The sequence below is a fragment of the Lolium perenne genome, chromosome 4, assembly GCF_019359855.2.
Source record: "Lolium perenne isolate Kyuss_39 chromosome 4, Kyuss_2.0, whole genome shotgun sequence".
Lineage (NCBI taxonomy): Eukaryota > Viridiplantae > Streptophyta > Magnoliopsida > Poales > Poaceae > Lolium > Lolium perenne.
The window spans coordinates 79,213,167-79,284,706 of NC_067247.2; the positions used below are offsets into that span (position 1 = coordinate 79,213,167).

At 45.4% G+C, this 71,540-nt stretch overlaps 3 protein-coding genes across 5 annotated transcripts; 1 reads left to right on the forward strand and 2 right to left on the reverse strand.

Annotated features, from left to right (window-relative positions):
• Positions 1-20,068: 20,068 nt before the first annotated feature.
• Positions 20,069-25,283, forward strand: LOC127293479 (CSC1-like protein RXW8). The gene is made up of 11 exons (XM_051323110.1): positions 20,069-20,253; positions 20,669-21,012; positions 21,121-21,267; positions 21,417-21,480; positions 21,595-21,804; positions 22,965-23,156; positions 23,249-23,547; positions 23,632-23,908; positions 23,987-24,262; positions 24,349-24,582; positions 24,693-25,283. Exons 2-11 carry the CDS (start codon positions 20,729-20,731, stop codon positions 24,927-24,929), a joined length of 2,220 nt encoding a protein of 739 aa, XP_051179070.1. The 5' UTR covers positions 20,069-20,253; positions 20,669-20,728; the 3' UTR covers positions 24,930-25,283.
• A 32,307-nt stretch (positions 25,284-57,590) lies between these two features.
• LOC127293068 (inositol-tetrakisphosphate 1-kinase 3) lies at positions 57,591-63,794 on the reverse strand. 2 transcript variants are annotated; one of them, XM_051322620.2, is made up of 10 exons: positions 63,444-63,794; positions 61,180-61,261; positions 61,019-61,051; positions 60,756-60,876; positions 60,192-60,284; positions 58,934-59,041; positions 58,666-58,842; positions 58,504-58,559; positions 58,338-58,422; positions 57,591-57,905 (listed from the first exon to the last, which is right to left on the reverse strand). In XM_051322620.2, exons 1-10 carry the CDS (start codon positions 63,614-63,616, stop codon positions 57,799-57,801), a joined length of 1,035 nt encoding a protein of 344 aa, XP_051178580.1. In that variant the 5' UTR covers positions 63,617-63,794; the 3' UTR covers positions 57,591-57,798. The 2 variants fall into 2 exon arrangements, with proteins under 2 accessions (XP_051178580.1, XP_051178581.1); XM_051322621.2 differs by lacking the exon at positions 63,444-63,794 and having other exon boundaries at positions 60,958-61,051; positions 61,180-61,200.
• A 3,985-nt stretch (positions 63,795-67,779) lies between these two features.
• On the reverse strand, positions 67,780-70,513 carry LOC127293069 (tubulin alpha-3 chain). 2 transcript variants are annotated; one of them, XM_051322624.1, is made up of 5 exons: positions 70,283-70,513; positions 69,208-69,442; positions 68,750-69,120; positions 68,154-68,635; positions 67,780-68,089 (listed from the first exon to the last, which is right to left on the reverse strand). In XM_051322624.1, exons 1-5 carry the CDS (start codon positions 70,373-70,375, stop codon positions 67,918-67,920), a joined length of 1,353 nt encoding a protein of 450 aa, XP_051178584.1. In that variant the 5' UTR covers positions 70,376-70,513; the 3' UTR covers positions 67,780-67,917. The 2 variants fall into 2 exon arrangements, with proteins under 2 accessions (XP_051178584.1, XP_051178583.1); XM_051322623.2 differs by having other exon boundaries at positions 67,780-68,635; positions 70,283-70,512.
• Positions 70,514-71,540: the final 1,027 nt, after the last annotated feature.

Below are 71,540 nucleotides of genomic sequence, written 5' to 3' on the forward strand. Positions count from 1 at the left end.
CTTGAAGAGGTCCAAGAGTTCTTGCGGCGATCCCCTTATCTTCTCACATGACCCCCATTGCGGTACTCTAATTGCTGCACAAAAAACACTAAATGGCAGGTTGACAGCTTTATTGTAAATTTTATACTGGACCGTGGGGTTAGATCGCGACCAATTGAACTTGAAGTCCTGCACAAAAGACATGGTTAATTTTACATATTGTCTTGGCTCTCCTTCAACAAATTCACTCAGCCCTGCACGAGAAATTAGACTTTGAACATCTTCAAGTATTCCCGCGCTTCTCATAAAATCCGCGCACGGGTAGTAAGAGGGGTATACTCCCTCTTCACGATTGACTCTCATAACTTGTTGGACTTCCAATTCTTGCTGGTTCAAGTGATATCTACTCCACTCCATTTTCTGAAATTTCAACAAATGATATAAAAATTTGATTTGGTGACATATAATTGAGGGAAACTACCATAGGAACTTGCTAGAGTACTAATCATGCATCAAAACTAGTTTCTACCACTTAGAACAAGCATGCAAGCTCACTAAACATGTTACCTACAGCAGCAAAATATTCAAGATATACTCAACCAAACAAAATTCTACTTGGATGGGTGGAGGAGTCACATACCAAGGAGCAAATGTGCCAAATTTCAGCAGGAAATCTGGGCTGAGCAAAGAGATCGAGAAATCTGGAGCTCTGGAGCAAAAACGCGAGAGAGAGGAACTTGGTACGAGTTTTTTCGGGAGAGAGAAGGTGCTGGGAGAAAGAGATGGCAAAGTGGGGCAAAGGGGGGCCCACACCACATGGTGGCGCGGCCACCTCCTTGGCCGCGCCGGCCTGTGGTTTGGCGCCCTCTGGTGCCCCACAGGTCATCCTCTGGTACTCCCAGGTGCCTCGTCGAAAAATAGGACCAACGGTATAATTTTTGTGAATTTTTGAAAACTTTGAAAAATGCACATTTCTGGGTATTTAGTTTATTATTACTGTCCAGGAAATTTTTTGAAATCTTCGAATAACTAAAGAACTTTGCAAATTAAAAATGCTACAGCAACTAGAGCAAGTGGAGGAAGAAAGAGATGTTGTTTACCGCCTCTATGCATATAAAAAGTATTTGTTAACAAGGTTGATCAAGTCTTGCCACCAAATAAATTTTACATAGCATAAGAAGAAATAAACCTCAAATCAATCATGTTACCTTGAATTGTATTGATATGGATCCAATCACGAGAGTTTGATATTCTTCTTTAGGCTCATATATAGGACAATCAATAGTTCCCACTTTGATAGTTCTCACATTAGAAATAGTATTAACTCCACACGCTTTCTCAATCCTCTTGGGAAAATAAACGGTATGCTCCCTATCATCAACATTGAAAGTAACCTTTCCTTTATTGCAATCAATAACAGCCCCTGCGGTGTTAAGAAAAGGTCTCCCAAGAATAATAGACATATTATCATCTTCAGGCATTTCCAACACAACAAAATCAGTTAATATCAAGCAGTTAGTAGTAACTTGAACAGGAACATTCTCACATATACCAACAGGAATAGCAGTAGATTTATCAGCCATTTGCAAAGATATATCAGTAGGTATCAACTTATCTAAGTAAAGTCTCTTATAAAGAGAAAAAGGCATAACACTAACACCGGCTCCCAAGTCACATAGAGCAGTTTTAACATAATTATTCTTGATAGAACAAGGAATAGTAGGTATACCTGGGTCGCCCAACTTCTTTGGAATTTTGCCATTGAAAGAGTAATTAGCAAGCATAGTGGAAATTTCCTCATTGGGGATTTTCCTTTTGTTAGTAACAATATCTTTCATATACTTTGAATAAGGAGGCAATTTAATAGCATCAGTCAAAGGGATTTGCAAGAATAAAGGTTTCATCCAATCGCAAAATTTATTATAGTGTTCTTCTTCCTTTGATTTTAGTTTCTTAGCAGGAAAAGGCATTTGCTTTTGCACCCAAGGTTCTCTTTCATTACCATGTTTCTCAGCAATAAAGTCTTCTTTAGTATACTTTTTATTTTTAGCATGCTTTTCAGGTTCTTCTTCAACCTCTTCTTTATCAGGAGTATCATTCTTATCAGTATCTTTATCATGTTCATTACCACTTTCGGTTTCGCATCGAAATGGAAATACTATTAGGATCATTAACAGGTTCAGAGGATTCTACAACATTTTTATGCTTCTTCTTCTTTTTCTTCCTAGAATGAGCACTAGGTTCAATGCGTTGAGAATCTTGTTCAATTCTTTTGGGATGCCCTTCAGGATATAGAAGATCCTGGGTAGAGACACCACCTCTAGTTGTTACTTCATAAGCATGTTTCTCTTTAGAATTATTCCCTAACAAGTCATTTTGCACTTTAGTGAGTTGATCAATTTGAGTTTGAATCATATGAAAATGTTTAACAAGCATCTTAACATCATTGGAGGTTCTCTCCACAATATCATGCAATTCACTAATAGCTCGAGAATTTTCCATTAAATGATTCTCTACTCTCATATTAAAATTTTCTTGCTTAACAATATAATTATCAAACTCATCTAAGCATTGTGCAGGAGGTTTCGAATACGGAATATCTTCCCTAGTAAAGCATTGAAGGGAGTTTACCTCAATCATGGATGAAGGGGGAATTATCTCACATATATCTTCTATAGGAGGTAGATTCTTCACATCCTCAGATTTAATACCTTTCTCCTTGAGAGACTTCTTGGCTTCCCTCATATCTTCATCATTCAATTTAATTAAACCCCTCTTCTTCAATATTGGCGTTGGAGTTGGTTCAGGCATAGTCCAATCATCATGATTCCGGCTTATTTTAGCCAATAATTCTTCAGTGTCGTCTGGAGTTCTTTTCCTGAAAACACAACCAGCACAACTATCTAGGTATGCCCTAGACTCAATGGTTAGTCCGCTATAAAATATATCAAGTAAATCATGCTTTTCCAGATCATGATCAGGCCGAGCTCTAATAAGAGAGCAAAATCTGTCCCAAGCCTCAGGCAATTTCTCTTCATCTCCCTGGTCAAAATTATAAATTCTCTGCAAAGCAATATGTTGAGCACTAGCAGGAAAGTATTTGCGGAAGAAAACATCAAGCAATTCTTTCGGACTTTTAATAGAATTAGGTGGCAAACTATTATACCAAGTTTTAGCGTCATCCTTTAATGAGAATGGAAATATTTTAGCAACAAAGTAAGTGCGCATCTTGACATCATCAGAAAACAAACTACTCAGAGTAGATAACTCAGTCATGTGTTCAACAGCACTTTCTTTTTCAGTACCACAAAAGGGTGTTTTCTCAACAATAGCTATATGAGATAGATCAAGAGAAAAATCATAATCTTTATCCCTAATGTTTATGGGAGATGTGGCAAACTTAGGATCAGGAGACAGTTTATATCTAACAGCATGTTCTGCAAGCAACTTTTTAATTTTTCTTGCATCAGTAGTAGCATTGCATTTTTCAATAAAATCATCATTAAGCTCCACATAATCTTCCTCAGGATCATCACTAAAATAATCAAGTTCAGGTGAACTAACAGGTGTAGTAGCATTAGGAGTTTCAGTATTTTCAATTTGTCTAGACCTAGCAATTGTAGCATCTAGAAAAGATCCCAAAGAACCACTATCATCAAGCACAGCAGAAACATTATCAATATTATGAGAGTTTTCAGATTCAGCAGAAGTACCCGCATGTGAAGCATGCGGCGGTGAAACAAGTTTATCAATCACAGATGGTGAATCAAGAGCAGCAGAGGTATTCAGAATTGTACCTTTTCTTATAGTGGATGGTAATATGGCGATCTTAGTATCGCGAGGTTTACCCATGATGGAGAATTTGCAGCGAACAATATTAATCCAAGTGAACTTCCAAATAAAGCTATGCTCCCCGGCAACGGCGCCAGAAAATAGTCTTGATGACCCACAAGTATAGGGGATCGCAACAGTCTTCGAGGGAAGTAAAACCCAATTTATTGATTCGACACAAGGGGAGACAAAGAACACTTGGAAGCCTTAACAGCGGAGTTGTCAATTCAGCTGCACCTGGAAACAGACTTGCTCGCAAGGGTTTATCAGTAGTAACAGTTTTATAGCAGTAGCGTAGTGAAATAACGCAGGGGGTAACAGAGACAGCAGTAGTGATTTTAGTAAACAGCAGGATTAAAATACTGTAGGCACGGGGACGGATGACGGGCGTTGCATGGATGAGAGAAACTCATGTAACAATCATAGCAGGGCATTTGCAGATAATAATAAAACGGTGTCCAAGTACAAAGCAATTAATAGGCATGTGTTCCATATATAGTCGTGCGTGCTCGCAATGAGAAACTTGCACAACATCTTTTGTCCTACCAGCCGGTGGCAGCCGGGCCTCAAGGGAAACTACTGGATATTAAGGTACTCCTTTTAATAGAGTACCGGAGCAAAGCATTAACACTCCGTGAACACATGTGATCCTCACATCGCTACCATCCCCTCCGGTTGTCCCAATTCTTGTCACTTCGGGGCCATTGGTTCCGGACAGCGACATGTGTATACAACTTATAGGTAAGACCATAAACAATGAATATCTTGATGAAACAATAACATGTTCAGATCTGAGATCATGGCACTCGGGCCCTAGTGACAAGCATTAAGCATAACAAGTTGCAACAATATCATCAAAGTACCAATTACAGACACTAGGCACTATGCCCTAACAATCTTATGCTATTACATGACCAATCTCATCCAATCCCTACCATCCCCTTCGGCCTACAGCGGGGGAATTACTCACACATGGATGGGGGAAACATGGCTGGTTGATGTAGAGGCGTTGGCGGTGATGGCGGTGATGATCTCCTCCAATTCCCCGTCCCGGCGGAGTGCCAGAACGGAGACTTCTGGCTCCCGCGACGGAGTTTCGCGATGTGGCGGCGTTCTGGAGGGTTTCTGGTGACTTCGACTTCTCCTCGTGCGTTTTTAGGTCGAGGCCGATAAATAGTCCGAAGGAGGGCGTCGGAGGCCGGCCGAGGGGGCCACACCACAGGGCCGCGCGGCCCCCCCTGGGCCGCGCCGCCCTATGGTGTGGGGCCCTCGGGCCTCCACCTCAATTGTCCTTCTGGCTCCGTTAGTTTCCTGGGAAAATAGGGCCTTCTGCATAAATTCCGAGGATTTTCCCGAAAGTTGGATTTCTGCACAAAAACGAGACACCAGAGCAGTTCTGCTGAAAACAGCGTTAGTCCGTGTTAGTTGCATCCAAAATACACAAATTAGAGGCAAAACAATAGCAAAAGTGTTCGGGAAAGTAGATACGTTTTGGACGTATCAACCTACTCGAGGGCGAGTAGGAACTAAGCTTGGCGATGCTGATACGTCTCCAACGTATCTATAATTTCTTATGTTCCATGCTTGTTTTATGACAATACCTACATGTTTTGCTCGCACTTTGTAATGTTTTGATGCATTTTCCGGAACTAACCTATTGACAAGATGCCGAAGTGCCAGTTCCTGTTTTCTGCTATTTTTGGTTTCAGAAATCCTAGTAAGGAAATATTCTCGGAATTGGACGAAATCAACGCCCAGTATCTTATATTTCAAGGAAGCTTCCAGAGCACCGAAGAGGAGCTAGAGGAGAGCCAGGTGGGCCCCACACGGGGTGGCGGCGCGGCCAGAGGGGGGGGGGCGCCCCCTGGTGTGTGGAGCCCCCATGGCCCCTCCGACTCCGACTCTTCGCCTATTTAAGCCTTCCTGACCTAAAACTTCAGGACGAATAAGCCACGGTACGAGAAAAGTTCCAGAGCCGCCGCCATCGCGAAGCCAAGATTCGGAGGACATAAGTCTCTGTTCCGGCACGCCGCCGGGACGGGGAAGTGCCCCCGGAAGGCATCTCCATCGACACTACCGCCATCTTCATCACCGCTGCTGTCTCCCATGAGGAGGGAGTAGTTCTCCATCGAGGCTAAGGGCTGTACCGGTAGCTATGTGGTTAATCTCTCTCCCATGTACTTCAATACAATGATCTCATGAGCTGCCTTACATGATTGAGATCCATATGATGAGCTTTGTAATCTAGATGTCGTTATGCTATTCAAAAGGATTTTACTTATGTGATCTCCGGAGACTCCTTGTCCCTCGTGTGTAAAGGTGACAGTGTGTGCACCGTGTGGGTCTCTTAGGCTATATTTCACAGAATACTTATTCACTGGGTTATGATTTGAGTTGGATGTCTCTATGAAATTGTGGTGTGTTAGTACCTCCTATGAATGCTCACAGTGACAGCGTGGGGTGTTTATTAGTACTTGGGAATACATCTTTAAGGTTTGCCTACATGATGAATTAGTGTTCGTTATCTTGCCAGAGAGTAATTCAAAATAGCATAGTGAAGTGCTTATTTATATTCCTTTATGATTGCAATGTTGAGAGTGTCCACTAGTGAAAGTATGATCCCTAGGCCTTGTTTCTAAGCATTGAAACACCGTTTCCAACAAGTTCTACTGCATGTTTACTTGCTGCCATATTTTATTCAGATTGCTATTACCACTCATATCCATCCATACCACTTGTATTTCACTATCTCTTCGCCGAACTAGTGCACCTATACATCTGACAAGTGTATTAGGTGTGTTGGGGACACAAGAGACTTCTTGTATCGTGATTGCAGGGTTGCTTGAGAGGGATATCTTTGACCTCTTCCTCCCTGAGTTCGATAAAATCTTGGGTGATTCACTTAAGGGAAACTTGCTGCTGTTCTACAAACGTCTGCTCTTGGAGGCCCAACACTGTCTAGAGGAATAGAAGCGTGCGTAGACATCACATGTGTCGATGGTGGCCAATCAAACTGGACAGACAATGGATTTAGGGCCGATTCCTCCCTTTCCGGGGCCGGCGCCAAACATGCCATCGAAGGAAAGTTTCGCTGCGACATACTATGGGAGAACAACGGTAAGTTCTTCGCCAAACCGAATACTACGGCTTTCCTTTGCCTCCCAAGTTGCTAACATCTAGGGAACATGTGTGTATTGATGGGATGTTCCGCAAACCAGGGTGGTGGGAGGGAGGTGACACCGGTTTATCATGGTGGTCGTTCTCTAGGCAATTCTACCGGTACTACTCCCGCTTCTTCTCCCGGTGGTTCTTCCGCAGCTTCTACTGGAGCGCATCGGCCCGGGCCGGTGTTTAGCGGCGACGAGCTCCTCTAGTTGTCCCATGTATCTTATCGACACTATGGCACCATGTATGCACACTATGGCACTATGTATGCACCCTATGGCACTATGACACTATGTATGCACCCTATGGCACTATGACACTATGTATGCACTTGATGTTATGTGTATTTGCACTTCATGCCTGTGAATTTTATGTGAATTATATGTGCTTTTATATCCTGCCAAATCTGGAAAACGTGCAAAACAGCAAAAAAAGAAAAAAAATGTACCAAATGGTCGCCGCTATGCGACGGCTTTCCCCTCGGGGTAGCTTCCGTCTCGCCAGATTTGCCCAGGACGCGCCACGTGTCCGCGTATGGACCAAATGGTCGCCCATATGCCGACGGCTTTCCCCTCGGGGTAGCATCGGTCGCCCAGGGCGCGCCACGCGTCCAAAAATGGACCAAATGGCCGCCGCTACGCTGACGGCTTTCCCCTCGGGGTAGCGTCCGTCGCCCAGGGTCGCCCAGGCCGTGCCACGCGTCCTCATACGCCGACGGTGCGGCGCTCGGCGTATCAGCGCGAGGGTCGCCCAGGCCGCGCCACGCGTCCTCGTACGCCGACGGTGCGGCCCTCGGCGTATCCAGCGCCAGGGTCGCCCAGGCCGCGCCACGCGTCCCCGTACGTCGACGGTGCGGCGCTCGGCGTAGCTGTAACGGACGTCAGCTTGACGGTGCCGGTTAGCGAGCTACGCCGAGGGCCAGTACGACGACGGGTGGGGCCAGCCGTCGGCCCTCTCCGTCTACGCCGACGGGCGGCGCTACGCCGAGGGCGAGTGCGCTTTGCCGAGGCCCACCTTCCCCGAGGAGCTACGCCGAGGGCTGGAGGCCGTCGGCATCTTGCCAGATTCCTGTAGTGCCTGCAGAATAGATGGAAATTTTGTTCTCCAAACCACGATGTAGAGTGTTTTCTTTCTTTGTTAAATTTTGAGATTCCCGTGGCTCCTAGAATTGCAAAAAGGAGACCGAGTGGTATTTGTCCCAAGGTCGGCAGTGTAGCACCCCACGGCTGATGTTGGGTGCAACTCCTCTTGACCTAGCTGCCAACACATGCTCTCACACTTGGTCCAAAGGAGCTACACCATACAACGAGTTTTTACACTTACAGATGATGTTAGGCGTACGGTAGGTCTGTGACAAAGAAGCTTTCCGGTTTATTCCACCTCGAGGCTTTAGGTACATCTCGGTGTGTATCCTTTTCGAGACATGGTGCAGGTGGTTCTGAAAAGCTTAAAGCTCTAAACAAAATTGTGACACATGTCGATCAAAGCTTTCAAAAGGTGTTCAGCTCAGAGCATAATTTCATTTCGTCACCGGATCCAACGCCAGCTGGCTCGATTCACATGTATTCATCCCTGGTTATATAGGCTTATAGAACGCTTCCATTTTACACTTCAATACAACAATGAAGGTACAAAGATACAACAACTAACATGGTAGATTGGTAGCAAAACAGAAAATAATTGTCTAGAAGAAATAACCATATGAGGTTATTTGAGCCATCACTTTCCTTCCATTGATACAATTTAACTCTAAAGGAACTGCATGATAGCATCTCCGATGTATCTTTGCAACGTATTTGACACTAGTAGAAAAATGGCCTATAATCCCGGTTTAGAACCGGGATCAACCATCCGGGACTAAAGGCCCTCCCCTTTAGTCCCGGTTGTAAAACAAACTGGGACTAAAGGTCCCGCCACGTGGGCTGCTGGCGCGCGTCGAGAAAATGACCTTTAGTCCCGGTTTTTAACACCCCGGGACTAAAGGTTATTTGTTAAATTTTTTAATCCATGTTGTTATGCCCAAATTTTTTTCGCTCCTCTTTTTTTTCTGTTTTTTCAGATTTCTAGTATTTCAGTTATTTAACTAGTTTAGTCTAACTACACTTAATCTTTAACTACGCTTATAATCTCTAGTCAAATTATTTACCCGTGGTCCAACTTCCCGCTCGGTCACCCATCCTCCCACTACTCCAAATAATTATTTTAATAAACAAAACTAATGACATAATAACATGTTGTGATAATTATATTATTATTTTATTTTAAAAAAATATTAATTTTTTAATTTGTATTATAATTGTTTTTTAATATTAAATTTTTTAATAATTTTTTTGCCAAACTTTGAAAATCTAAAACAATGGCTAACTCTATGGTAATGTTTATGCATGATGAAATTATTAATTTATGCATGATGAAATTATTAATTTATAAAATCTAAAAAATCTAAACTCCAGAATTTATAGCAAAAACTAAAATCTTCCTGCTTTCATATTTTCATTTGGAATTTTGAGAATCTAAAAATTGGTTAACCGGGTAAACCCCGGTGAATTCGGATGTAACTTTTTTCCCGATGATTTTGATATATTATACGTTTTTTTCGACGTCGTATGCAAAAGTTATAGCGGTTTTACCATTTTTCAAACCTTTTTTGCAAAAAAAGTGAAAATTCAAATTTTTTAATTTTCCCTAATAGTAGGTTGCATAACATACAAGAATCTGAAAATATTTTATTTTTTGAATTTTCTATCATTTTCTTTTCTATTTTACAGTGTTAAAATAGAAAAGAAAAACCGAAAAATCCTTTAGTCCCGGTTGGTAATATGAACCGGGACTAAAGGCTTTTGCCCCAGAGACCCCCCTTTAGTCCCGGTTGGTATTACGAACCGGGACTAAAGACCCCAAACGGACCGGGACCAAAGGGTTTCCACGATGACCCGGGAACAGTATCCCTCATTGGACCCGGTTTGGTTCAAAACCGGGACTGTTGCTCCCAGGGGCTTGGGACAAAAGGCTTGTTTTCCACTAGTGTGAAGAGTCACTGACGTCAAAGAAAAAAAAACTAATCCGAGCAATGGTGCTTATGTGTTGTGCATGGCACTGTAACATATGAAGCTTTTTTTTTTAGAATTTGTAACATATGAAGCTTAACTTAATAAGAAACCCCACATGTTTTTGCACGGATTACTGGCTACATGTTGGATTTTTTTCCTGCATATTACTACATGTTAGCTTGGTTTCACTATTTTTCTTCGCTCTGAATGACATGATCAGCAAACCTCCTAATTCGTGCTCTTGCAAAGACAACTTACGTGATATTTTGTCTCTATGCAAAGATTGTTTCTGAAGCGGGAGACTTGAACTCTAACTTACCTTGGATTTAGCAGTAATTACCCACGTCTGATTGCCAATATTCTATCAAGCGAATTAAGCCCGTATCTCGTGCTAGATTAAGATTATTGGAGCTAATGTTTCAATAAAAAAATGATGGACTGATACAGAGGCCGAGTATCTCTTTTTTTTTAAAAAAAAAAAGATAAGATAATTGATAGAGCCGTGTATGAGACTGTTCGTGCCGCCCTCATGGACACAATCAATAGATATGATGACCCAACCAACATTTCAATCATTCTATGGGCGTTGAAGAAGGCACAATAGTGTGATCAGGAGAACATGCTACGAAAAGGTATCTACATTGTGCATTCATGACTTGTTGTTGCTCATTGCTTCGAGTCTGTCAAACCACATTAAGCTGACATAGGCCGATAGAGTTGGACTACAACAACAAAATGTCATGTAAATATTGTGCGAGCGAATTTAAAGCCGGTCATTGAAACATGACCATGCATTATATTTATGACCTTTTTTTCCTTCAGAAAAGCCATCTTTGTATCCAAAATTTTGCATATCTAAAGTAATTACCCACATCGAAATTGACGGTGAAGGAGCAAAAATTATATGGTGGGACACACCTATCAAGCTTGTCTCTTGGGTTAGATTAGGCTTGAGGCCTTGGTTGTGGGCTCCCATGGACATGGGCTGGTTAGGCGTTGGCTCGTGCCTATACAGTCTAGGTCAACCATTGTGCACTCTAACAAGTGGTGTCAGAGCCGTGATTGTGCACTCTAACAAGTGGTGTCAGAGCCCACGGCTAAAAAATCTGTAACATGTATAGGGTCACATGGTGTCGGGGAGCCCATGAGCGTCATCCGGGGGTCACACGTGTTGCGTGCAATGGGAAGAGTTACGTCTAATGTGTGATTGTGACAAAAAAGGACGGGACTTCAAATGTAGTATAAAATCCCTACACTCAAATGTGAGAAGGTGTTTCCCAGGACAAAATCGCCGTCCTAATCGATGCAATGGATGGCATCGATCGCATCTTCATCGTCTAGAGCTCCGCGACAAACCTAGCAAGGCAAAAGAAAATTAATATTTTTCTTTAATTTCACGAATAATACATGACTTTGAACTTAGGAAGAAATAATACTAAACCAGGGTCGCCTAACCCGGAAAGGACCTATCGGGCTGTAGTAACGCGACTAAGCATTATTCCGTGGGCTCCCACCGCCTATCGCAGAGCAGGTCGTGTTTCTCGGACCCGATTGGGCCTTGTCGGGCTAGCCCAGCCCGACGGGTGGGGGGTGGGGGTGGTCAGGCTAGGTGTGCCCAATTTGGCCGCTCGGGCTACATGTACCCGACTGTCATCAACTTATCCCCGTTCCTTTCTCCCGCAAACCCTTTCCTATCACCATTTCCCGCCATCTCATCTCGTCGTCTCTCTTCATAAATGGAACCACCGAATTGTTTTGATGTACCAATGTTTTTCTACCGCAAACTCTTTCTTGCCATGAGTGTGCCTTGCTCGGGTCAGGACTTTATGTCATCGAAGATGAAGGATATGCAAGCTTGCCCTCAGGGATAAGAGTGAATCGTTGTTGGTGCGGCAATCTTACGAAGGTGAAGGAGGCGGGGGATTTTTCAGATAAGTTTGGCATTAAGTTTTTCATGCGTCCAACTATGATCACGATGCACAGAAGTTCAGTGTCCCAAAGCCTCTAGAATCTTATAAGCATGTTGAATAGACATATAATTTGTGGCATATGTTTTTTTAATATCCTTGATTTTGTTGCAATCTCCTCCGCCATGTGCATGTGGTACTATTGGATTGACATAGAGCATCGTGAGTAGGCGGCTTAAGAGATTTAGGAAATGAATCATCGTGCATGGGCCGACTTCAAGGTGGAGGAGCATGCAGAGGAGGTTGTTGCACAGGCGAAAACAACGCGAGAGATGGCTCAAAAAAATTAAGAGGAGCAACCAACATTGGCTTGATGAGTGGGGGAAGAAACTTGAGAAACAGGAGGCAAAGTTGAAGGAGTAGGAACGGGTGCGCAAGGAGCTCCGTGAGGCGGAGAGGCTAAGAAAGAGAGAGAGGGCTCTTCAGGCAAAGGCGGCAGAAAAACTGTGACAACAAGACTGGAAAATGACCACGCTAGACTCAGGACCACTATATTTTAGGGCAGATTAGCGATGTATCTTAATTTGCGCTGTAATGTAGCGTCGTATCTTAATTTTAGTTGTAGTGTAGCGGTGTATCTTAATTTTAGTTGTATCTTATTTTCAGCTCTATTGTATCATAAGTTAATACCATAATCAAGATTGTTGAGCTCCTGCCTGTTTTATCCAACCATAATTCGTCCTGCCAAATTCTTTCCTCCAAAATTTTCCGCCAAAATGTTCTCACCCATGAGTTCCCGCCATTTCTCCTGCGCTCCTTCTACAAAACCTCAAATCGTTTTCGTTCTAGCCCAGTGTATTCTCTCGAAGATGATTCCGTCTAATTATAGTTCCAACCAATGAATTGCTGGACCTATTTCTCTGCCTGCTTTAGTTATGAGTGAAAAATGTAGATTTTGAAGAACTCCCCAGTAGTGTCACGCACCTCACTGCGGTGGATAATACATTTTCTAGGTACATATGGGTCCACCCTCCTCAACTGATGCTTGATCGAACACCCGAGAAAATACGACAAGAACTTCTCAGGTTTCAAGCAAGACTTCACAAGCAAACACCCAAGAATGATAACGAAAGGGAGGAGCTTGAAAAGTGGCCTTTCTTGTGGGCCGAGTCGAGCAAGGATGAAGATGATCTATTCATGCCAAGCAGCAATGGCAGAAGTGTTGCTTCGTCAATGGCAAGAGCGCTGCCTCGTCGAAGGGCAAAAATGGTGCATCGTCGAAGGGCAAGAGTGCTACCTCGTCGAAGGGAAAGAGTGTTGCCTTTTCGAAGGGCAAGAGTGCTGCATCGAAAAAAATCAACGACGATGACGCCTTCACAGGGCCGGCCCTGACCCATGGCCACCATGGGCAACCGCCTGGGGCCCAGGCCAGAGGGGGGGCCCAAGATGGCATCTTCTTTTTTATTATGGGCAGAAAAAAAATGTGGCAAATGCTTAATGAACAGGCTTACTGAAAGAACTTCAACGATCAGGGCCTTTCCGGTCCATCGGGAGAAACGAGCGATTTACTGTAAGTCCATGACTTAATCCGTTGTCCATTCCTTCATCTAATCCATAGTTTAATCCATCAACTAGGGTTACAATTTCATGTGAATTCCTTCACCATTAGCCACGGCTCGGCTCGGGAGCCGAAAGGAAATTGTTGTGCTGGTGCTTGGGCCGGCCGTGCTGCTCCATTGTTTGCTGCTGCCCTCAAACAATACTCCAGTAGCGTTCTAGATTAAGGAGAGTTGTGGAAAGAATTTGGGTCAGAGAAGAGGACTTGAACTTGGATTGTTTCTCCCACATGGTTGTCTGACACATAGACGCTATGCATATCAGTTTTTTTAAGGGTGGCTGATGTGTATTAGTTCCTACAAGCCATATTTTGTCAATCAAATTTCTCAATTTCCACCTTTAAGGAATATATGCTAGAGTATATATTTGGCGAAGATTCCTAATAAAGGAAACAAGAGTGTGAATCTTGATAATTGATCGCATAATAGTAATTGTGTCGCCACGCCACCACATTTTCATATAACTAAAACATCATCGTTGACAATGTTACCTGGCACGAACGAGGTTGCACAGTAGGTCTCCATTGCACAGTAGGTCTCCATGACAATGGACTATTTGCACGAGATCACTATCAACCACACAATTGAAGTGTCACTCACTATTGCGCATGAGTTCATCGCCGATAATATTGTGTATGTTGCAATGTACGGGTATTATGATAGTGTTTATATACCTAGTTATACGAATATATATTTAGGTGTTAAGGGGCCCTTTTGTCGACGTCGCCCCAGGGCCCCGAAAAATATAGAGCCGGCCCTGCGCCTTCATGTACTCTTGCTAGCCATTAATTCAAGTTGTAATGTTGCTTGTACCAATATATCTTATGCATGCATCACCACTAATCGGGGCAGCCCTCCCCAACCGTGCACCTTAGGATGCTTTGGCCCAACTAGCCTGTCGACTGGCAGACCGACCCAGATTTCGCCTCTTTTCGAGAAAGCGTGGCCCGACTGACGCCTTCCGAGAAAAGCCGCGCCCTACCGTTGCTATCAACCGATGAAGGGTCCACGAGACCAGATTTTTGGGTTACTAGTTCCCGAGAAGTCCTTTTTGAGTTAGGCATCTCGACCGGATTTTTGGGTTACTAGTTCTCGAGAAGCCCTTTTCGGGTTAGGCGGCTCCGATACAGTACTATTTCTGCCAAAGGTCAAAATCAATTATTATTCGTGGAATTAAAGAAAGAATTATTTAAAAAAATTGACCTACCTAGTGCCATGCTAGAAGCATCGCACGAACAATGCGACACGACAGGTCCACAATCCCATTCTAGCGAGATTTGAAACTGACAAGTTCGATACGTGACCCGGCTCGCTCTGCTCCCGCCTCTTTCCCTGCATCGATCCGCAGTCGGCACTCGGCCCGTGTGTCCAGTGCGCTGCCGCAGCATTGGTGCAGCTGAGTGCCGAGTGGTCAGGTCAGGGCACCTTGGTCGACATCCATTGGCACCACCAAAAACTCACAAAGTGACCAACTTTTCCATGATTGTCTTATGCATCACGCGCGGTACGCAGGGGCGGACGCACGTTGTCCCTTCCGGTAGCACAGGACACCGGGTAAAATTTCACTTTGCCTTGTACCTGTATAATAGTATAGAGCGTGACACCCCATTTTGTAGAGGGACACCGGAAGAAGCAGCATCGTAGCTACCCAGCCCACAAACGAGGAGTGGCGGCCCAAATACGTCCAGGCGGCAAGCAAGCGAACCGCACCTCATCGATCCATCCATCCCCAAAACGTACGACCACACCTCTTCATCTACTAGCAGAACTTACGCCGCACTTCCGTCCGTCAGTTTGCCGCCGTCGCCGATCACCAGATTGCATCAAGTCAGCGATTCAGCCGACAGAAAAAAGGTACGATGTAGCAGTCCTTCAATACGCAGCCTCTATTGAAATTCTAAATTCGCTCCTTATATTGTGGCCTAGGGTTTGAAACTATTGGGAATTGGACTATTTTGGAATAATTATTCTTGCTATAAGATCGCACCATTTGTGAGAGATACACATTGATTTTCAATTGCTCATCTCATCTACGGCCGGACGCGCACGCACCAAGCAGTCAGATAGAAATACAATGTCAAGTAAGTTAATCTATCTACCGTACAAACCAAGTAGCCTGCTGTTGATGTCAGCGATCTTTTTCAGAACTTGGACTGCATATCTTTATTTGTGCAAATTTAGATTATCGAAATTAATTCTGGTATAAAAATTGACATGCAGGCGAAGCTCAATTTATGGCAAAGTTTGTCAAGAAAAGGAAGATCTCAGTACAAGATGAAATAGCTGGCCCGTCACAGGAACAGAATGATGCCCCAGTTCCGTTATCGCCACATGTACAAATCTCTTCTCGGGGTATAGGGAATTCATCTCAGGATCGAGAAGAAATCAATTGGAAAGAAGAAATTGAATTTGATCCAGGCAAAAGAAGATGCATAGATGAGTACCCTCCTAATCTGAAGGATTTGGTAAGAAGAAAGTATTTGGCCAATGGGCCTTGTCAACCTCGTACTTGTGATTTTCGAGCTACAGAAATTTGTGGTAAAGATAGGAGGTTTGTTTCATAATGGTTTGATGAGTTTGAGAGTTGGCTCGAGTACAGCGAGTCTAAAGATAAAGCATATTGTTTTTGTTGCTTCTTATTTAGACCGCGGAAGAAGAAAGAAGCTGGGTATGTTGAATTTGTTAAAGATGGTTGGTCAAGTTGGAACAAGAAATATAGATTGAAGGAGCATGTAGGAGATATCAACAGTGTTCACAACCAAGCAGCAACAGCATTCACACTATAAGACTCTAAAGAGTTTGATTGATTTGTTCCCTACAGTTGTCAAAGTGCTAGAATATGTGGAAGAAGAAGACAGAGATGGCACAAACAGAAGGCAAGCATGTGGTCTTCTTGTTTATTTCCAGTCATTTGATTTTGTCTTCTACTTACAGCTTATGTCCACCATACTGATAATTACAAACACATTATCATTGGCTCTGCAACGGAAGGATCAGGACAATGTAAATGCCATTGGTTGTGTTACTTCAACCAAAAACACCTAGACTGAGCTACGGATGAATGGGTGGGAATCTGTCCTAGCCTCCTAGGTGAAGCATATTCATTTTGTGACAAACATTCCCTTTCCAAGTTAGAAATGGAAGATCCATATGTGAATCCTAAGAAGCCACGTCAAAAAACAGGTATTACCAACAAGCATCATTATCAAGTGGATTGTTTCAATGCCGTGATTGATTGGTTGCTTCAAGAGCTTGATACTCGCTTCAGTGAGAAAAATTCGAAGATCATTATCTGCTCGGTCGCTTTGAGCCCAAAGAATCATTTCGTGATTTCAATTCGGAGAATTTGATGAGTCTCGCTAAACTATATCCAAAAGACTTTGATGATGCAGAACTAAGGGACCTTAGACACCACCTATTTCTTTATATAAATGATGTCCGAGCAGATGACCAATTCTCTGGTATAAAAAATATATGTGATCTCTCTCAAAAAATGGTGGAGACAAGGAAACATATTTGCTATCCTTTGGTATATCGACTATTAAAGCTAGCGCTAGTCTTGCCAGTTGCCACTGCTACAGTTGAGAGATGTTTTTCAACAATGAGAATTGTGAAAACTTATTTGCGCAACCGCCTTAGTGACGATGCCTTGAAATACAATCTCATTTGTTATGTGGAGAAGGAAGAAATGAGGAAGGTTACCAATGATGTGATAATTGAGCGCTTTGAGGCCATGGATGAACGTAGGAAACCATTTTAAAGGTAATGGTCTTAACTTACTAATTTAGTTTTAGTACACAATTTATTAAATATATTTCTAAGTATTTTTTCTCTTTGCTTTGTAGGCAATTGATATCTAGTGTGCATCTTTCCGCTTCCATTTGTAATCTTTTATAGTTTGTAATCTTTGGTACCTTATTACTCACTCTTCCTATGATCAACTATTATTTCAACTGGGCATCCCACATCCGATTTCATGTAAGCATTTTCACTTGCATCTCAGTCTATTTATATTAAATTGCTGTGTTAGTAGACTTCATAGTATTAATTGATATAATGTTGGAGATGGGATACCCGGTCACTTTTTTCCTGGGTCCGCCCCTGGCGGTACGATTCATCCACGGAGATATATGCAGCGAAGTGAAGTGACGCCTGACGCGTTAACTGTAAGCGCGGCAGTTGATTCCGACCAAGACATGGCCTGGTTGACTCCAGTGCGCGTCAGCCATATTGGCACTACGCCAGCGTCTACAATTCACGCGTACTCGTATAGTTGTACTGACCTGCTGGAGATTTTTTTACCTTCCAATAGAGAACCCCAGAAAAGTTGAACCCTTAAAACTCGTGGTAAATTTAGGCAAAACGTAGAACATGCAGCAAGTATTTAGGGCCGGAGAGAGTACTAGTTCTAACGTAAATCATACAACTGGTCAGTCATGTTACTCATGTACTTGTGTCATCTTTATTGACTCTCTTTTTTTCAATCGGGTTGACACAACATAATTTTTGTTTTCTTTAATTGCATGGTGTAAATGTAGCGACCCCATATAGGTTGTGTGTGGCGGATACGTGGTGCTACTACACAACATTTTCTGAAAAATAATATATTTTGACCCGTACGAGGGCGACAATGAAACGGCAACTAGATATATATAAGCATTTTCAAGAAAAGCTAAAACATCTTGTAATGGCGAACGCAGGGAGTACTACTGTTGTAAACATATAGCTCACTTGATTCTTTTTAGGTTGCTCACTACATATGCCACGTGGTAAACATACAACTCAGTAGTCATGTCACATTTGTGATGCGGAGTAAAAAAATGCCATTCGTGTCGACACAACATAATTTCCTCTTTTTCTGCATGGTGTAAACGTAGGGATCCCGCGTGGTGGATACGTGGTGCTATGTAATATTTCCTCGTATAATATACAACGGTGTGCTTGGTGTATGTATTTTGCGAAACTAATCTTTAATTGCCGACGTAAGGCCATGGAGGCTACCGTCGCCCATCCTGGATGCCACACGCAGATCCTCCCATAACGCAACCCTAGCCACACCATGAGACGATCGCCACGACCACCCACCTAGGCAGCCTTTTGGCGCCGGGCCTGCCGCCATCGTGGTCAGCGCCGACGGTAGCGGCGGAAGGAGAAGATGAGGAAGAGGAGTGTCGGTGGCGCGGTGGTTGGACCCCCTGGTGGTGCCCTTGGGGGTGCTTGGGGGGATGCGATGGATGCCTCTTGGGGTCTACTCTATCAGTGTTTTCTCCAAACATTCTAGATGGCCCAGATCCCATTCCACCATGCAAAACCACGCATCTAGTTTCTCCATAGTTCATGCCTTTTATTTTTATTTTTAACACGAGGCAAAAACTTTGCCCCATCCATTAATTAAGTAGAAGATGTTTTTTTAGAAAAAAATCGGACGAAAATCTACAACAAACAGCCAAGTCCACACCCACAAGTCCACAACCACCCACATGCCACCATGAGGGGCACATCCAGCCACCCTAGCTACCCTCGGAAGCAGAAAAGCGAAGCTCAAGCAGGCCTATGCTAAACAGATGGCTCCTCGGGAAGAGGCCAACAACTCCGAAACTGAAGACGAGCCCTAGAAAGGAGATGCGCCGAATAGGACCTTCACCGCCGGACGGCCCCTCGAGGTCATCACTCATCGTACACCGCCTAAGGCACCTTTCACTTCACACCAAGAGAAGACCAACACGCGATGCCTATCGCTTGTTACTCCACGTGTATTTGCTGAATGTAATAAAGAATAATACCATTTGTGTCAACACAGGAGAATTTCCTCCCTTTTCTGCATGGTGTAACGTATGCATCCCGTACAAGTGCTGCGTGGCGGGCACGTGGCGCTACACCACATTTTCTCGTGTAATACAGCGGCCGTGTCTGGTCTACATACTTTGCCAAACAAATCCTAAATTTGACACACATCAACGTACTCCAAAAAAACAATTAGTATTGAGGTAGCCTGCCTGCCGTCTAGCACGGTCAAAGTTTTGCTCTTCCATGAGACGGGAATATATGGGAATATGGGATAGGATGGATGGACGATGAATGCACGGAACCGCGTCACGTCCTGATCCTTTTGCGACTTCTTTCGGCGATGACACGCAGATAGATATGTGAGAGTGACCTCGGAGAATATATGATACTCCTGCTACGACTGAAAGGAAAAGGATAAGGATTTCCAGATGATGAAGATGAGAGGAAACTGAACTACAGCACGGTCAACTTCCCAACCGAGAGATGAAAAAAATGGTTTCTTTCGTCGCTGCCCAAACTCCAAACGTGGCAGCACTTGTTGACTGGGCCGTCAGATGGCGCAGCACGAGATGTAATACGGGTATGGCCCAGCCATTTAAATGGGCCTATGGATCGGAACCTTTGAGGCATTACAGTTACGGGCCGCCTAGGGGCCCAACCAGCCCTGCGTTACGCGCCACGTGTCAGCAGGTCCCACGCGGGCGGCTGCATGCAGAACGGGGACGAAGCGCGACGCGACGGGCCCCCACCACAACCGGGCGATCGGCCAGCGCACGTACGGTTGCCTCTCCGCCCTCGGCGACAACTCCGCCAACGCCTCCCGCGCTGCCGTCCCCAAGGGGCACCGGCCGGCCGGCGACTCACCGCCGTCGCCGTACGTCATCTCCTCCTCGTCCCCGCCATCGACGCGGCGCCAAGGTTCGTACGTACATGCACGACCCTGACCGATCGAATCCACCGATCCGGCTGTAACACCATTTCTTGGGGCTCGCCGGCTCCGGCGCATCCATGAAAGCCGATCGTCCCCTTAAGCGTCCGCTGTGAGCGTTCGATCTGGGGACATTTTGTATTCGATCGACTGCCTTGAATTTAGGAGTGGCTTTTCTGAATGGTGTCTAGCACGTATGATTTTCGTTTGTCAAGACATTCACATTTTGGTTTCAGAAGAAAAAGACATTCATATTTGGTAGGGATTGATCGGACAGAGATCAATGCGATTTTTTAAGTTGCCAAGAAAAGCGATGCCAACGTGCGAAATCGCGTGAAATGCAGTCGGTTAAGTTAGCGCATTATGGATCTTTTTACACGTCTCAATGTTAATTTTTGCGCGCAGCCCGTTCATGGGTAGATGGTCGTCAGGCAGAGATCGAACAAGATCGGGTAGCGGCGGGGGATGGAATTAGCTGCCCTTCTGACGTCGGCGGGGATAAACATCTCCCTCTGCATCCTCTTCCTCAGCCTCTACTCCATCCTCCGCAAGCAGCCGCACAACTTCGGCGTCTACTTCGGCCGGCGCCTCGCCGAGGCCAAGTTCCGGGACCAGGTCGACTACTTCTCCTTCGAGAGGCTCCTTCCCACTGCCGGCTGGATCGTCAAGGCCTACTGGTGCACCGAGGAGGAGATCCGACGCGTCGCGGGGCTCGACTCCGTCGTCTTCCTAAGGCTCTTCATCTTCAGGTTTTCACCAATTCTTCTTAATTTCATCGTCATATATTTTTACACATTTCGCTTGATTTCTGCGTGCTGACAACAACTCTTCTGCTGCTTGCGTGTATATATGTGCAGCATACGCATCTTCTCCATCACGACTTTTATCTGTGTGTTCATTGTGCTCCCTGTAAATTACCATGGCCAAGAAATGTCCCACACGCATATTCCAGAGGAGTCGCTCAATGTCTACACCATTGCAAACCTCAAGGAAGGATCACCAAAGTAAGCTCACCTTCGTGTTGCCATATCTACTGCAACTAACATGATAACATCCCGTTACTTTACTTCTCTCTTTTATTTCACTAGATTCAGGGTCTTCGGTTACTCAATTCTTACATTATCATCACTAACATATTGCTTCTTTCGTGCAGGCTCTGGGTGCATTGCGTTGCTTTATATATCATAACAATCGCGGCTTGTATTCTTCTTTATCAAGTATATATAAGACCCGTTCACAATGTTCATGCTACCAAAAAATTCTTGCCCACAAGTTCCACCAGGTTAAAACCAGCTACTTGTTGCAGCTGATTATGAATGTTTATGTTGCAGGAGTACAAGTATCTTTCAAGGAAAAGATTAGCCCATATTACAGGATCAACGCCAAACCCGGGTCATTTTGCGGTGCTTGTTCGTTCCATTCCCAAGTCAGGCAACGAGCTTCTTGATGACACCATCAGAAATTTCTTTGTTAACTATCATGGAGCTAGCTACTTGTCACATCAAATGATCTATCGGAAAGGGAAGTTGCAGAAGTTTGTGGTAAGAATTCTATGCGGCAGCGGTAGACATGCTTTTTCACATATTGCTGGGGAGTGAATAGCATAAAACCACCACTTTGATGGTGAAATTTACCGAACACCACTACTTTACGTTTGCGGGACAAAAAACCACCACATTTTGCTCAGTTTTTTGCGAAATGGGCTAAACCCGAATTGAACATGAATTGACAGGGATTATGACATGTGGGGTCTGCTGTAAATACCGGGTCCCACATGTCAGCTCAATTAAAAAAATCTTAAAATCCTAAAAAAACAAATGTGAGAGATGGAAGGCCCCTGCCGCCCATCTCCGGCGAGGCTCCGGCGACGCGCGAGCGGAGCAGGGCCGGCGGCGCGCGGAACAGGGCCGGCGGCGCGAGCGAAGCAGGGCTGGCGGCGCGCGGAGCAGGGCCGACGGCGCGAGCGGGGCAGGGGCTGGCGGCGCGCGAGCAGGGCCGACGGCGCGAGCGGGGCAGGGGCTGGCGGCGCGAGCGGAGCAGGGGCCGGCTGCGCGAGCGGAGCAGGGCCGGCGGCGCAAGCGGAGCAGGGGCCGGTGGCGCGCGGCTGCGGACGAGCCCTGGCCGTCCCCGTCCCCTCCCCAGCCCCGTCGGCGAGCACGGGCGCGCGGCAGCGGCGCTTGTGGATGCGGCGGCGGCGCACTGGGATGTGGCGCGGGCGCTGCAGGGGCGGCGGCGCGGGCTGGGCATGGCGGCGCGGGTGTTGCGGCCGGAGCTTGCGCCGGAGGCTGAGGGCGGCGGCGCCTGGTCACGGGAGAGCCTCCCCATTTTATGATTTTTGGGTTTTTTATTTATTTCTTAAACTGTCCATGTCATCACTTACAGCGGGCCCTAGTTGTCATATTTCCTGTCAATTCGTGTTCAATCCAGGTTTAGCGCATTCCGCAAAAAACTGAGCAAAATATGGTGGTTTTTGTCCCGCAAACGTAAAGTGGTGGTGTTCGGTAAATTTCACCATCAAAGTGGTGGTTTTATGCTATTCACTCATTGCTGGGACTCAAATTATGTACTGTCACTTGCCGTTGTATACACAACTTTTGTTCATGTACTTCATATTCAGATTGACATCAAATAGGTCCATGTATATGCCCATTGTGTATTTTCTACTGAGATAATTTTCTCAAGACTCGCTTAATTTTCGCAGGATAATGCAGAGAGAGCATACAGGAAATTTGTAAGAGTAAAACTTTCGGTATTTGACCAGAACGTGCGGTCAAGCTTGAACAGATGTGGTCTCTGCGGAGTACGTGCTTCCTCGTTTCAGCTTTACCGCAATAAGTTCGTCGATGCCAAGAAGTCAGACCTCACTGATCCAGAAGTAGTCGAAGCTCAAAAGGTGATCATTCCCATGATGCCATTGTCACTTGATCTCAAAACAACATATATATTGTCGCACCATATATGATAATTCTGATTTCTGCCGAACAGGACTGTCCAGGTGCTATAGTGTTCTTCAAGACTCGCTACGCGGCAATTGTCGCTTCACAAGTTCTCCAATCTTCGAATCCTATGCTATGGGTGACCAATGCGGCCCCGGAGCCACGAGACGTGTACTGGTCGAACCTCTGGATCCCCTATAGGCAGATCTGGCTCCGGAAAATAGCGACACTCTCAGGTAGTGTCTTTTTCATGTTTGTCTTCATCGTCCCCGTCGCATTTGTTCAGAGCATGATGCAGCTGGATCAGCTTAAGAGGATGTTCCCACACCTGAAAGGTACACTGAAGACGTAAGTTGAGAAGCTCTCTGTTAATTTAGGTTTCAGGTTTGCAGATGAGCTTCGTTTTCCTTCACTGATCACCTTCTTGTCCAGGTCTTTTTGCGTCAGAGTCATAACGGGATACCTCCCTAGCGTTGTTCTGTTGCTGTCCCTGTACACCGTTCCTCCCCTGATGATGCGCTTCTCGTCGATCGAGGGTTCGATTTCTCGCAGCGGAAGGAAAACCAGTGCGTGCACCAAGATCTTGTTCTTCAACATCTGGAATGTGTTCTTTGTGAATGTGCTGTCAGGATCTGTGCTCAATCAGCTAAATGTCTTAACAAGACCCAAGGACATGCCATCTATGCTAGCTGAGCTGGTGCCGAAACAGGTGACCATGTTGATTCCTTAGTGCAGGATCGTCTGATGATAAAAACATGATTAACTGATTGTGTTGTGCTTTCGGCAGGCAACATTTTTTATCACATACGTCCTCACATCAGGCTGGGCGAGTCTCTGCTCCGAGATACTGCAAGTGTACAACCTAGTGTACAACTTCTTCAGGAGATGCATATTTGGTTACCTGGACGAGCCGGGATACGTTTACTCTTTTCCTTACCATACCGAAGTCCCAAAAGTCCTCTTGTTCAACCTGCTTGGCTTCACGTTTTCGATCATGGCGCCTCTCATACTGCCTTTCTTGCTCGTCTACTTTTGCCTTGGCTACCTGGTTTACCGCAATCAGGTGAGCATGCAAATCGTCCTTAATTGGTTATGTTTAGCTTATGATCTACGAAGATAGCATCCAAACTTTTGAATATATTTCTGCAGATTCTGAACGTGTACTACCCAAAGTACGAGATGGGAGGGAAGCTGTGGCCTATCATGCACAACACCATGGTGTTCTCCCTGGTGCTGACGCAGATCATAGCGCTGGGCGTGTTCACCATCAAGAATTCCCCGGTGGCCACGGGGTTCACCATCCTCCTCCTCATCGGCACCATCCTCTTCAACGAGTACTGCAGGCAGCGCTTCGCCCGCATATTCAACTCCTTCTCCGCCCAGGTCATCTATCAGCATAGGATGTGTCATTCCGTCGCCCATCGGCGTCTTTTCCTTTTGGAATACTATAAAAACAAATCTGTCTCTGAAGCCTGAAAATGTTGGCTTTGCAGGACCTTATAGAGTTGGACAGAGAAGATGAGCAGTCCGGGAGGATGCGAGAGATCCACGAGCACCTCCTGGACGCCTACTGCCAGTCTCCCCCGGGCAGCGGAGGCGGCGACGACGAGGTCCCGATCGAGATGATCCTGGAGGACCCCGCTCAGGAGGCGTCCAACTCCAGCCAGGAGCTCTGCGACACGGTGCAGGAGGTGGCTGGGTCCATACAGGATCACATCGAGGAGAAGTGAAAGCCAAGCCACACGATAGAACCTCTGCTGATGCATCATGCATGTGTGCTATATCCTGCTAGTTTTGGGCGTGCGTCGCCTCCGAATATGTAGCTACGACCGATGATTTGACTTAATTTATACCTGTATAGGTGTGGGTTAGCCCGAGTAGATGATGATGATTAAGATGGGGACGGCCTGTTCGCCATGTTGTAGGTACATGATTTTTTCGGGTTCTGAGGGAGCCAACTGTGCAGATTAGAAATGGCTTAAGTTTTCACGTTTTACGTTGTTGGCATCATATCACAGATGATGGTAACCTGACACATTTGAAGCGCCATGTAACGGGCTAGTCGATCAAATGTTTACCCTTTAGTGAGAATTGCTTGCTTTTTTTTCCACGTAAAACGGATCTTTATTAAGAATGTTTACTTTCTTGATACTACTACAAGGAAAAGATTAATTCACGCACATCACTACTAATACTCAACTGTGTTTGGCTAATCCCTCCACACGTAGCCTTAGAGCATCTCCAATCGCATCTCTCAAATGAGGTCCGGTCCAAGCCCTCAATGGTGCTGCCTTTGAGGCTTGCCGTTCCCACTCGCGTCTTCCATATGCGTCATCAAACAGATTTTTTTATTATTTTTGCAATTTCTAGGTTTTAAACACACAAATACAAAAATAAATATGTTCTACGATATTGTTTGTAAATGAAAAATAACATACATAAAATAATTATTTGAAGTTCAACTTGATCAACCCGCTGACACAGTTGATGACTCTCGTTTGAGCCTCCACAAATGCTCTATCATATTATCTTGCAGTTGTTGATAAGTATTTATTTCACGGATTTCGACATGCATGACAAGACAATCAGCAAAATCCGTTGGCACATGGTGTTCAACATCTGCAAGATGACCCTGACACGCATAGGGACCAACATGGACATTCGCTCGAGTCTTACGGTCACACTCGATGATCATGGTGTGCACGATCACACAAGCATGTATCATCTCCCACATTTGATCATTAAGACCAGGTAAGAGCAGGATACCAAACAATATGAAATCGAGATTGGAGCACACCAAATGCCCGCACACCAAAAAGATGCATGCCCTTATAGATTGATGAGAAACCAGGAATGCCAATGGCGTTGTGCTTCAACACGAAGTACTTTTAGTACTCTCTGACGCCATGAATAATAAACATGAACACGGCAAGGCTCATACTATATCGCCTCCAGAAATTTTCGGCTTGTGTTGCATCAACGAAAAAGTAGCCGGTGTAGAACATGGTATGACCCTCCATCCTATGTCGGGGCTTCGATTTGTTTCTTCCAAGCTTTGAACCTCCACGTTGAGGCCCCTTATTCTGCTCAGTGGCATGCATCTTTTTGAAGAAAAGTGAAAATCGACAAGTTCTCCTGAACATCGGCGTCGAAGGTGTCCTCCTCCTCCACCAGTTGATGGATCATCATCTCGTCGTTGATGTCCATGTCTAGGATTTAAAATAAATTGTTAATGAAACCAACGGCGGTGAGAGAGAAAAGAACCACGAGCGGAGGCGCCTGCCAATCAAATGGTTGAACACCTTACGTGAGTGGTGGGTGCACGGAGTAGCCGCTGAGTTCGGGGCTGAGTCGGCGAGCAGCTGGCGGCGAAATGGACAGCTGGGTAAGAGGAACGCATTGTGGAAGCAGGCTCAGGCGAACTACCTCGTTGAAATGGCCGATGAAATGGACAACGATGATAGGGCGGGAGGGTAGGCGTGTCGTGAAAGAGAAGGGACCGGAGGCGCATCGCGAAAGAGAGGTGAGAGGGGAGGTACATGCGAATTATGTCGGCCGGGAGGCAGATGGTATCTTTTACCTACATGACAAGGGGTGTGTCTTCCATCTGGCACGCCCACAAGGAGCCATGTGTAGCGAGCCATGTGTAGCGGGAATGATCTCGGGGCGTCGGACACCGTATTGGGTCACGCGGACTGAAAAAACCTTTAGAACGCGCTGCTGGGTGCGGCTTTCTGCACTCCCCAAATCCCTTTGGAAACTGTTTAGCATATCGTATTTCTAAAAAAAGGCATCATTTGTAATGTATTTCTAAAAAAATCATCGAGTCTCTCTTCAAAACCTAGTGTATTTTTTCCTATAAACAAGTGCTATGTGGCTCTTTTGAGAGAGTAAGAGAGCAAAAACATCCACACACACACACACACACACACACACACAAGCAAGAGAGAACACGAGAATAATTGTTGATGTGGCCTTCACATCAGTGATTAGGCTTGTTGTTGTTTCTGAAGAGGCTTTTGACCTATGTCACATTGTTTGACGCTCATAATTTTGCAACGGTTGGTTATAAACAGCTGTTGCATATGTGTGACTGGTGGCCGAGGCCATTTTTGGCACGCACATGGGCGGGCGTACTTTTTTACCATGGGGTTTCTCGCTGCCATTGTTGGTGAATACATTTTACACTTAAAGGCGTGCACATAGATAAACACCAGATCTAAAATTCCTTGTTACCATGCTTATTTTAGATTAACACTGCCATACAGCTAAAAGGAATATTCTCATATTGAACAATAGTCCAATATAAGATGATGGATGGCTAGATGGCCAAAAACTTGTGAGTTAATGAGTTTCTCGGTTCTTACTAAGGGTTGTGGTTGCTGTAAATTTAGGCTACTATCTTGCTCTACTTTGCTATGGTTCTGAACAAAAATTCTTAAACCTTCCATCACTTTGGATAAAGATAGAGGGGCATGCTTCTTAATTATATTTTAGAACCATGTTAACTAATTATAGTCTAAGATTAAGGAGAATGTGGAAATTTATGAGTCATTGAAAAGAGACAGCTTCCTCGTTACTAACCAAATTTTGACCGATGTAATTATTTTTATTAACCTCTTTAAGTGAAATATTTGGCACATATGTAAGAAAAAAAGTAGAAGATCCACCAACAAAGCCAATGGAGTGAATTGACTGTAAGTAATGAAAGGGAAAAATGATCCAAGGCCGATGTCACAAGTCTTGAGTGAAGTGACTTAAGCAATGAAAGGGAAAAATGATGAGTAATGTATGTGGTTGAATATAATCTAGAAAATAAATTAAGGAAGTAAATAACATAAACAGTAAACGGTTATGAGAGTTATTTGGAGTTCCTGCGGATAAGAAGTTAGGCACGAAGAGGTTCAGTTGATGGTGATAGTAAATGTGCCAAATGGAATAAATAGGATAAGTGTACTATGACATTATAATATTATGATATGAATAGGCAAAGAAACCATAAATAGTCAAGACTCCTCTTGGTAGATTATGAGATTTTTTATCCTTTTTTTGTAAAATGCACGTTTGAATCCAAGGACAAATATTTTGTTCTCTTTAGATGAGCATGGCAAAAAAGATCTTCCATATCCTCCTCCACGTGCCCATATTAACAATAGATGTCCTCCATTTTCAACAATAGATGTTCCTTGTCCCTTTGTCATTCATTTGATACATGCAAATATGGGTGTATGTTCATTGATATCATACTTCCGCTCACAATATCAATACAATTTATACTCTAGATCACCTCGTAAGAGGCCTATATATAGCTCACAAGTTTTCAAGCTACTTAATCTAGAAATGTAGAGCCATACTCCTTGAAGGTGAGTAGGGAGAAGTAACAAATAGTCTAAGAGTAGTAAGGAAATCATGAGATGGATGTATGTTCATATAGAACTAGAGGTGGAAATTTTTCTTAGTGTTCCCCTATGCCTCCCATTCTTACTGCTCTTAGGTTCTGCTTCCTCTCCCTTTTACATGTTACAGTTCTGAAATCTTAAGAAAATTGTCATTTATATTTATGCACCTATAGGAATGAAACCTTGAGAGTGAGTTGGGAAAAGGAAGCCATGAGTATCTCAGAGCACTGGGTGTGGGAACATAGAGGAAATCCTAGACTTCTTCGCCTCTAAATTTGGGGGCCAAGATTGTTTTGATTTTTCCCGATGCCTCCCATGCCTATTGTTCTTAGGTGTTCCTTCCTTTTCCTATTAGCTTGCGCTATTATCTCAACAAATGTTACGTATAGGTTTTGATGGTGAGGCTGTGAAAGCAACTTGGCAAGAGGGAGAAAATGAGTATCTAAGAGCATTGGAAATAGGGTGATGGAGGAAGGCATAAAACTAGTGTTTCCCTCTATGATTAAGGTTTAACATTTGTATAGGATTTTTCCGATGCCTCCCATGCCTATTGTTATTAGGTTATCCTTCCGCATACTTATGATTTGCAAAATTGTTCTCAACGAGTGGACATTATTATTCCCACAGAGCGAGCGCAGCAGGTATGTGGAACGTGTTGCATAGGTGTTCTTTTATCATTGTGCATGTGTTTCGCTCAACTGTAGATTGCGCCCCTTTTACTTGCTTCGGGAAAAAAAACATTTCGGAACTCGGAAAATGGAAAACGGTTTTTCTTTGGTCATGATGGGAAACTGCGCATGCGACATTGCTTACCATCCCGGATCACATGCATATGTGAAATATGGGCTCGTTTTGGAAAACTATGCAATTCATTGTTCATAACCTAGCCTGTTTGACCTACAAGCCATAGAACTCTATACGTGGTAGTTCTTATCGTGACTATTATTTTTGGGTTCTCCAGCTGCCTCCCATGTATTCAGTTTCAACTCTTGGTTTTTGTCTCATCTGTTGTAGTTATATTGCTTTCTTCCTTTCGCCATTTATTTCGATAGCTTTGGATTTTTTTTTCAGTTTTGGTTGGGCCTTTTTGCTTACTTAGCGTCATCTACAATCCTTGTAACACAAAACAACACTATACTTGGGTGCATGTTCAAGAAAAAATATATCTTCATGATTACATGGTTGCATACATTGCTTGGCCTAAGAGTTACTCATATGGAATAGATACCTCGGTGCACGTTGCAAATTTCCCATCGAATTGATCATATTATATCATACCAATAATCTCACTATGATGATTTTGCATAATTTAATCTAAGCGATGAACATGATAAACTACAATCTAGTGACTTTTGCAATAAAAAATCGCATGCTTACAAGGAAGTTATCGCGGAAACTAGGAATCACATATTGTAATTTCTAAAGACAACGAGGAAGAGATGAAGAAGGGCACATGGAACTCAAAGTATAGGGTTAGCTTGAAACCTCCTCTAGCCCTTAAGACCATAGGCAACGGCGGAGCCTTTGCCCATATATAGTGCATGCATCCCCTTCACGCACTCACTTATCGACTCGTAAATCACCGCAGTCAACCAAACATTTGTCCCGCCATTGGCGTAGAGTGATGCCCCTCACACACGGAATAGGTGACTAGTGAGATACGATTAGGAGGATAATGACTCCAAGTCACCACTGGTGCTGATCCATGGAAGAGGACGGAGCGTGGCAAGATGATAGGTGACTAGCGAATAGAGCATGCCACACCCAACTAGTTCTTGAAATCTAGAATTTCTTTGACATCATTGGGCTTTGCCCAATTATCTTAATGTAGTGGGTTACATGCATCGCCCACCCATGCACCCGACTATTGTTGGGTCAGCTAAATGATTATCTTTGTTTTAGAACTGGTTGAATGATTGTGTGACTTCTCGTATTTTCCTGTTCTAGAAATAGTTTAAAGAAATTGGAAGTGTTGGCTTTTAATAAAATTAATCATCTTTTTGGAATTAAAATTAATCATATTGTAAAATTTTGAATATTATGTGATATTTTAATGTTTTAAAAATTACAAATGATCCCATGGTGTATCCATGACTTACACATTGTAATCCTAGGGAACCTCATTGTTCAACCATAAATAGTTTGCTAATTTTATTCCACTAAATTGGAGAAATTGTTTTGGGGTCAATAGAACATAGATAGGTACTTAATCTTTCCTCAAAAGATTTTATTTTACATAAAGTTTATTCTAAGTTAAGGATGGGATATAGGAGTTTTATTTTAAATTTCCTACTTTCTTAAACTTGGGTAAGACTGTATAAAAAAATAGGATACAAGTGCACCCATAAGCATGTTTCATCTCTCAACTACCTTGGCATGAGAAGCGTGTTGGTTCTTTAAGCTCATAATACTCTACATATCCACTTCACCTTATATGTGTACCCTATGTAGCGGTGGAAACGGATCGGATGTGAATCAGATAGTAACATTCCCATATCCGTTTTCATATTTTCAAAACGGTACGGATGCGAATATGGATGTTGTTGAATACGAATATGGACTGGATGTTGCTTGAATACGAATGTGGAACAGACATGAATAACGAAATAATTGACTTGTATCTTACTGGGAGTGAACTATCTAATTATATAATACACAATAATTTCATGTTCAATCATAGAAAAGTACATGTCACCACTTTGTTCGTATTTTTGGTTGAATAATGGCATATCGGGATAGAATTACCAAAATAGGATAACATGATTTTATTCGGATACAGATATAACCATTTCCATATCCACATTTTTTGTGTATCTATTAAATAATGAATCCAGATGTTTACCACATCCATTTTAATGTTCCTCTGGATTTGAATATTACCATGAACCTTTTCAATTTTCTGAATACAAATATCGGGATAACTCTAATTATCCACTACTAGTTCCCACCCTAGACCTATGTTATAAAGAATAAAAATATTCATTTGAAATTGACACAAACTTTGCTTTGTTTTGAAATTAGGTGACTGAGCCCCTTCATTTTTTATAGAGTTTTGAAGTTCATGGCAAGATATAATATCTATTATTATTGGAAAAGTACTTAGAATAGGTACAAAAGTTTTAGAATGCACGATGAGCACTCACGCACTCTCTTACAGGACATCAGTTCATGAGTATTACAAGAGTTCAAAGGTTCTGCTCAAAATCATGCAAGAAGATCAAACTCAAGTATTCACTTTTGCTCTAAGTTGTATTCTAATTCTTACATGAATTCGAATGAATGTATAATGTATTTTGCTTCCCTCTCTCCATGTTAATTCAAATTTCATGTGAACTTGTTGTCCGTCCTTTGTGTGCATAGCAAAGATTCATCCTTTAAGGTTTAGGTTTCATGGCTTCGGTCATTAAAGGTTGTCCTATAACCTATTAGGACATGCACAACACGTCATGGGTGCTAAATTAGGAACCTATGTTTGTGTTTATATACGACCAACATTCTTCCAACTACTTATCTTCATCCACGCGGGCGACTCCGGAGGCTCCAAACCCTAGCCGTTGTGACCTCCTTCACATGTTGTCCTGGCCATTGCCGCCGCTGGTGCCGGTGGTGGTGGCGGCGACCGGCTGTCGAAGATGGGTGGTAGGTGAGGCACACCAAGCAGCCAGTCCTACGCGTGGAGGGTGGCGGTTTGGGGGCGCAGAGAGTGTCGCTATCTGTGTGTGCGCTCGGGGTGAGGCGGCGGAGCCAACCGTGGTGGCGCAGTGGTGTGGCCAAGTGTTCCGAGGGGCGTCGGCGACACATCCGCGGGGCAAGCCAATCTGGACCCATTCTGGGTTGGCCACGAGGTAGAGCGGTGTTAGGCATCGGGATACCGGGGCAGCGCTCAGGCTCCTCGAGCTATGGGAAAAGCCCTGGTGGCGGTGGCACGGGCCTGCTTGGGCCTGACTGGGCCTAGGCTCTGGGCCATGCATCTTGTCGTTGACTAATCGACGGTACCTCGGAGGAGGGATCCTCACGAGGGGGAGAAGAAGTAGGGGCCATAGGGCGGAGTGCACACGGGACGGTGGTACGCGATTTACCCAGCTTCGGAACACCTGCACGATGACAGGGCCTACTGCTGCTTGTCTGGAATTATCTGGGCGCTTTCGCGATGTTACAATGAGTTGAGGTTCTGCCTCTAGGGCTCCCGGGATCCGGCTTATAAAGGCGCACGGATCTAGGATTTACATGGAGAGTCCTAGCCGGATACAGGTTTGCCTAACTACGGTACAATGTCTTGCCGTGCACGTCAAGGATCCGCCTTCCTCTGTACGTCGTACCGGATCCGGGTTCCTCCTCAAGGTCGGTCGGATCCGGCTCCCTGCTCCTGGGCCGGACATCTTCCGTCAGGATCAACAGCAACTGGGCCGCCCGATGGGCCACATGCCTCATCACCATCTGTGGGCCACCCGGGCTTGCCGGATCTAGGCACTGTCGATGGTACACCCATGAAGTATACCCACAACAGTAGCCCCCAGAGTTCTCCGAGTTTCACCTGATGTTTCCGCCTTCGGACTTCTTCCTGGAGATCCTGAAAGTTTATGGGCTCCAGCCCCATAATATTTCTCCGAATAGCGTGCTTGCGATCAGCAATCACGTCACCCTCTGCGAGGGCCATCTCCGGGTAACTCCCGATCTCCCCCTGTTCCAATATTACTTCACTGTCAAGAAGGAGAGGATCCGGAACTCCACCGAGCTAGCAACATGCGGATCCATCACCTTCATGATCCGCCCGGGCCGCGTCTACCCCCACACCGACCGCCACGAATCCGCGCGGTACTGGTCTGGGGGCTTCTTCTATTTGAAGGACGTTTCCGACCCGGCGAGCACAAGGAAACTGCCGCCGTTCAAGAACTGCCCCGCCACCGAGCTTCCGACATGGACGCACTGCCCCCACCTCTCCGAGTCGCCCCAGCTCACACGCGCCGTCAGGCGGATCTGCAAGCTAACGGAGGAGGGGCTGACAGGGAAGGACTTGACCCTTTCCTGGTTCACCAAGCGGATCCAGCCGCTCCAACACAGGGACCAACTGATGTTCCAGTACACAGGGCGCGACGACCCAATGCGCGCCACAAAGACAATCTTTCCGCCGACGCCATCGACAAGAGGATCCGGCTCCTCATCAAGGTTCTGCGTGAACTTCACGTTCACGTGTGCAACAAAGACATTCACATGAACGGTTCCGGAACCGCGGTACGTCGTCTTGACTTTAGTCCATTGTTTTCCTTCGCGTTTCAAACTTTTTGTCTAAGTGTTCAACTCTATGCACCAGCTCGAGGCCCTTGAAGAGAGCGAACTCGGAACTCTCCTCCGAGTTCCCACCACTGGCAACACGGATCCGGAGGCTGCATCAGAAGCGGAAGCTCGCGAAGCTCCGCGCCCTCCCAAGAGGAAAAGGCCGGCTCCTTCCAGCCCCGCCGCTAAACGCGCCCGCGAAGTGCCTAGCACTGCAGCCACTCGGAAAGCGGAGGCGGAAAAGAAATGCCTCAAGCTGATTAACACCAGCAACAAGGGGCAGCCAGCCATCCAGCACTTCTTCAAGCCTTCCGGGTAAGTGTCTGTTTCCGAGATCCAAGTTCTGGTTTCACAAATAAACCCTTACTTAATTGTCATGCTTTTTTCTTTTACTGAAGTTCCGGAAGCCAGCCCCCCAAGGCTCCAAAGGTCTTGAAGAAGAAAGTCAAGCCGTCTCCGGCTTCAGTTCCTGTTACTCCTGAGGTGGAGATCCCACCCAAGGCTTCGTCTGCCTCCAAGCCGGATCCCAAAGATGTCATCAACCTTGATGACCTTCCGGAAGATCCCGCCGACCACGGCGATTCCGCCAAGGGTGCCTCCTCGTCCGCTCCTCCTCACGATCAACCAGATGCCACTTTCGCGGAGCCCACAGAGGAAGAATACGAGGAGAAAGTGAAGCTCGTTCAAGCCTCCAACGCGGTTCGGGTTGACCCTCGACCGACTCAGTCTCTGCAAAAGCTTACCCTCGCACAGCGCCACGCGGAAGTTTCCGCCATGCTGAACAAGGTCTGGGGGAAGTCGGATGAGGAGATGCAAGAGCTCACCGACCTGGAGGACGGTCTGAGGGTGTTTTTCGCCAAGCACAAAGAAGTGCGGCAGGTAATACTAGCCCCCAAGCATTGGGTCAGACATTTCCGTGTAACATGTGTTAGCCGATGCTTTCTCAAGATGTTCCTTAGGCGGAAATTTACAATTGTATACCTTCAAGACTTTGAATTCCTCGCCAGCCCCCAGGATTATAATATCCAATTAACTCATCTCTGCTTCTTAGACCACGCGGAAATTACACGAAGATCTACGCGTTCATGTGCTGGAGCAGATCACGGAGATCGAAGGGCTGCGTCAGAACGCGGAAAACAGCCAAAAGGCTATCCAGCTTCTTGAGACCTGCCTTCAGGGTACGAAATCCGGACTTTGATTTTCTTGTGCTGATATAACTATTTAAGATGCATAATATGTGCAATTTTCCGCCTGCAGAAGAAACCGCCAAGCACTCTACGCTCGATGATTTGTCCGCCAAAGTCAAGGTGCTGGAGGCGGAGAACGAGTCTCTAAAAACCTTCATCAAAGAATCCTCCGACAAGGAGAATGAGAAGAGGAAGGAGCTCTCCGAGAAGCATGCCCGCGACCTGGCGGATCTGAATGATAAACTCAAGAAGAGCCAGAGTCATGTGACTTCCTTGGTGGGCAAAAACAAAGTTCTGGAAGCGGAGGCGGAGGCCATCGACAGGCTTATTTTCCGTAAGCATTTTTCCGTGTTGTTGCTCCGACTACCTCATATGCTATTTTCTTCGTAACGGAACTGGACCTCCTTCTTCCACAGCGAGCCTTGGCTTCGAGTGGTCAAAAGAGTCGAACCTGAAGAGGACGGAGGCATACGACGAAGCGCGGATCTCCATTGATGCGTTATTTGAAGCCTGTCGCGGAATCGCCAAGACTCTGTCTTTGAAGAAGGCCAAAACTTCCATCATCGATACGATGACCAAGCTAATGGAGCAAGTGCCAGACTTCATTAAGGATTGGCAGAAATCTTCCGCGCGCGGAGTCGCCTCCCTGGTCTTAGCCACCTGCAAGGCTCACTTCCCTGCGCTCAACTTTGCGGATGTTGCGCGCGGAGCCCCAAAGGGTTCCGACATGGGCGCCATCCTCTCGGAAACCCAAGGATACGAGCAGTTGTTTGTCAGGCGGGTGAATCACTCGTTCTGGTATAACAAGCATGACCTGCCCCAGGGATTTTCCGATGCAGAGGAGGACGAAGGCGAGCCGGAGTATTACGGGGAAGGATCCGGGTCAAGCATCGAACGTTCCGGAGAAAGCTCTGGTGATGACTCCGAGGCCAGCTCCGGCGACAGCGACGGCGATGGCTCCGCCTACCAGGAATCTGAAGAAGAGGACTCCGAGTAGAGTTCCTGTTTGAACAATGAACAAAGTTGCATCATTTTGGCCCCAGAGTGGGTTTGTAATAAGACTTTAAATTCTTAAGTAGCTAGGAACGAAACGACTATGCATGGGGCGGAAACACTTATCCTGCTATCCTTTAATATTATTTGCATGTTTCATTTTGTGTCGGAAAGCAAGTGATGACTTCGTTGTTTTCCGGCTTGCCCGCTTGACCTTCCGCGAACCGGAAGACCTTAGCCGGAAACACTCGCCAGCGGCGACGAAGCCCAATGGCAATCCGTCAATAACCGCGGAAACAAGCCCCCAAGCATAGGTGCCGGAAATCGCTACTAGGAATCCACGAGTTCGCAACAGATAACAATTTAATCAGAAAACTTAAGCTTACGTCTTGAAGGACGATTTTTGAAAACCACAACTTTTATACTCGCCTAGGCGGAAATATCCAGCTCTGCGGTTTTAGTCGGAAAAATACACGATCTAAAAATGAACAAGTAAAGGAGGTAAAAGACTCAAAGAGTGAACCAGAAGCTTTATTTTATTGATCATGTATAACTATTACAGAGTTTGTAACTCGGAAAAAAATACGCTAAGTGTAGAAAGGACGTAGCTGTGCGATGTTCCAAGGGCGATCTATCTCGTCGTAGATGTCATCCGGATCCTCACGCTTGCGTTTCCGGTGCCAATTAGCAGGTCTATCCTTCAGCTCTCGGAAATCAACAAGGTAGTACGATCCGTTATGAAGCACTTTGCTAACGACGAAGGGTCCTTCCCATGGAGACTGCAGCTTATGGTCTTTCACCTGCCGAAGGCGGAGGACCAGGTCTCCTGCCATGAAAGAGCGACTCCGAACTCGACGACTATGATAACGTCGGAGCTTCTGCTGGTAGATGGCGGAGCGCTGGTCAGCTAAGTTCCGAGCTTCCTCGATCAGGTCCACAGATAGCTGTCTGGCCTCGTCAGCTGTTTCTTCATTGAAGGCGGAAACTCGCGGTGAATCGTGGATGATGTCGGAGGGAAGCACGGCTTCGGATCCGTATACCAGGAAAAATGGGGTAAACCCTGTTGACCTGTTAGGGGTAGTTCGTAAACTCCACAAAACAGCTTCCAACTCGTCAGCCCAGGCTCCAGCTGCTCGTCGCAGCGGTTCTTCAAGGCGTGGCTTAATTCCTGACAATATTAGGCCGTTAGCCCTTTCAACCTGACCATTTGATTGTGGGTGAGCCACAGATGCAAGGTCCAGTCGAATCCCTACTGTCTCACAATAATCCTTCAATTCTCCCTGTGCAAAGTTTGTGCCATTGTCTGTGATTATGCTGTGTGGGATGCCGAATCTCATCACGAGGCTGCAGACAAATTTTAGTGCCGTAGCACCGTCGGCTTTTCTCACTGGCTTTGCCTCGATCCACTTGCTGAACTTGTCAACAGCGACCAGAAGGTATTCAAAACCACCAGGAGATGATCTTTTTAACTTACCAACCATATCGAGCCCCCAGACCGCGAACGGCCAGGTGATAGGTATGGTCTTCAGCTCTTGGGCTGGAGCGTTTGGTTGAGTAGCGTAGTACTGACAACCTCGGCAGGTCTTGACTATCTTGTCAGCATCTTCTTTAGATGTGAGCAAGTAAAAGCCTAGCCGAAAAGCTTTTGCAACGAGTGACCTGGGGGCGGCATGGTGCCCGCAATCCCCTGCATGGATCTCTCTGAGGATTTCAATGCCATCTTGATTGGAGACGCATTTGAGAAATACCCCTGTTGCACTTCGTTTGTAGAGCTGTCCATCAACAATTGTGTAGGATCTTGCTCGTCTGATGATCTGTCGCGCGAGGACCTCATCCTCTGGCAACTTCTGGTCGATGAGGTAGTCCAGGAAAGGCTGTGTCCAAGCCGGAGTGATAGCCATCACTTCTCTAGCCGGAGATACTGCCACCTCTGGGTTTTCCGGGTTAGCGCCCTTCACCGAGGGTATCCGGAGATGCTCCAGGAAAATTCCAGGCGGAATGGGCTTCCTGCCGGATCCGAGCTTGGATAACATATCTGCCGCTGTGTTGTCATCTCGTCTGACGTACTTGACTTCGTATTCGAGGAAATGTTTAGCGATCTCGTCAACTTCGTCTCTGTAGGCCGCCATGACGGAATTTCTGGCGTTCCAGGTTCCGGCTACTTGCTGTGCCACCAGGTCTGAATCTCCGCAACATATAATGTGCTTGATCCCTATTTCCTTGGCGATGCGCAATCCGTGTAGTAGAGCCTCGTATTCCGCCATATTATTTGTAGCTTCGAAGTGTATCTGCAGAACGTACTGCATTTCTTCTCCGGTAGGGGACTTCAGGGTGACTCCGGCTCCTGAGCCTTGATGCTGCTTGGATCCATCGAAGTGCATGACCCATGTCTCAGGTTCCGGCTCCAAATTCATATCCGGAGCTTCTGTCCAATCTGCGACGAAATCTGCTAAGACCTGAGATTTGACCGCGGTCCTGGCTTTGTAGTTGATGTCGAAGGCAGATAATTCGATGCCCCATTTTGCTGTGCGTCCTGTCGCGTCAGCGTTGTTGAGAATCGTTGACAGCGGAGCCTTGCTCACGACTGTTACTGGGTGCTCTTGGAAGTAGTGTCTCAGCTTCCTGCTGCCTAGAAAAACTCCGTAGGCTAACTTCTGAAAGTGAGGGTAGCGTTGTTTGGACTCCGTAAGGACTTCGCTGATATAGTAGACTGGCCTTTGGACTCCATACTCATGACCTTCTTCCTGTCGCTCCACCACGATGACGAGGCTGATGACTCTGTTGGTGGCTGCCAGGTAAAGGAGCATAGGCTCTGACTCTCCTGGAGCTGCTAGGATGGGTGGGGAGGTGAGTATTTCCTTCAACCCTTGAAGTGCTGCATCTGATGCCTCGTCCCAGACAAATTTGTCTGTTTTCTTCAGTAGCTTGTACAAGGGTAGTGCCTTCTCGCCAAGACGGCTAACAAACCTGCTGATTGCTGCGACACAACCAGTAAGCCGTTGCACATCTTTGAGACAAGTTGGCCTTTTTATGCACAAAATTGCCTTGATTTTTTCCGGGTTCACTTCAATGCCCCTATTAGAGACAATGAAGCCAAGGAGTTTTCCAGCTGGTACGCCAAAGACGCACTTCAGCGGATTCAACATCATCTTGTACCGACGGAGATTCTCAAAGGTTTCTGTGAGATCGCTGATCAAGTCGGATCCTTTCCGAGTCATGACCGTGATGTCGTCGACGTAGGCGTGTACGTTCCGGCCAATCTGGTCCTTCAAGCACCACTGCATCGTACGTTGGTAAGTGGCACCTGCGTTTTTCAAGCCAAAAGGCATAGTAACATAGCAGTAAGTGCCAAACGGGGTGATGAATGAGGTCGCCTTTTGGTCAGACTCCTTCATCCGGATCTGGTGATACCCGGAATACGCATCAAGAAAACACAGAAGTTCCACCCCTGCCGTCGAATCAATGACTTGGTCAATGTGCGGCAGGGGAAACGGATCTTTCGGGCAATGTTTGTTCAAGCCAGAGTAATCGATGCACATTCTTAGTATTTCAGAATTCTTTTTGGGTACAAGGACGGGATTTGCGATCCAATCAGTGTGGATAACTTCTATTACAAAACCTGCCTCTAGTAACTTTGCTAATTCCATTCCTATGGCGCGGCGCTTCTTGTCTCCAAAGCGTCGCATAGCTTGCTTCACCGGTTTAGCCCCCGGGTTTATGTTGAGGTAGTGCTCGGCGAGTTCCCTTGGTACTCCGGACATGTCAGAAGGTTGCCATGTGAAGATATCCATGTTAGCGCGGAGGAACTCGACGAGCGTGTCTTCCTATTTGGGGTCCATGTTGGCTCCGACTGAGACCTGCTTGGAATCGTCGCCTTCCTTGAAGTTGAATTTCTTGGTCTCTATCGCGGCCTTGAAGGAGTTTTTGTGCTCGGAGATCTGCTTCTTGGTGGTCTGCATTTCAGTCGGATCCACCGCGGCTCTGTAGCCTTTCATCTCTTCTCCAGATATCACAGACTCTGCAAAGGCGGCTTCGCCCAACTCGCACTCATGAGCCTTTTTGTAGTCTCCGGATATGGTAATCATACCTTTAGGACCCGGAATCTTGAGCTTGTTGTAGATGTAGCACGCTCTTGCGTGGAACTTGTGGTAGGTGGGCCTGCCGAAGATGACATGGTAGGAGCTCTTGAAGGGCACAACTTCGAACGTGATCTTTTCTTCGCGGAAATTGTGAACATCGCCGAAGGCCACGGGAAGTGTGATGCTGCCGAGGGAATTCGCCTTTTTACCCGGAACCACGCCATGAAACTCAGTGTTGCTGTGTTTGAGCTGTTCCTTGGTGAGGTTCATCCGCTCTAGAGTCTCCAGGTACATGATGTTCAAGCTGGCTCCACCATCCATGAGGCACTTGGAGAAGTCATACCCGTCTATGCGGGGACTCACGACCAAGGCTTAGCATTCTTTTGGCACAATGGCAGGGTGATCCTTCCTGTCAAAAGTGCACGGGACTTCCGACCACCTGACATATCGCGCATGCCCGGAATCCGTGGGCGTTCGTGATCCGGGTAGCTGACTTGGTAGCGCGGACTGTTGGGGTTCCGAGGAAGGTGTGGTAAGCCCCCACGCTCTTTTTCTCGAATGGGTTGGATTTACCTGCGGACCCTGCCTTGGGATCCGGCGAGTTATCATCCTCATCCATCGCCTCGGAACTGTCCTCCTCTTTGTCCTTGTTCTTGCCCTTGCCTCCCTTGCCGCGTGGGCGGTGCTTCCGGGCACGCTTGTATCCTGCCTCCGGGTCGTTCTTTAGATCATTGACCCACTTGCAGTTGCGGTTGGTGTGAGTGGACTTCCCTGTAACCGGATCCAGGTGGGCCAGGCAGGGCATGTCTCTGTACTCCTCGTAGGTTTGCGGGGCGCGGGATCCGCCAGCTCTGACCTCAGTGTCGTGCTGCTGACCCCTGCCGGCTCCACCTCCACGACCGCGTCCTCTTCCGCCTCCTGGACCTCCGCGTTGGAACGCCATGGCGACCATCTCGGATCCGCCACTCTTCTGGTCATCAGGATTTTTGCGCTTGTGGCTGCTGCTGTTACCGTTATCACGGTTCTTCTTTTGTTGATGTAGGGGGATTGCTGTAGCTGCGAGATCACCACCTGCGTCATCATCGGCGGCAGTATGATCACTGGCAATGGAGATCATTTCATCCAAAGTCAGTTTATTTGCGTTAGCCAAACAAGTGAGCTTATGCCTCGGCAATCCTCCTCTCTGCAATCCACCAATGAAGGCGTACATGGCAGTGGTGTGGTCGACATTTTCGCACTCGTTCCTGCATGCCAACCATCATGTGAGGAAGTGTCTTGAGGATTCTCCCTTCTTCTGGATACAAGCTTGTACGTCGCTTGCCGTGGCAGGTCTTTTGTAGGTGCCTCTGAAGTGTTTCTCGAAAGCGGTCTTCAGGTCAAACCAGCAAAAGATGGAGTTCTTCTCGAGGTCACTGAGCCAGATCCGGGCTGGACCTACAAGGTACAACTGGAGCATGCGGCAGGCGATATTAGGGGTTCCACCGGCAAAGGTTACTGCATTGTAGTAATCCTCAATCCAGGTGTCCGGCCTTTCGGTGCCATCATAATGCTTCAGGTTTCCGGGTAGCTTGAGGTTCATCCTTGGCTTTGGTTCCTCTCGAATCATCCTGCCAAAGCACTTCGGACCAATGTAGTCGGTTCTGTATTCGTTGAGGCGTTCCCGCGCGTCGCGCGGGCCGTGGCGAGGAGATTGTGAGCGAGAGCGAGATCTCCGGCCGCCGCCTCCACCTCCGCCGCCACCGCTAGGTGGTGGTGAGGGAGACCTGCGAGGGGGTCGATCCGACTTCTTGCTTCCGCCTTCAGATTCTCCTCGGCCTTCCCGGTGCTGGCTCCGGCTCCTGTGGCTACCTTCGTCGTGGCGCTGGCTGCCCTGGTCGTTCCGGCTCCGGCGAGGCTCCGGGTCGCGCTCCTCATTCCGACTCCTCCTAGGCTCGGGCTCACGATCGTTGTTCTGGTTCCGGCGAGGTTCCGGCGTGCGCTTCCTGTTTCTGTTTCTTGAGGGCAGCACGTTGTCGCGGATAACAATTCCACCATGCCCCTGGGGCCTGGTGTTTCCGGCTGGACTACGGCGGCGAGGGGGGCGTGGGTAACCATTGGGCGGAGGAGAGGGGTTGCGGTACTTGTCCCGTCCAGAGTACATTGCATCCTTTCCCTTTCTTGGATCTGATGGAGGCATCCTTGATGGGACGGGGATTGGATTTGGGTGTTCTCTGGCTTTCCTTCTGTGTTCCGAAGATCCGGTTCGCGATTCGTCATCTCGATGGCGATCGTCGTGCGCAGTGGAGACGCAATGCTCCGGGTTAGATTCCAATCTGCGCGAAGTGTCTGCCTTGCTCTGCTGCCTCATTGCTGAAGCGACGAGCGTGCGAACGTAGTCGATGTCGATCTCCTCGTTCTTTTTCTTCAAGATTTCTGCATCCTTCGTCATATTATCCTTTGGGGTTGCGAACGGCTGCTGCTCCGTTGGAGTTGCGAAGGTGATCCTGCGGGGAGCTATCAAGTCACGCCGGACCCTTTCGACCTCATGATGAGCTTCAACGATCTTGTCCTCCCAATGCTTTCGGAGTTCCTTGACCTTTGCCAGTCCTCCACCTCCTGCTCACGCTGGATGAAGTCTTCCACAAAAACTGCGGCGTGCTTCCTTTCCTCCAGCATGGCGGCTGCGGTGTCCTTAAACTTCTTGGCTGTGGCCAGCATCTCCAGTCTCTTAGCTTCTAATGCTTCTACGTCGTCGGGAGTGATGGGTTTGTTAAGAATATCCGAGCGATAAACTGCATCCATGCCTGCTTGTGCAACCATCTCTTCAGGTGACAGGAGGTCCTCCGAGGAAGAATCCTTGCGGGGTCGCTCCCGCGACATTGGAGATCCTTGACGGGATGGCTGAGGATCGGATTGGGTGGCTGCTCCTTCTGATCCGGGTTCTCCCAGCGCCGCTACAGTCGCAAGTACCTGCTTAGGCTGGGCGGAGTCAACTTCAGGCTGATCACCGAAACCGTACTCCCCTAGCTTGCGGTTGAACTCGTCAGTATCCATGGAGGGGGTATCCCCGGAAATTGGGCTCAGATTGCCTAAAATTGACTCTTCAGCCGGAGCTTCGCTTTCTCCGACAGGCTCGGCCTAATCTGGAACAGCGTCGATTTCCGGTGCCTCTACGTGCTCAGGACCAGCTCCGTCTTCTTGAGGGGCGGCTCCGGCGGTATGGGCCAAGAAGTGTACGAAGTGGCACCTCTGCTTTTCTAACACCTGGGAGACCCAGGCGGATCTGCATTGGTCTTCCACCGTTATTTCCTGCTCAGGGGCGGATTGGGTGGGCTTTGAAATTTCCAGATCCAAGGCGGAATCTTCCTTGGGAAGCTCCTGCATCTCAGATCGGATCTTCGCGACTGCGTCCAGCTCGGCAGCGGTCGCGTCTGCGTTACTTACCAGTGGGTTTCCGTCGGAATCGACGGTTTCCCCGATGAAGATGTGTATGCCGCCAACTGGGACGATGGAGAGCTTGACGGGGTTTGTCCTAGCCGGAATCCAGCACTCATCCGGAGGGACGATCGGCAGATTTTCGGCGTAAAGGACGCGCCCCACAGCGATGGTGTCGTCGTAGCTTCCCATGGCGGAACCCTCCCGGTTCCGGCCTCCAGACGCCGCAGGCCCCACGGTGGGCGCCAACTGTCGTTGCCTAATCGACGGTACCTCGGAGGAGGGATCCTCACGAGGGGGAGAAGAAGTAGGGGCCATAGGGCGGAGTGCACACGGGACGGTGGTACGCGATTTACCCAGCTTCGGAACACCTGCACGATGACAGGGCCTACTGCTGCTTGTCTGGAATTATCTGGGCGCTTTCGCGATGTTACAATGAGTTGAGGTTCTGCCTCTAGGGCTCCCGGGATCCGGCTTATAAAGGCGCACGGATCTAGGGTTTACATGGAGAGTCCTAGCCGGATACAGGTTTGCCTAACTACGGTACAATGTCTTGCCGTCCACGTCAAGGATCCGCCTTCCTCTGTACGTCGTACCGGATCCGGGTTCCTCCTCAAGGTCGGTCGGATCCGGCTCCCTGCTCCTGGGCCGGACATCTTCCGTCAGGATCAACAGCAACTGGGCCGCCCGATGGGCCACATGCCTCATCACCATCTGTGGGCCACCCGGGCTTGCCGGATCTAGGCACTGTCGATGGTACACCCATGAAGTATACCCACAACACATCTACTTGCCGATAATCTGCTCTATGTCTAGTGGCTAGGCGCTCTCTGTTCGGCTTCTTGTTGGTTCGTCTCCTCCTAAGCCGTCGTCTAGTGGCGTCGGGGTTGCTGGTGCGGTTTTCAATAAAGGTGATTGTCCTAGGGTTCCTCTTGTGCGAAGATGGATACCTTCCTGAGGCCGGTTCCTCTTGAGCTTGTCGGAGTGTTGAGTTTTGTAAGGCTCCATTGACGTAAGAGTGCACCATATGACTGGAGTTTGCTGGATCGGCTGGCATTCAGTCGTGCGCACCCATGCTTTTATTCCGGTCGTTTGGTTATAGAGGGAGCGGCGTGAAGCTCTATTTTGTGTTATCATCAGAGATATTCTGGTCCATGATGAAATCAGAGGGAGAGAATATCATGTAGGCCAGATTGGAGGACTAGCAATGGAGGTTTGAATCTCTGTGTTATTCAGAGACTTGATTGGTGTTCTAGGTTTCGCAGCAGCAGTATGCAAGTAGGGGCGGCAACACATGTAAAGTTTAGAGTCTTACCTTTCACTTTCAGGATGAAAATCCAAGTTCTAGCCTTAATTGGTTGTGTCTGGCAATGGCCTTGTTGAAGGCATTGCTTTGAGAGCGGGAACTATCTTCATGGTGAAAACTTAAGATCTTTTGATTGGGCGATGACGGTACGTGTGCACCGTTCCCTTCTTGGAGACGCCGCTTTTGGAGAGCGTGGAGTTTAGGTGTTGTCCTGGTGGTGGTTGCATTGTTGCTGCTAGAGCTGAATACTGTAGCAGGATTTTTTTTTATTTCTTAGTTTTCTATTTTTTTGGTTGTGTGCATCTGTACTATCATTAGGGTATTGCATTGTTGCAGAGACCGGGTGTAATTGATATCTCTCGATATTTATATATCCTCTTATGAAAAAAAGATATACAACCGAGCTTCTGCGGCGGCGAGCTACTCCGGTGACCTACTCATCCTCCTCCTCCACCGACGGCCACGACGTCCTTCGACCTCCTCCACCACCTCCAGCCTCCTCGACGTCCTCCGGACTCCTCGACGTCCTCCGGACTCCTCCAACATCTCCGGCCTCCCCCATCACCGCCGGCCTCCTCCACCACCTCCGGCATCCTCCACCTCCTCCGGGCTCCTCCACCTTCGGCCTACTCCTCCTCCTCCGGCCTACTCCTCCTCCTCCTACACCGGCCCGCCAATCTTGGGAGCTTCCAGCATCCTCATGCACCTCATGCACCTCCTACACTGACGCATAGACGACAACCACGGTTGACTAGCATCTAGATTTGAATTTTTTTGTTTTCTTGTATAACTTACTGCCGGCGAACTAGACAGGTGCGCCGGGGATAACGCGAGATACCGCCGGGCATAATCAAAATTTCACATGTTCAGCAAGGACACAATCATTCCCAACACTTCTGGACATTACCCAAGGTTACTGAAATTTAATGGAGCAAAGAAACCAACTCAAACACGGTAAAAGAGGCAATGCGAAATAAAAGGCAGAATCTGTCAAAACAGAATAGTCCGTAAAGACGAATTTTTTCGAGGCACTTAAAATGCTCAGATGAAAAATCTCAAATTGAATGAAAGTTGCGTACATATTTGAGGATTACTCATGATTTTTTTTAAGATTTTACGAATTTCCTACAGAGAGAACAGCTCAAATTCGTGATAGCTAAAAATCTGTTCCTGCGCAGAAATCCAAATCTAGTATCAACTTTCTATCAAAGACTCTACTTGGCACAAAAACGAAATAAACATGATAAGAAGAGGTTGCTACAGTAGTAACAACTTCCAAGATACAACAAAACAGTAGAAAAATAAAAATATGGGTTATCTCCCAAGAAGTGCTTTCTTTATAGCCATTAAGATGGGCTCAGTGATTTTAATGATGCTCTCGCAAGAAATAAGAGTTGAAGCAAAAGAGGGCATCAAAAGCAAATAAGAAACACTTTTAAGTCTAACCCACTTCCTATGAAAAGGAATCTTGTAAATAAACAAGTCATGTAAGCATAATGCAATAAGCATAGAAAAACAAGACAAGCGCAACTTCAAGATTTTCAGCAAAAAGAGAGGTGTTTTAGTAACATGAAAATCCCTACAACCATATTGTCCTCTCGCATAAAGATTTTCGGTAGCATCATGAATAAACTCAACAATATAACTATCACATGAAACATTCTTATCATGAGCTACATGCATAAAATTATTACTCTCCACATAAGCATAGTCATTACTATTAATTGTAATGGGAGCAAATTCAATAAAATAGCTATCATTATTATTGTCATCACCATAATCATCATATATGGGAGGCATATTGTAATCATAATTAATTTCTCCTCAATATTAGGTGGACTGAAAATATGATAGTCATCATTGTAATCATCATATATAGGAGGTAAAGTATCATCAAAGTAAATTTTCTCCTCCATGCTTGGGGGACTAAAAATATCATGGTTCATATGCATAAAAGTATCATTATTTTTGGCATAAGAAAAACTCTTCTCATTAATAGTAATTGGACCAGGATCATTATCAAGAATTTGAACATGGTAAACAAGTTGCATACTAAGTGAATGGTTTTTGGCAATCCCATCATAACTATGACAAGTTTCATAAGGATAATTATAACCTGTGTCATAGCCATCTCTATAATGATTATCTAAGCCCGAAGATATAATATCATCATTTGAGGGAACATGGATAGTGCTAACATCATTACTTTCATAATCGGTACCAAAGAGATTTTCAGTATCAAAACTAGTGTGCTCTTCCAAATCATGATCACTAATATAGGTAAAGGGCATAGGAAGATCATTGTAGTCAGATTCATTATCATAATAATCATTAGGAGCAACATACTTACGGTTACCTATCGTTATCTCATACACGCGGGGATATGCCGTTACCTACGGCCGTTTGGAGAAAAAATGGATTCGTCAAATTCAAAACAGAAACAGGACTTTTTTCAGATTTAAGATTTGGGTGAAAAAAATAAAAAATAGCCCCGGCGCACCACCCTACTTGGTGCGCCGGCGGTAAGCAGTGCTATATAGGCACAACTCAACCCGCGGTGCTCACTTTCCCCTTCTCTTTTCCTCCTCCTCCTCCTCCTCCTCCATCTCCTGCTCCTCCTTCTCTATACCGAGCTTCTGCGGCGGCGAGCTACTCCGGCGACCTACTCATCCTCCTCCTCCACCGACGGCCACGACGTCCTCCGACCTCCTCCACCACCTCCAGCCTCCTCGACATCCTTCGGACTCCTCGACGTCCTCCGGCCTCCTCCAACATCTCCAGCCTCCCCCATCACCGTCGGCCTCCTCCACCACCTCCGGCATCCTCCACCTCCTCCGGGCTCCTCCATCTCCGGCCTACTCCTCCTCCTCCGGCCTACTCCTCCTCCTACACCGGCCCGCCAATCTTGGGAGCTTCCAGCATCCTCATGCACCTCATGCACCTCCTACACTGACGCATAGACGACAACCACGGTTGACTAGCTAGATCTAGATCTGGATCTAGATTTGAATTTTTTTTGTTTTCTTGTATAACTTACCGCCGGCGAACTAGACAGGTGCGCCGGGGATAACGCGAGATACCGCCGGGCATAATCAAAATTTCACATGTTCAGCAAGGACACAATCATTCCCAACACTTCTGGACATTACCCAAGGTTACTGAAATTTAATGGAGCAAAGAAACCAATTCAAACACAGTAAAAGAGGCAATGCGAAATAAAAGGCAGAATCTGTCAAAACAGAATAGTCCGTAAAGACGAATTTTTTCGAGGCACTTAAAATGCTCAGATGAAAAAGCTCAAATTGAATGAAAGTTGCGTACATATTTGAGGATTACTCATGATTTTTTTTAGATTTTACGAATTTCCTACAGAGAGAACAGCTCAAATTCGTGACAGCTAAAAATCTGTTCCTGCGCAGAAATCCAAATCTAGTATCAACTTTCTATCAAAGACTTTACTTGGCACAAAAACGAAATAAACATGATAAGGAGAGGTTGCTACAGTAGTAACAACTTCCAAGACACAACAAAACAGTAGCAAAATAAAAATATGGGTTATCTCCCAAGAAGTGCTTTCTTTATAGCCATTAAGATGGGCTCAGTAATTTTAATGATGCTCTCGCAAGAAATAAGAGTTGAAGCAAAAGAGGGCATCAAAAGCAAATAAGAAACACTTTTAAGTCTAACCCACTTACTATGAAAAGGAATCTTGTAAATAAACAAGTCATGTAAGCATAATGCAATAAGCATAGAAAAACAAGACAAGCGCAACTTCAAGATTTTCAGCAAAAAGAGAGGTGTTTTAGTAACATGAAAATCCCTACAACCATATTGTCCTCTCTCATAAAGATTTTCAGTAGCATCATGAACAAACTCAACAATATAACTATCACATGAAACATTCTTATCATGAGCTACATGCATAAAATTATTACTCTCCACATAAGCATAGTCATTACTATTAATTGTAATGGGAGCAAATTCAATAAAATAGCTATCATTATTATTCTCATCACCATAATCATCATATATGGGAGGCATATTGTAATCATAATTAATTTTCTCCTCAATAGTAGGTGGACTGAAAATATGATAGTCATCATTGTAATCATCATATATAGGAGGTAAAGTATCATCAAAGTAAATTTTCTCCTCCATGCTTGGGGGACTAAAAATATCATTGTTCATATGCATAAAAGTATCATTATTTTTGGCATAAGAAAAACTCTTCTCATTAATAGTAATTGGAGCAGGATCATTATCAAGAATTTGAACATGGTAAACAAGTTGCATACTAAGGGAATGGTTTTTGGCAATCCCATCATAACTATGACAAGTTTCATAAGGATAATTATAACCTGTGTCATAGCCATCTCTATAACGATTATCTAAGCCCGAAGATATAATATCATCATTTGAGGGAACGTGGATAGTACTAACATCATTACTTTCATAATCGGTACCAAAGAGATTTTCAGTATCAAAAGTAGTGTGCTCTTCCAAATCATGATCACTAATATAGGTAAAGGGCATAGGAAGATCATTGTAGTCAGATTCATTATCATAATAATCATTAGGAGCAACATACTTACGGTTACCTATCGTTATCTCATACACGCGGGGATATGCCATTACCTACGGCCGTTTGGAGAAAAAATGGATTCGTCAAATTCAAAACAGAAATAGGACTTTTTTCAGATTTAAGATTTGGGTGAAAAAAATAAAAAATAGCCCCGGCGCACCACCCTACTTGGTGCGCCGGCGGTAAGCAGTGCTATATAGGCACAACTCAACCCGCGGTGCTCACTTTTCCCTTCTCTTTTCCTCCTCCTCCTCCTCCTCCTCCTCCTCCTCCTCCATCTCCTGCTCCTCCTTCTCTATACCGAGCTTCTGCGGCGGCGAGCTACTCCGGCGACCTACTCATCCTCCTCCTCCACCGACGGCCACGACGTCCTCCGACCTCCTCCACCATCTCCAGCCTCCTCGACGTCCTCCGGACTCCTCGACGTCCTCCGGCCTCCTCCAACATCTCCGGCCTCCCCCATCACCGTCAGCCTCCTCCACCACCTCCGGCATCCTCCACCTCCGGCCTACTCCTCCTCCTCCGGCCTACTCCTCCTCCTCCTACACCGGCCCACCAATCTTGGGAGCTTCTAGCATCCTCATGCACCTCATGCACCTCCTACACTGACGCATAGACGACAACCACGGTTGACTAGCTAGATCTAGATCTAGATCTGGATCTAGATTTGATTTTTTTTTTTTGTTTTCTTGTATAACTTACCGCCGGCGAACTAGACAGGTGTGCTGGGGATAACGCGAGATATCGCCGGTGCACCGACTGGTGCGCCGGTAATAAGCTATTATCACCGGCCTGTTCCCACCGGCGGGCTGTAGTGCGCCGGCAGTAGCCCATTTTGGTACGCCGGCAATAAGCCTTTTCCTAGTAGTGCTCCTTCTTGGCAGAATCAGCCATGGTTAGGACAGGCCACGTTGGCGCCTCCTCATCGGCATCGACGCAGACGGATGTTGGTTGCATGGGCTGGGTGGAGAACAGTCGTTCACCGTCGATGGCTGCCCCGTCCAGCGTGTGTGCCCACTGATCCTCAAAGTGTGCATGGGGAGGTGGTTGCGAGGGTTTCCTCAGAATCCATGGTGGCTGCGGCGACGAGGACGTCCATCGCAAGGGGCTCAAGTGTTGGCGCCGCTCAATTTTAATTTTTTGGGGCTGGGAATGGCCTCTAGTGGTAATGTGATCGACGTCTAAGCCACTTTCGCGAGGGCCCTACGTGAGAAACCGCGGTCACCATATTTGGGTCGCGTTTGCGTCTCAGCGGACAGCCCAGTCACTATGCGTCGGGCTGCTGGGTCTGGGTAGAGACGCATTTTTCAATTGGAAAGGAAAGCGACACCAGCTAGGACGAGGACGGAGGCATGTATGAAGCAGCGAAGAAGCTCTTCATCAAGGAGATCACCTTGTCCATCAGCATCAAGTGCTTACTTCTTATGAGAGGGTGCCACTCTTGCAACATCAGGACAGATTTGAAAACACAATCAGCAGGCTGGTTAGGGAATACTGCTTCTATAGTAAACACAATTATAAGGGTATCACATCGTTTATCTACATTCCCTACCTTCTATTCTTTTACATTGCTCTCTCGTCTCATGTCTAGACTAAGACATCCACTTTTTGGATATGAATATACAATCAATGAAAGAAGATCAGCTCCCTCCAACTACAAGTGACGGTCTACAATAAGTTCTATGCCTCTCGAGAAAAAAGCACTCAGGTTTCATGGTCCCATTATCACTTACTGCTATGTCCTACGGTGCACTACTGCACTGTGCACTAGATGTGTGCATAACTCATATATAGACATACACCAACAGCTCCGCATACCGCATTCCGACTATTTATGCCCTAGTGCTAAGGTAGGATTGTGCAACATCTCAAGATACTTCTTCTGAGTTCTCCCACACCTGGAGTTAGTTGTGAAGGGTGGGCCAGGAAGAGGAAGAATGAGAGGGTCCAAGAGCAATACGAATGGGAGCATCGAGGAAAGCATGAACTCTCTAGATTTTCTTACCTAACATTGAAGATATCTAGTGATATGTTTTTCCGATGCCTCCCATTCCTACCGTTCTTGGGTGCTCCTTCCCCTTCCTTTTGGCTTGCGCATTTTTGTTCATACCAAGGGAAGCAACCAATCTATATGCACATTTAGATGGCACTCTGGCAGTACAGTAAGCATGGGGGAGGAAGAAAAGAGGATCTTGGAGACGTAAGGATAGTGAACATTGAGGAAAGTGCAAGCGATTTGTTTCTCCCTTCTTGATACTAGAGGTGGACAGTTGGCTTCAATTTTTTCCCAATGCCTCCCATCCCTATAGTTCTTCCGCAGTCCTTCCTCTTCATTTTGGCTTGCAACAGTGTTCAAGTGCCATGGTTCTTTTGGATCTTCATGCACTAGATATGTTAATGATAGTGTGTATTTCTTTCCTTGGTCTGGCCGATTCAAAGCTAACATGATCACAGGACCTTCATGTTTCTTTGCTTGTAAATCTAGGCTGCTACTTTCTCTGATCTCCTATGGTTGTGAATAAAGTTCGTTAAACCTTCTATCTCTTTAGATAAACATTCAGGGGCATGTTGCTTAATTATATTTTTGAACAATGTTAATTAATTAGAGTCTAAAGTTAAGAAGGTCGAAATTTACAAGTCACTAAGACTAGACAACTTCCTCGCCAACCTAATTGTGAACAGTGCAATTATTTTTAACCTCTTCTCAAGTAAAAGATCCAGCACCGGACCTTGCGGAAAAAAAGAGAGTAAAGTATCGTACGACAAAGCCCATGGAATGTCCTCTCTTCCTCACTATGCCTTTGTTCGTGATAAGAACCTAAATAGACCCCCGCCCCCCCCCCCAGGGATGAAGCTGGAAAATTACACTAGTGTTGGCTCTATTTTATCCATATTTTACCGGGGTCATCTTGCTAAATTTGACACTAATGGGTACTACTTAGTGAAGAGATTGCTAATTTTCACTGGGTCAGCTGACCCCAATGCCTATGTGCCAGCTCCGTCCCTGCCCCATCCACCACCAAAGTTAAAGAGGTAAATTAGTCCACAGGGTCCAAAGTTTAACTCATCTCCGAACGTTCCAATAACTTCAAAGAAATACATGGTACCACTATAAAAAATGTTATGATCTATGGTCATCATGCATGCGCTATGTGTATTCAGCTTTCCTAAGAGGGCGCAACACCGTGCTGTAGGTTTATGCACAGAACATTGCACTGCAAGTCGATCTATATACATATACTAGAGCACCCTACTCGATTTTGTCACTCTAAAACTTCAGTGTGTGTATGTCAAGATGGTGAGCTGGGAAGAGGTAGGCACAGATGGTGATCTATATTGACATGAAAAAATGACTCCCTCCCTCATAGTGCTCATGACTAATGAAGTGACAATACGCTCAACTGTGCAAGGGTTCTGTCAGATTATCATGTACGAAAAGAGCTAGTAAATGTTTGAACATAATAGTGGAATCAAAACACCCATAATTTATATGGTGGCGCATATTATGCTACATCCATCTTCCTCTTGACTTTAGTTAACTTGCTACAATCTCAGTTTTTACATTTGCAAGGTGGTATGGAATGATTCTTTTTTCTGGAAAACTGTGCACAATATGTTGAGCAAAGTCAGATGCATTAACCTCTGTGGGACAGGAGAACACAGATATGGAAGCTAACATAGCACACCAAACCGTAAATAACGAAAATTAATGTTGTGTCTTCCATTGCTCATTAGTCAGTAGACACTCCTTTTTAAATAATTGCAACAAAAGCTCAAACAATTAACCTGACATCACAGTAAATGCAGGCCTGAATGTGTATAATAACTAGTTTGTATAAATATTGGAGATAGTACGGTGATATAAAGAATCTTAAATCTACTGGCAACTCTAACTTCATGGTTTACCAAGCAAACGACAAACATTTTGAGATTAGTGAGAACACTTAGTGGAACTGAGAGGAATTATTTGTTACTTTTGTTCTACTCCTAGTAATCCGCAGTTAACAGCACTGCAAGATCTGAAGATCATGTCATCAGCAGAAATGCATGATGAACTGCTATTGTACGGGAGAATGTTAATGTTTTTTACAACGGATTGTGCATGACCTTTCCTAATAGTTTCTTCAACTTATAAAGTAAAATAGTTACTTTGTTTGCTTGTCTAGTTTTGAGTTACTTACCTTGTTTGCTTCTCTAGCTATGCTTTCATCTTAATTATTTTGCACACATGACACAGAACACAACACTTCTATCTCTGCCAATGCCAAGTGCATATTTCATTGCGGTGTATGAGTAATTATCTTACACAAATGTTCTCAATCCCCTTCGCTCAAGAATCAAGATCTAACTATAAGGCCATTGCATTCGATGTGCATGTGGCTATATCATCTTTCTACAGTGTCATTACTCTTGAAGAGTTGAAAAGAGTAACCTTAAAGAATCCAAATGAATGACGGATTCTCTTTCCCTCGTGAATGCACATGCTGAAACTCACCTCCATGTAAGTACAAGTGTTGATCTATATCACCAACTACTGGTTCCATATGCCCACAATCATTTAGTGCCATTTCTTTTGGTGCAGCGAAGACATCTATTTAAACCCCAAAGCTCTGAAAGAATTTTTCCAAGAGTTAAAAATGGATTCTTAGTATGGACTGCTAGCTAGGAAGAGGAAGAAAAAGAGTGTCCAAGAGCAGTTGGTATGGGAACACAGAGGAAAGCATATGTTCTATATCTCCTCTAGCATCGGAAGAGGAACTTTTTGTTTTCCCAGTGCCTCCCATTCCTATTGTTCTCGGGTGCTCCTTCCCCTCCCCTTTGGCTTGCAAACTTGACAACATATCAAGATGGTGGATTCTTGAGAGTGAATTTAGGAAGAGGAAGAAGAGAGGGTCTACGAGTAATGGGAATAAGAACATATAGGAAAGCTTAATATTTCTACGTGACTTCCTCCTATGTAGCTATGTTGAAGGCCGAGACTTTTTCATGTTACTTCCCATTCATGCCCTTCTTAGGTGCTCCTTCTTCCTTTGGCTCGCAGTAGCATACTAAGGAATGTCCGCTGAGTTCTCCGCACATCGAATATCTTTGCTTTAGCACATTTTAATACTACTAGCAAAAGTGCCCGTGTGTTGCACCGGTAGAAATAAATTCTCAAAAGCGGGAGTATCAAATACTCAAAGGCTCCATCAACGATGTTCCCGTGCATTGCACCGGTAGAAATAAATTCTCAAAGGCGGGAGAATGAAATACTCAAAGGCTCCATCAACGATATCATCAACTAAGGCTCCATCAATGAGCTTAGTTATCACACTAACACGCCACTTCGTGATCCCACATACTTACAACTGTATAGCCAAGACATGAAAAAATGAAGTTTCTGAACGTACTTTAGGCATAAGTGATGTGCCTTCCCACGATACTTATCTTTTAGAACTCTAGCATGACTACAACCGACGGGGTGAAAAGGTGTGTTGTTCGGAAGTGACAACCTACCTACTAATACAGATAATTTAGCATATAGGTATAGAAAATCACTATGTGAGGTTTGAGCATTTGAACAATCTGCTATTACAACTGCGACATGATCACATGACACAAGTAAATCAATGGAGTTACTTTCAATGTGAATATAAATAAGGCCAATGGAATTCCTAAAATATTTCAAATATCACCATAGCTTCAATATCCTTCAAATTTGAAAATAGCACCATAGCTTCCGTTTCTCAATTATCATTTCGCCAACACTAATCAAGGACAATAAACAAACCTGAAACCAAATGGGCATTTTATCGAGCAGCATCTGATCATCACTGTACATGAATATCTATGCGGGCAATAAGAAAAATCTTGGTGATGTTCCGGTCCACTATACTGCTATTCCACAATAAGTGTATTGCGCTAGTAGAACATTGGGCTTCCAGGGAAGCATAATTGAACCACGGTCTGAAATTTGCACGCGCTACTAACATGTGGGCTTCCAGGAAGCATAATAATTCGAAAAAAAAGCACAGTCTAAACCTGCACATGTGACGTCTAGCAGGAGGTCAAAGATGATGGGATCTCGTGGCTGGTGTTATCTTCTTGCGTCTGCGGTGGAAGCTAGGTTGTCTTGGTGATGCTGTCGGCTGGAAATTTGCATAATCTCCCTGCAGGAGCTGCTCCATCGAGGAGAGGACCTAGAGGCACGAGCTGCGCTGGACACCATGCCGCACGCGCCGTGTCCGGGCGGTGCCGCAGCAACCACGCGACTGCGGGGACATCTCAGGCTGCTGCCGAGAGGAGGCAGAACAGGGGCACCGGGCGGTGGCAACAGTGGGCCAATAGAACGGCAGCGGGCAGAGGTCCAAGGCGGCGCATGGTCTGGGTGTCGGCAGCGGGAGACGGAGGACGCATGCGGCAATCCTCTGCGTGAAGAGCGAGACGACGTGGATTACGCGATCTTGAGGGCCTTCTCCCTGGCGGCCTCCTCAAGGCGCACGCGTTGGCCTCGTCTTTGCCGCCGGCTTCGAGCGTGGCCTTGGATTTCTCGAGCTCGAGCGAGTCCTTGATGGCTGCAAGACGCGCGCGTAGGCCCTCGTCCGCGCCGGCGCGTAGGGGCGCGGCGAGGGCGACCCGGCGAGGATGGACGCCACTGCAGACACTGAGTTGCGCGAGTGGAGCGGAGGTGTTGAGCAGCCTCGGTCGGCCGACGGTCCCTGGAGGAGCGTCATGGGTCACGGCGGAACCTTGCTTTCGATTCGGTAGGGGCAATGTTTGATTCGGGAATCGGGGCAGGAGGCCGCGTGATCTTGTAGAGGCAGTCGCGAACCAACGTGTCCATCGTGAACTCTCAATTGTGTTCTGTCGCGAACTCTCAATCTTTCTTTGACCGACACGGTTCTACGGTGCACGAAGGCACCAAGGAGGCAACGACGATGGACGAAAATCTGATCAGACGGACGAAACTACGGAAACGCTACTCCCTTTATTATTAGGTATAGATTTACATGTACATAGTTAAGTTGATGACTGTCTCATATTATATTATGGCTTGGCCATAGACTGTAGGATCTATCATCATATTTTTAATGAAAAAAATCATACATGACCGATGAGCATCAATCCAACAAAAAATGCGCAACATCAAAAGTTACAGGTCATAAGAAACTAGCAAGTATGAGCACCGAGAGGTCCCCCTGTATAGCTAATGAACTTGGTAAAAGTGTGGGTGAGATCTGGGATGGGCATCAGATAAATGCACATTCGGTAGGATCTTTTCTCCTGAGACGATGCAGCAATGGCACAAGTTAGAGGCCACTGCCCAGAGCATTGTCTACACATAGGAAGATCAAATTATTTGGCAATATGAATCAAAAAGGGGAATTTCTGCTAGTTCCCTGTACAAGGTATTCAATATTTGGGGTGCCCCCCAAAATCCACATCTTCTAGCTTGTGACCAACGGCTCAAAATAAACTTATGACTAGGGATAACCTGAGCAAAAGAAATAGTATGAAAAAACTCTAGAATGTATGTTTTGCAAAGAACTCGATTTAGACATTTGGTCTTTGGATTTTTTTTGGTTAATCTTTGCTGGCTTCTTTGATCTAGACCAGAGGTTCATCTTAATTGGGTGATAAAGAAATGCATGGCTTCATCATAGAACTGTTGTTGCTCTAAATACCTACATTTCTACTGTCCCGAGGGGACTGCTGAATTACAGAAATGACCTGATTTTAGTGGCGGTAGATGGATCAATGTTAAAGAGGTTTTGCAACAATACAAATCAAAAAAGTCTGCTCAATGTCAAGGAGTGGACCTTTCTGCTAACTAGGGACCATTGAGCAAAGTTGCAAAGCTATGCAGTTCATCTTGTGTGAGTGTGTCCTAGAGAAGAACTGCAGAACTGATGTACTCCCTCCGATCGAATTTAATCGCCGCGGAGGGAGACCTGCGGCTGCAAGTCATTAGGCAGTTGGATACGTCAACTTAAAGTGACCAGAGGTAGTAGCTATCAGCAGACAAAACCTGGCACTATGTATGATTTCATTATCTGGTAATAGAGCCACAGATCACCTGCCTGGTTTTCTAAAAAAAAAAGTACAAGATTCAGGGACATCTGCTGTGGATACCCCGCTCGATTGCTTTACTTAGCCGAACAGAATTATTCAAGAACATGAACAGAATAGTTAGCAAATTGGAATTAATAATTACAGTTTGACACAGTCCTCAATTGCTGCTTTATCGAACTACTGATGCCCCAACTCTACCACAGACGAGATGATCGGTCTTCCTGACATGCACATTTGTACACACAGCGAACACGAGACAACATACCAACGGGACAACATAACAACAGAGGGAGGAGCGGTGGCAACTTCTCGTTCACCCCTCGCCAGATGTATAGCCTAGTCGTCGCTTGTACTCCTTCTGATCTAAACTCAGTAGAAAGTCGGTGAAAACATGCTCATACCCAGGCATTTTACCATACCCTGCAAGCAACAAAAAAGAAGAAGACTTAGCTAAGGAACTGGCATTTGGCGATACAGTTGCTTTTGCAGTTGTTGAGAACTACAATATGCAGAAAATGAACAATACATAGACTCATGGCAAACTGGAACCTCTCTGAAAGGTGCAAGCATAAATTAGGTGCTGGTGATTTTTAGCACTGGATATAATATGATAAAAGTATCACAAAAGTAAGATTTTGACAATTTCTTGATAACACCTGACAAGGCACTGTTGATTAATTTCGGACCTTTGGATACCCAAAAGTAAGATTTTGACAATTCAGAATGTTCTCCTGAAAGTAAAATTATTTTATAGCAAACCCAAGAACGAATATTCTAAACTGATAAGCACAAGTTAGCTCAAGCTAATGTGATGATAAATGAGATACTCTTGAAACTAGTTCGATCACATACCAGGAAAATAGTTCATGTCTATAACATAAAACCGATCTCTTGTCCCATGCTCTCTGATCATATCGATGTTGAACAATCTAAGACCCTGCGAATCAGGTATAAGGGTAACAGTAATTATATTGTACCAAATGATGCAGGACAAACAAAATGCAAGAATCTATGGTACCAGTCGCCGGCGTAGCTCTCTTGCCAATATCTCAAGCAGTGGTCTTGGAGGAAGTTCTGATGGAGTGCATAGAAGCATCAGTTGGCAGCAGGGTTTACAAAAATGAATGAAGAATATCGGCATTTATTATGAGGCAAGAGAATCCAAGGCATGGAAGTTTACCAGCAACATGAGGGTCGAGATCTGCATCCTCCGCAGTGGCTGCAGCACAAGAGACCCTCGGAAACCGGAACACACCAGCGTTATTTGAGAGATCGCCAGCATCAACGTTAGGCAGTGAAAACCTACGCACAACCCTAATTGCATCCCCAACAATGTAGACCTTAAATAGGACACCACCTATAGATGCCAGAAACGAAAACGTAAAGGTTAAATCTAGGATTGAAGAAATAACCCAAGGAACGACCAGATTAAGCTCAGATGTAAGTACCATGGTTAACAAATTCCTGAAGAACCAAGGGGGGTTCCAGCTTCGTCAAGGAACTTTGGTCATAAGCAAGAGATAATTCATGAGACTTCGCCACCAGAGGTTTAGCCACTGCACATAATACATGTGGTTAGCAGGTGATATATGAACAGCAAATCTGCAGGGAGACTCAAAACAGAAATCAGTAATGTCACTAATTAAATACTCCAGTCAGTAAGTCAGTCACACAAAACAAGACTAGATTTCTTTTAACTTCATTCTGAAAAACAATGTAAATGCCCATCGTTACTTACACTGGACTAAATTGCATTTGGACCAATTACTGTGTTACTGGTTGCAAGTTGCACCATTTATGGTAAAGTAATGCACATGAAACTAGTTGACTCGCTCTAATTTTGCACTTTGGACCAGGCAATCTACCCGTTCAGGAAAACTAGTCAAGCGTGACCAGTTGGGCCATACGTGGAATGAAACTCCTGCTCACTCCTATCCAGACCCATATGCTAGAGAGGCCAAACTCCTTCCCCTCCTGTCTAGACCGCATGGTGTAGAGAGATAGAGAGCATGACCTTGGAGGAAAGCTATAGCTCGAGGAGTACCCCCAGGTAAGCTTCTGCTTCTCTGCTGGTTTTTGTGAATTTTTTGTGTGTTATTTGGTTGATTTTGGTCCGATTGCTGGGGTGGAATCAATGTTTGACGGTGGTACTTGTGTGGGCCAATTTCCGTGGTAAAGTTTCAATTTGTATTTTTTCAATCTCCAACCTGCTACAATCCATCTAATCACAGACTACAGAAGTACCCATCAAAAGGTCCAAAACTAACAGGACAACCGTAATCTACTGATCAACCAGGCAAGAAAATGGAAAGATGCTGGAAGAAGCACACTAGCTCTAGCAGGTAGAATATTTTCACAGAAGGTAAGCGAACGAAATATGTCCATTCATGCTCATGCGAGAGGCATGGTGTTGCTAACTCCTATTTTCTGTAGTTACAGAATGCACTATCTTAGCCAAACAGTGAGAGAACACTGCCACTTAATTAAACAGGGATAGCACAATTGCAGCTACAAAAATCTCAGCTGATATGGTCATGATTTGAAGATACATTGTTCCTTGCTTGCTAGACATGCTTGCCCCTACATACTCAGAATATAAAATGTAGCTTGCAAAATGGTAAAAGCCATCGAAACACACCTTGAAATGAGTACTATGAAGATAAGTACAAAGAAAGTCAATGGAAACAGTTACTAAGGCAGACTTACCTAATGGAAGAGATAGCCCAGCTCTCAGCACCGCAGCTGGTATTGATGATGGGTCTGTGTTAACAAATAGCTGCTTCGGAACACCAACTTTACCTGCAAAAAGCAACTGCATCATAGTGATCAAATCAGCCTTTGAAAAGGTTCCAAGAACCAACATTCATCCTCCTAACAATGGGCGAATTTTAGATGAAAGCAAATGATGAAAGTTTACTGGCAATGTAAGTGTACCGAAAAATGACAAACATTAAAGGAATTACAAGCTTCAAACACGATAGGTAAAGTTTTCAACAAATATAACTGCACAGTTCCTCCACGGGTTCAAAAGGAGAACAAGTATGAAAAATCAGATAAAATAGCATGGCCTTCAAGTAATCAGAGATTGTTTAGATCAACCATTGTTTAGATCAACCAGAAAACAGTCAATGGAAGATTAAAATGATAGAAAGATAAAATGGACATGAGAGTATGGGATATGAAAACAACTAACATTGTTTAGATCAACCAGAAAATGGTTTACTTCCAAACTAAAGTAAAAAAAAAAAAAAGGCATTACATCGTAATTACCATGACAGTCTGCGAGGTCCAGTTTAGAAACTTCTTGAAGCATAGATTGACGATTGAGCAAATGCTCTATGGCACCTGGTGGATCAAGAACAGTAACTTCTGGGTGTGTCTCCCTATATTCCTATTAAAATAGTGCAAAACAGTCAATGGAAGTTTAAAATAATAGAAAGATAAAATGGACATGGCCTTCAAGTAATCATACATTGAACATGTCTGGCAAAGAGAAGTTCAACAGTGGTTTTAACATGTTTTGTATTACTGACCTCCAACCGCCGTTGCCACTCCTTTCCAGTCAACTGTAGAAAATAAAGTGTTATCGTTTTGTTATCAATGAAATAAGGAAAATCTCAGATAACAAAAAGTAATCGAAATTCAATAGACAGAAAATACATGAACATAATAATATATACTCCATATAGCTAACCTTATGCAGAACAATATCAAAAGGGCCTTGATCTGACAGTGGGAGCTTTTGATCAATTGCAACAAACTGAATGCCTTTCTTCCTGCAATACATTTTAGAGGATGAGCAGCTGATCATCTGAAAATATGCACACTTAGGTTGCATATGAAACAAATAATATGCAATCGGGAGCACCAGTTTCCTAGTAGAAGCAACTGGTATCTATCCAACACATAGCTTTGACAACTCAATACAAAATCTTAAGTTACAACTTAAAAGCGCTTTTCACCGGTCTACAGTAGCTCAAGGGATGCAATTTTCTAAAGTTTCTCAACCCCTCGAGTCTAAAAAAGATCCCAGACAAACAGTATATGAGTAGTAAAATATCTCAAAATGAATGCTTACAGGTGGAATATCAAAAAATATTTCAAAATAAATAAGACAGGAATCTAATTTAATAAAATTATACAGGTGGAATATCACAAAAAAGCTGAAATGTATTATTGTAATATTCTGAATAAAGAACTGCAAGCTGATGAAATGTATTTCCACACAAACCCACTCAAAGTTCAAATCATGGTTAGAGAAAAAGCATAAATGCTTATCACAGCATAATTTCAAGTAACCGCAACTTCATATTGTGCAAATTAGAGCAATGCCATATACTTGGATGTAGATGCAAGTAGCATATGCTAATGCTAATGCTAATGCAAATCAAACTCCCCAAGAAAACTAAAAATCAACAGGCTCTCATATGGATCAAGAATAAAAAGGAAATGTTTTGCCCGAAACTCCGAGTATAAACAACTATTTTGACAGATGATTTCACATTCTTATTCAATAAAAATCACCATCAAGTGTCAACATGAGAATTTGGTGCATGCATCCAAGTTAGTAACACTGACGCAAAGATAAAAGGAATTGTTTCAGTGCACACTGAGCACTAGTGATTTGCTGATTTGCACGAGAAAGTGGATCATGGCAAGGATAAAAGCTAGTGCACATGTTAATCATGTGGGCCCTTAAAATATTTTCAGAATCTTATCATGTCGGACATACACTATATTTTATATTCTGCAATCCACATCCTGTTCTAGTCCTAGTGATGTGGGAGAAGAAATATACCTAACAGCAACACGAGACCCCAGTTGCAAAAAAACTATGTTCGGATGATGGCACAAGGTGTCAAGTAAAAAAACTGAGCATACTGCAAACAAAATATGTAAGTGCAATTTGCGAACTGATGTCATATTTAAGGTATCTGGTGCATTTATCCCAGCTTGGATCCCTGCAATTTCTTCCACGTTTGGTCACGCCAGTCAACGACACAGGCAGTCAGGCACAACAGATAACCATTATGCGATGAGGTTTCACAGAATTACTAGAAAAATGTGAAAAACAGGCTGTGATCACACACAGCTTCCTGGATTAGTCCAGGGGTGTACCTAATTTACTGTTTATTGGATAAGTTAAGAAAGGGGCGCTATTAGAAGCAAATATAATAGTGCCACAAGGCAGCCATGTCGCTTTCTTATCCCGAAAGGAAATAGCAGCGATACAAATATTTGCTTCAGGTTATAAAAAAATTTAAGTACAGACAATGAATCCACATAAGGAAGATATTCCGATTCCACCATTTAATAACATAATGTATGAAAAATATCTAAAATTGGCAAGTGATTATTGAAAAAGATGACAAGAATGGCTCCACTTAGTAGGAAGAATAAACTAAAATCCTAAAAGGCATACCATTAAAGGCAGACAAAACAAATCACTAACAGATACCATGATCGGGAGATTCAATGTCAAGAAACCCTTTTGGCCACTTTTGGGGCTATATAACTTCAAAAAGAAGTCACACGTTTCCCCACTTTTAATCCAATATAGCTAAAGCGTTCCCCATCTTCTTCTTTTTTTGCCTCGGTAGCTTTGTAATCTCTTTTGAACTTGGAGGAAAATTTTGTAGGGGAACAATGATAAACAAAGGTCCTTTTCGTCCCTAATCAGAAAAAAATTCGGGGAATATATGTACACTGCCACAACAGGACTAAGAAACGATATATGTTGGTATTCAGTTAGTTTGGTCTGATCTTTCAGTCAGATTCTATGCAAAACCTGGACAGGATTCAACTGTTCCATCCAATTGACACGAACAAAGAAGGAGTATGCCACATCAAGTGCTTTGCCCCCAATGTACGACAATCGTCTCATTTCCATCAAAATTTCCTTTCTTTGCCTAGACACAAACGCGACTGAACAAATCTAGACAAAAGTTCCGCCAGTACCTGGCGAGTCCCCGCAGCTTGGGCTGGAGGAAGCTCTTGGCCTTCTTAGACGTGAGCGCGTACCCCACGACCAGCTCCCTCGCGGGCGCGGGCGCCGACGTCACCGCCTCCTCCGACACCACCGCCTCCGGCTCCGCGTTCCCCTCCGCCCCCACGCACCCGCCGGACACCATCGCCCCCGCCCCCGCCACCACCAGCACCGAACCAATCCACCCAGATAAGAGGGCCGCGCCGCGAGCGAGATCGGAATGCAGCGAGCGCAGTCGGAGAAGAAGCGGAGGCGGAGACAGGTGTAGGTGTGAGAGCGCCGGCCGGGTGAAGAGGAGAGGAGCGGAGGAAGAGAGAGGTGCAGATGTGGGGGGCGCCTGCGTATTTGTAGGCCAAGGACGGGAGCAACTTTGCCTCTGGGACATGGAACCCGGAGTGGCTGCAAATTACGGTTTTGCCCCTCGTTTTTTATTTTCTAGAAGAGCACTGGTGCTCATGTGCTAAAGACACTTTTCTAAGCATTTGGTGCACATGGGCACCAGTGCTCTCAGTTTTTTAAAAATTAAAAAATTTATATATCCGTGTGTCAAAAAATCATCACATTTATTCTATGAATACATATATATGTTCCGAATACTCGTGAGAAGTTTTGGTAGAAATTGCATTGTATTTTGAGCTACAGGAAAAAAACAAATTTATGGCTACGTATAGAGACGTATATTTGTCAGAAATTTGTCTTTTTTATATAGCTCAAAATATAGCATATTTTTCTCCGAAATTTCTACCGTATCTTCGGAATGTTTATATGTATGTAGGTATTTAATTTCAATTTTTTTGGAATACAAATAATATAACTTTATAGCACCAGGAGCACTGGTGCTCATGTGCTAAAGACACTTTTCGCTTCTTTGCTCTCTTTTTGGCAACTAGTAACACCTATTTAGTTAGCCAACAATTAAAAACGCCTTGAAAATAAATATACGAGAGCATGAAAGCCAAACAAAACCACAAGTTTGTATCTTTATCAAAACTATTTTTGTGTCTCTCGTCCGCTACGATATACCACCCCACACCCCACACGCACGGGTTCGATGGGACGTAAAGAAATTTGTATTGAAATTACTCTGAAACACTTGAGTTGAATGCCTCCTTGTTCCTCGGTAAATTAGTGGTAGAGCGGTTGGCTAATGCCATGTGAGCATAATATGACCATCTTGCGGTAGTGTGCGTCTTTGTCAACTCTCCCTTGTCGTTGTCGTCCTCTACAATACCCCACGAGCCATGATTGACACATATGTGAGGCGCACGTGAAATAAATTGTAGTGGGATCAGTCACCAGCACCCTTGCAGATACCACATGAACATAACATAATTCTTATACGATATTTCATAGGATGATGAGTCGATTGATTGGGGTTGAACATTGGTGCAAAGTGAGGATTCACCATCGGATGAGTCGCTAGCAAGATGGTCGAATTCTCGGCCCACCAATGATCAAACCCCCGGGTTTGATGGTATTTGTGGTGTTATGTGGTGCATGTGGCCTGCGTCTACATTGGTGTATCTATAAAGTCTAGTGTGAAATAATACCTAGTGGTATGTGCAAAAAAAGTCTATACAAATTCGTTTGATCAACGGGGTCAAATGAGGCAACGGAAACTATCATTCCATCCCTATAATTTCTATATAAAAAATATGAATTGAACTCTTCTTTATAGCATAAATCAAATTTGTCGCAGAATGTTTACATGTTCGCTAGTAATTGCATTTTCTAAACAATGGAAGTATGTAATATCTATCGCTAGCACCTGCATAAAAATGCATACAATCCAACATAATTAACACCGTGAAGTTCACCAAAAGGACACACAAAAAAAGTGGCACACCATGTATGAACATCAAACATTGGCAAACCTACTAATTAATGATCGTATGATATTAATTCTGTTTATATAGAAATAATATCCAAGTGTATTAAATACATGCATCACCAAACCAACCAATTTAGTAATCCTCTGATTTTTGTAGGAAAACTATTATTGTTTTCTTCTGGAGTAAGTAATCTTAATTACTAAGATTCTGGGTCTTTTGTCTGGTTGAATTCCTTACGTAATTTGCTTGTTTTCATTTTGTACTTGGAACATTATTCCTGTTCTCATGACTTCTGATCGGCAGGGATCAGCAGCGAGTACAATGCGTCGCCGCGTCATCCTCATGGTTCCCTACTAGCCGCACACCACACACACACACGACGATGTGGTCGAACTTGTGTGGAGGTGTTCATTCCACAAACAAAGGGGAGGAACGCCCTAGAAGTAATCGCCAGCCGTTCTTTGTGATTTCGTGAACGCCTTCTCCCTGAATCCATGCAAATCCATGTCTGCGGGGGGTCGACGTACGATGGTAATCCACAACCTTCTCTAGCTTTGGGCTACTACCTTATATTATTAATATAATGTAAGTTGACCAGATCAGCTGCAACATGATTTGTTATCCCTGGAATTCCTTCCAAGTGGCCACTCCTCTTATCATCCTGTGCTAATCCCTATCAGTTCCAGCTTCAGGTTTTTTCCTGACGTGTATGTGACTTGAATGATTGACATCACGCTTGAAGCTGCAGCGGTCCAGAGTTTCAGGGCTTAGCATAACACCATCAAGATAAGACCCAAGAGAGTATGGAAAGAATATTACATTCTTAAGCCCATATCCTTCAACGTATCATTTGGCGGGCAAGTTGCAGTAATTTTACAGTTCCTGTAAGGGTCTGCTACAGAAACGTGAAGATGACTGCACAAAATGACACAACTTTTAAATTCACCTGGACCTGCTGAATGTTATCGTAAGTCATGTCAAAGAATGAGACGGCAGCTAGCAGACGTACAGCTGCACCATGTTTCCAGCAATCAGACAAAATGGGAAGAAAGACTTGAAAATTTTGCGTCCACGTAAATATCATCTTAGCTTCAGACACGATATGCATGAACAAAGTGGCAAAGGGACCGTTCAGACTTCAGAGTGGAGAGGGGAGTGTGAGAAACATGTTTGATTTAGCAAAAAAAAGTGGAAGCGCAACCAATTCTTCATACTCATCAGATTTTCATCAAATAACACTGCCATCGGGCCCCTCAGAGCAGAGGGGGTTGAGACCAGAAGAACAAATATCTCGCAGCATCGAAAGATATGAGCTCGTGAGTCGTCAGGCCCACAGAATACCTATCCATTTCTCTCTTCTTTTTGATGAAGTGGGCTATCAAGAAACATGCATATCCACTCTCTGAAAGTAAGTTGTATTCTTGTGGTTGTGGGTGGATAGGAAGGGAATCAAGAGCATGGAACTGAGGCACGCTGAAACCTGGTGCTTGCTTAAACTATGTCCAGTCAAGCTGATCACTACACGGGAAAAGGGGCAGGGCCGAACCAAAAAAGCTGATCACTACACAAGTGCTCTCAAGCTCACTGAAACCATAAGCTGGAACCAACCATGGGATACAATACTCCCAATGGCCTCTTTGGAGGGTCTTTCCGTTATGGAATCACTAGTGTGCGGTGACAGTGACAAGCTGATGCACACTATGTGAAGCTTCAGAACAGGCTTGGCAAGTATATCAGTCGATGGCCACTTGGCGAGTGCCTATGCCTGAATGAAGTATATCAGTCGATGGCCACTTGGCAGTGCCTATGCCTGAATGATGCCGAGCCAGGTTTTTTTACTAGACGTCTATTGGACAAATCTCCAAATAATGCCACGTGGTCATCGCGAAAGAGTGTCGCGACACCTTGATATTTATCTCAAACGTCAGTATCTCAGGACATAGTCCTGCAATCTGAAAAGCAGCAATCAGGGCAAACGGCACATGTTTCCCGTTGCCAGCCTGCCACACGAAAGTAACAGGATCGACAGCAAGATGCAATGTATAAAGGTTGAGGCCAATCAGTTGGCCTGAATGGCACAAGACAAAGAAGATCGTCACCAACAACGATAGGAACAGGCACAAGACAGGAGGCTCTTGTAGTAATAGTGGCTTTCATATGGGACGATGAATAGGGAGAATGTATGGCAATGAATCGAAGTTGAAATACTTCGGACCATTCGAAAAAAATAAGCACTGCTCTCATTCATATGGGACGATGACAAGGGGAACTAGGAACTGTGGTGTTATCCTCAAGCATGGGCACCGAAGTTGAAAATCATTTGGACCTTCCCAAAAAAAAAAATAGAGCACACTGAGCAAGACAGGTTCAGAACTACAATCGACTCAGCAATTCAAGAGTATAAGAAACACCAGCCAAGGCATCAAACTATAATAACACAGGAAACCATATTCAGATCAAAGTAGAGGATAAGCTGTAGACAAACCACATCACATGCATATTAACCAAGGTGCGAAGCAGGTTCAAACATAGCACAGGTTCTTACAACGGAACAGGTTGTAAACCAAACATCACAAAGCAAACGTTCAAACAAACAGATAACAGATAAAGCCACTCATGGCAGATCACTGGATAGCAGTAGAAGTCGGCCTTGGGGAAGCACCAGGATGCAGGTTCTAGTACTCATCGCCCTCATCACCATCCTCACCCTCGTCGAACTCAGCACCAACTTCCTCATAGTCCTTCTCCAGGGCAGCAAGATCCTCACGGGCCTCGGAGAACTCTCCCTCCTCCATACCCTCACCCACGTACCAGTGGACGAAGGCACGCTTGGCGTACATCAGATCAAACTTGTGGTCAATGCGGGAGAAGACCTCGACAACACTGGTGGAGTTGGAGATCATGCACACAGCCCTCTGGACCTTGGCAAGGTCACCACCTGGGACAACGCTGGGTGGCTGGTAGTTGATACCACACTTGAAGCCAGTGGGGCACCAGTCCACAAACTGGATAGTGCGCTTGGTCTTGATGGTGGCCACAGCAGCGTTCACATCCTTGGGCACAACATCACCACGGTACATCAGGCAGCAGGCCATGTACTTGCCGTGGCGGGGGTCACACTTTGCCATCATAGAGGAAGGCTCAAAAGCACTGTTGGTGATCTCAGCAACAGAGAGCTGCTCATGGTAAGCCTTCTCAGCTGAGATCACTGGGGCGTAGGAGGAAAGCATGAAGTGGATCCTTGGGTAGGGCACCAGGTTGGTCTGGAACTCATTTACATCAACATTGAGAGCACCATCAAACCTCAGGGAAGCAGTCAGTGATGAGATGACCTGCACAGTAGATTAACCTGATGATTAAGAGCCCAGCAAAATATTACAAGACAGTGCAGCATAATGATCATAACTAAAACATAAATAATGTGCTAGAAAGAAACAGGAATCTACCTGAGACACAAGCCTGTTGAGGTTGGTGTAAGTGGGACGTTCAATGTCCAGGGAGCGGCGGCATATGTCATAGATAGCCTCATTGTCAAGAAGGACAGCCACATCAGTGTGCTCTAGAAGAGAGTGGGTGGACAGCACACTGTTGTATGGCTCAACAACAGAGGTGGAGACCTGGGGAGATGGGTACACAGTGAACCCAAGCTTGGACTTCTTTCCATAGTCAACAGAGAGCCGCTCAAGGAGAAGAGAACCAAGGCCAGAGCCAGTTCCACCTCCAACAGCGTTGAAGACTAGGAAGCCCTGGAGCCCAGTGCAGTTGTCTGCAAGCTTCCTGATGCGGTCAAGGCAGAGATCAACAATCTCCTTGCCAACTGCAATAATGGAGGCAAAAGTTAGACAGATGATCACCAACATGCCAATTAGTGCTGTTACTGCAGACAAAAGGGCACATCACTTACTGGTGTAGTGACCGCGGGCAAAGTTGTTGGCTGCATCCTCCTTGCCACTGATGAGCTGCTCAGGGTGGAAGAGCTGGCGGTAAGTACCAGTCCTCACCTCGTCAATGACAGTGGGCTCGAGGTCAACAAAGACAGCACGGGGAACGTGCTTCCCAGCACCAGTCTCGCTGAAGAAGGTGTTGAAAGCATCATCACCTCCCCCAACAGTCTTGTCACCGGGCATCTGTCCATCAGGCTGCACAAGGACACAAAGACAGGGTTAAATTTCGGATCAGAGGGGGTATTAGTTTCATCATTGATCAATTTACGCTTGCACAAACAGAAAAGTGGAACAAAGCACACTGCAAATAGCATATCACAAAACTATGCAACAATACTTAAAAAGGCTACACTAGCTATACAAATTAATTAAATAATGGTAAATTTTGAATAATGATGGCACTTCATACAAGCAAGCATTGTACATTCCAGATCAAACAGCTAAGATATAGCACATAAAAGGCAGGCAAACTACTCTGACCAAATTAGGTACTGCAAATCACTGGCACAGACAAATAACTACCGGATCTAACAGAATTCGAACAGATCAAACTGGCCCTGGATCAAAGCCCGATCAGCTAAGTACATGTCAGATTGGTTATGGTTGCAGCCAAATAACAACGGATCTACGTGAAATGAATGCTTGATCTAGTACAATTAACACTGCGATCTACTATACAGGTGTACATACATTCGAAATTAAATCAGGATTGATCAGATCTAGCGCATGGTCGAACTGAGATCCAGTGAACTATACAGTAAACTATTGCAGTCAAACCTTTCGGAATTCAAATTTTAACTAGCTACAATCTACCAAAACCGGATCATACAACAGAGGCTACCACATGAACCGAACATTTCGCCAGATCTACAATTCCCCAGCGACTAACCGCAGATCTGACCAGTCACTCCTTAGGACAGTCAGATCCAAGCACAGGTCCCACTGACCACATACAGTAAGGCGAGTAAACCCCAGATCTAGACAGATCTACCGCTAACTAAGACGGATCAAGGGTGAAGACGAGCGGATCCGTACCTGGATGCCGTGCTCGAGGCAGTAGAGCTCCCAGCAGGCGTTGCCGACCTGGATGCCGGCCTGGCCGATGTGGATCGAGATGCACTCCCTCATGGTGGCGGTGGTTGGCTACTTCGCTGCCGACGAAGTTGAGGAGGGTGGGGGAAGGGGAAGGCTCAAGCTCGGAGGCGCGGAGAGAGGCGAGTACGAAGACGCCTGTCCCTGCGGTGTCTCTGCTTAGGGTTTCCGCCCCCCACACTCGCCTCCATTTATAGCGCGGCAGGCTGGAGTGCGTGCGAAGGGATCAGGGTGGCGCTTTTGCGCCCGCACCCCTCAAACTGCCTTCCGTGCTTGGAAAACGGCAACGGTCGGGCGGTTCCGCGGCTCCGGATGAACTGGCACGGGCTGTTAGGTCCCGTTTGGGGATTTACTGGAACCGGAGGGGGCTGGACGGAAATTTGAGCGTGCTTTTTGTTAGCACTTGACGGTGGAGTTTTACCCGCCTGATGCACCGCTGACTTGTGGGTCCGCGGCTTCTCGTCGGGGCGGTTAGCGAGCGTGGGTACGCTTGAGCTGGGTTAGTTTAGGAAATTTGGCGTTCGAAATAATTCGGGATCGGTTGGTGGCGTGGCCACCTTGCAGGTGCGACTGAAACACCAGCGCCGCTGTTCCACGACGGGATGTCTCGCCGGTTTTGTGGGCCATGGTAGATTGTGGGTCCAGCGGGTCGGCGAGAGAGGTGCGGGGAGTGGTTCGGGGTGGGCGGCGGTTCCGCCATGTGTGGCGTCGTGGGAGATGGTGCTGGGACTGGTTATTTTCGATTTTTGAAATGGGGGAGCGGGAGAGAGAAGGGTGTCCTATGTGCGGTTGTTGGGACTCGGATCTTCTGCACACCCTGCGTCTTAACCCACAAATTTACCCTCCCAACCAACTCTAGCAATTCACACATGTCTACAAAAAAAAATACAAATTTTAGTTAATTTTCTTTACTATTAATAAATGGGAGTAGGTCGTTTGACACTCAACGCACTTTGGTGGTCGTCATTGAAAAGATCAATGCCATCCAATTTTATCTGAACGTCTTCCCTCAAATTCCATCCATCCAATACGTCTAAACAACATTTAAGGAAGTATATTATGCACAAATCAATCGGGGGATAGCGACAATCACAGAAATTTAAAAAAACTAGTCGCTATATGGTGGAGTCGCGGAGATTGCGCTGTCTTCCCGAAAAACGAATCTGCTGGCATCTTCGGTGTATAGGAGGAACCGACGAAC

Excerpts from the sequence above, each read along its gene's own strand:
- LOC127293479 (XM_051323110.1), top strand. The coding sequence starts at position 20,729 with ATGGAATTAGCTGCCCTTCTGACGTCGGCGGGGATAAACATCTCCCTC. Across the intron at positions 21,805-22,964 it reads GGAAGTTGCAGAAGTTTGTG|GATAATGCAGAGAGAGCATA; the intron begins GTAAGAATTCTA and ends TAATTTTCGCAG. Across the intron at positions 24,583-24,692 it reads TCAACTCCTTCTCCGCCCAG|GACCTTATAGAGTTGGACAG; the intron begins GTCATCTATCAG and ends TTGGCTTTGCAG.
- LOC127293068 (XM_051322620.2), bottom strand. The coding sequence starts at position 63,616 with ATGGTGTCCGGCGGGTGCGTGGGGGCGGAGGGGAACGCGGAGCCGGAG. Across the intron at positions 59,042-60,191 it reads TGGGCTATCTCTTCCATTAG|TGGCTAAACCTCTGGTGGCG; the intron begins GTAAGTCTGCCT and ends TATTATGTGCAG. Across the intron at positions 57,906-58,337 it reads AGACATGAACTATTTTCCTG|GGTATGGTAAAATGCCTGGG; the intron begins GTATGTGATCGA and ends TGTTGCTTGCAG.
- LOC127293069 (XM_051322623.2), bottom strand. The coding sequence starts at position 70,375 with ATGAGGGAGTGCATCTCGATCCACATCGGCCAGGCCGGCATCCAGGTC. Across the intron at positions 69,443-70,282 it reads GCCTCGAGCACGGCATCCAG|CCTGATGGACAGATGCCCGG; the intron begins GTACGGATCCGC and ends GTCCTTGTGCAG. Across the intron at positions 68,636-68,749 it reads TCAACAGGCTTGTGTCTCAG|GTCATCTCATCACTGACTGC; the intron begins GTAGATTCCTGT and ends TCTACTGTGCAG.